We start from the raw sequence: 60948 nt of genomic DNA, 5'->3' as shown, positions 1-60948 counted from the left end.
TCAGCCTCTAAACTGTTAAAGTGACAAGCAACAACTTGTATTGTTACCAAATAAATCAGCATCTAGGACATATGTTACTTTATTTCATAAAAAAAAGATTATTTTTGATTGAAGATATTCTAAAGAGTTTGTTTGCCAGATACAGTTCAGATACATCAGTTAAAACCAGGCTACAACACCGTGTAACATCTGACTCTATCACTACACACACACACACACACACACACACACACACACACACACACACACACATCCGTGTTTTACTATCTTTATGAGGACTTTTCGATTACTTCCATTGACTTCCATTCATTTTCCTTGATTTTTAATGCTTAACCCTGACCCTAACACTAACTCTAACCCTAACCAGTTAATACCTAACCCTAACCCTAACAATAACTCAATTCATACCCTAGTCCTAAACCTAACCCCTGTCCCAAGAACTGAATTTGAAAAAGTGAGGACCAGGAAAATGTCCTCACTTTGTCAAAATGTCCTCACTTTGCGATAAAAATACGAAAAATAGTTCTCACTCAGCAACAAGTACAAGAACACACACACACACACACGCACACTTGCTAAATTGTAATTAAATTTAAAAAAGTAAAGAAACCATTTCATTGCATTTATCCTATTTAATTAAAAAAAAGAAGTTGTTTGGGTTTTATTGCAGACTTTACAGTATATACACATGTGCCAAGTGCGCTAAAGATGCCACATTGTGCCTTACTTGAGCAACACAGCTGGATCTTGAAAGTTTTCCTTCTGCATGTGAAGCATCTGTTGAAATGCTCCATAAAGTTTGAATTTAAAGCAAAAAGTTTTTAATTAAAGACATTAATTTACAACAATATTCAGCACACCTCAATGAGAAGATCTGCCTTTGCAGCTGGATTCAGAGTGAGAAGCACATCCTTTTTCTTTGGAAAAGTCACGCTAGACAATATTAGATTGACGTTTTACATAAAGATTTTATACTGCACACTATAGGAACAACATTCTTGAAACATGAGTTAAGTTTATAATTAAAATGTCTAAGCAAGAGGGTTATAAGAACAGAAAAAAACTATTTTTGAGAGGCTAATGTTTATTTTTTAAAGAGCTGCACAATTCATCATTCGATTTCTGTCAGAAATCTGAACTCTGATCTGTGAATAACATCACACCAGAGTTGAGTGCGCTCTTGTTGCAAGTCAGAAAACCTGTGGGGTTTTCTCATTAATGTCGCAATAGTAAGTATCGTGTCTCCATATGTGCCTCATGCATTCAAAAACGACAACAGTATGTTTACAGATAGAGGTTGTATACCATGGTTTGTGCAACTGGTTTCATGAGATACAAACCATCAGTGCTAATAAATAGTCCATCCTTACGACCTTTACTATATTTTATACATAAGGAATCTGTATTGGATTCTTTACTTTAGAATCCACAGGGAATTTTAAAATCAAAACTTTAACTTCAGGAGGTGTTTCTGTCTTTCTGCTTTGGACATGATTGCAAATACAGTACATCTCCCAATCCCTCTTCAACTCTCATTAATGAAGTCTTCTGCATTTGAGTACACTGGTTCCTCAGCCTCATCTTTCACTTCTTCGACAAAGTTTTTCATCTCGCTATCCTCCTCAATCATCATCTCCCCTGGATCAGCTCCCTTTTCCATGTTTGTCTTGATTTCGGCATATTCCGTATTTGTGCTTTCCGAACTCTTTACCAATTTCCTGGGAATCCGGCTCAGCAGGGAAAAGTCAATGCTGGCATACACCAATTCCTTCGAACCACTGGTAGCTTCAGGAGCTGCAGCCAAAGGTCCTTTCTGAGCTCCCCTATGTAGCTGATCACCTTGTACAGCTTGACCATTAGACATCTGTCAGATATAAAGAAAAAGACATTAGTAAAGTAAAGCACCATCTGTGCACCGCTACAAATTTATCCTTTTCTTGGATTCAGATGGAGTCAGTCTTTTCTTTAAGTTTTCTAATTTGTTGTTTTATATAATGACAGCACCACCTGTGCAAGGGCCATTTTATTCTTCGTATTCATTAGCAGCTTAGAAGCCAAATATTGAGGAATTCTGATTAATGCAGATGATGCTGCAGCTTACTCATGCACATCCTCAGCTTGGGTCTGAGACACCTTTATATTGTCTCAATGGGATTAAAGCCGACACACCACTGTTACGCATCTCAGCTGCTAATTAAGGAAGTCGCAGAGCCAAGTTGGTTACTAGGTATGAATATTGGGGTTTGGTTTAACATGGAGCTCTACCTCAGGACCAACAATGCTGTAATTGCTCTCTTTCTGCCTCATTAAGAAACACAGCAGGATATGGCCACAGCCAACAAATGGTTGAGTTATGATAGACCAAGTGGTTCAGTGAGCCTTGTGTTGCAAGGTCATAAAAAACTCAATTATTACGGCTCTTTTTTGAAAGAATAATCGGCTAAACAACTTCTCAGACATCTAATAATTCTACAGAAAATTCTACAGAAAAGAGTTATTCAAAAATTGTAAAAATGTGTTACCATTGCTGTGGAATATCTCAACCTATTTGTCTTAGATCCCATAGAATCATGGTGGCATCTTAGGTGTTATTCAGATATTTTTTGCAGAAAATAGTTTAACAATTATTGATATCAGTTATTAATCATACCAGAAGTGAGACCATTTCCAGAGACTGATCCAGATTTCCAGATTTCTTCTCTTTTTTTCTGAGAAAAAATACTTTGTATTTATTTACAGTTGAAACTGGAAATTAAGTTTTAAATGTACGATGTACCTGTAGACTTTCATGAACAAACAACAGATGATAGCTGAGAGGAGGAGCCCAGTAGAAAAGGCAATGACAATTTCCAGTGTAGAACTTTTTCTTAAAGTAGTTGTGTGTTCTTTTAATAAAGGGGGAAAACAAAATGTGAGATAACTGTTCTACATCCTACTTGTTTGAATTCAATAATTATGGAAAAAAATAGCAAAGCTATTGTCAAATTAGCATTATTGTTTCCAACCATGTTTTTGTGACAACATACATTTAATTTCACAGTAATCTGTCAAGACTGATCATAGTAAAAAAAAAAGAGCAATAATCTTCTAAAAGCAGAAGTTAAACATGGCAGAAATGTTTGAGTTTTAAAAATGTACCTTCATTTTTTGGCCAGTCTTGTTGGACTCTGAGTTTCTCTTTTGCTTCCCCATTTTCATTGCTGCTAAAACAATCAACGCTGATGTTGCCATGGGTTTTAATAGGTATGGTAACAGTGCTGTTGACAGTGTGATTTGACACCATGTTGATGACAGAGTAGCGAGTGTGGTTGTTCAGCATCGGCCATTTTATAGTGGGTAAAGGAAATCCCTCACTGATACACACACAAGTTAAAACATCTGACCGAACCAGACAACCAGAACCATTCAGTACCTTCGGAAACCCTGTAAACAAGTAATAATCATGAGTTCAGGATAAGTTGTGTGTGGCTTGGTTGATGATTCCATAAAATATGAATATTTACTCACAAGTCACTTTTATGTCAACATATTCAGTCACAGTGTTGTTCATGTGTGTTGCTGTGCAGACATATTCTGCAGAGTCTTCCACTGTCATGTTAAGGATGACAAGTGTAGCAGATCCAGTACTGTTGAGGAAACTAGTTCTATTGTGTGGATTTATGCTGGCTGAATGTGTGGTCCACGTGATGAGTGATGGAGGAAAGCTGTCAACAATGCAGGTCAGATTCAGAACATCTCCCTCCTTTATATTTGGGTTTCCAATGATCTTAGGTAACCTTGTATCTGTTGATGACATTTTATTGTTTTCCTTTGCAAAGTTGTTTGATGACATACAGTGTTTCTAAATCTAAAACAGACATATGTCTAAATGATAACATTTGGTAGCCAAATCTTCAAATACAGCACAGTACAACAATGCTAAACCACTAACACAACAGGCATAAAAAACTAACTCACAAAATAAATGGAACTCAGGACATTTTTACTGATTGTCACACAGCCGAAAACTTCCCCTTTGTAAAGTCTTTTTGTGGCTAAGCCTATGAATAAAAAGGAGAAGAGGTTTTGCACACTGTCCGAACATTTCTGTCTCAAATGTTTGGCACTCTTACATTTAAAAAATATAAATGCTCTGGTAATGGGTAGGTATTTTTACTGATGGATGTATTGGAAAATGGAAATCGTTCAGGTTCAATGTTCTCTGAATGGATGCCGGTCATTAAATTTATTTATTCGGGAGATGTAATCTCTTTTTATAATGTTCTCCTTGATGTCGGAACCAGAACCAGAACCATTCAGTACCTTCGGAAACCCTGTAAACAAGTAATAATCATGAGTTCAGGATAAGTTGTGTGTGGCTTGGTTGATGATTCCATAAAATATGAATATTTACTCACAAGTCACTTTTATGTCAACATATTCAGTCACAGTGTTGTTCATATGTGTTGCTGTGCAGACATATTCTGCAGAGTCTTCCACTGTCATGTTAAGGATGACAAGTGTAGCAGATCCAGTACTGTTGAGGAAACTAGTTCTATTGTTTGGATTTATGCTGGCTGAATGTGTGGTCCATATAATGAGTACTGGAGGAAAGCTGTCAACAATGCAAGCCAATGACTTCCCTTTGTAAAGTCTTTTTGTGGCTAAGCCTATGAATAAAAAGGAGAAGAGGTTTTGCACACTGTCCGAACATTTCTGTCTCAAATGTTTGGCACTCTTACATTTAAAAAATATAAATGCTCTGGTAATGGGTAGGTATTTTTACTGTTGGATGTATTGGAAAATGGAAATTGTTCAGTTTCAATGTTCTCTGAATGGATGCTGGTCATTAAATTTATTTATTCGGGAGATGTAATCTCTTTTTATAACAAATGTTCTCCTTAATGTCGGAAAATACTAAGCTACAAATAATAAATTAATTTGCTATTATTTCATTACATGGTTATAAAGTGGTTAGTTTTGAGTTTATCACAGAAGTTGGAGAAGACACATGTTTTATGTAGATAAAACATTGGGTATGATTTAGTGAATGGATAAATGACCTAGAGTAATAGTTAATTACATTGTACTTACATGTTACTGTTACATTAAATAATTCTGATAGAGTTCTGTTCTGGTGTTTTGCTGTGCAGATGTAAAGGCCTGCATCTTCTGCTGCAACGTCAGTGATGGAAAAGGTTGTGGTCCCACTTTGTTCCCTGCTGTTTTGCAAAGTACTTGTAATATTGCTGTGCAGGTTACTTTTTCTTTCAAATTTAGTCAAGTTAATAACTGAGGGAGGGAAGCTGTCAACACTGCAGGTCACATTCAGAGCCTCTCCCTCATTAACCATTGTACTGCCAGTGATCTTAGGCTTTCTTATATCTGTGGAACAAGTTGAAGCCAAATATGGTAAATTATGACAGACAATAATTACAGTTCCCCTTTAATAACAAATATTTAATGTGGGCCTAAAAAAATAACTAAAGCTAACAGATTTATCCCTTCTGCTGTGTGATTTTTGTGACAACAAACTTACACGTTACTCTTACATGGATTTCTTCAGCCATGGTGCTGTTCAGATATGTTCCTGTACAAATGTAACGCCCTGCATCTTCCACTGTGACATTAATGATGGGAAAAGAAACACTCGCAAGCTCAAACTGCAAATTGATTTCAGTGCTGTTATGTGTTTTACTCAAAATATTTCTCTTTAGACTGCTTTCTGTTCCAGATTTTGTCCATCTGATAACTAATGGAGGAAAGCTGTTGACATGTCAGATTCAGGACATCCCCTTCCTTTACATTTGCATTCCCAAAAATCTGAGGCTTCCTTTTATCTGTGGATGGCTAAATATTGTTTGAGTCGGTACAGTTTAGTTTAGATACACTTTTATAATCTACTACTGACGTAACTGTTGTCTGAAGTCAATTTGAAGTCAGTGCTATATGTCTAAATAATAACATTTAGTAGCCAAATCTTCAAATACAGCACAGTACAACGAAGCTAAACCCCTAACACAACAGGCACAAAACAATTAAAAGCTGTTGAGCATCAAATTGTTCTTTCTATTGGTTTTTCTGAGATTCACTCTAACTCAGAAAATAAGTGGAACTCAGAGCATTTTTACGGATTGCCACACAGCCAATAAGTTCCACTTTGTAAAGTCTGCTCTAAAGTCTGCTTCAAACTTCTTCACAACTTTATTCCTGACCCATCTGGTGTGTTTGTTGGTTTTTGTGATGCTGTTTGTTCTCTAATGTTCTCTGACAAACACACGAGGCCTTCACAGAACACCTGTATTTATACTGAGATTAAATTACACACTCTGGGACTCAGTTTACTAATCAGGTGACTTCTGAAGGCAATTAGTTACACTGGAATTTAGTTTGGGGTAAAAGAGTAAAGGGGGCTGAATTTGAATTATCCAATTCTGAAAAACCATTTCACTTTTTTTGGACTTGATAGATGTGCCATACTTTGATTGTTGGTATGGTACCAATAAACCTCAAAATAATTTATGTTCAAGGTAGTTATGTTACAAAATATTAAAATATGATTGATGAACACAATGTGGTGCATAATTGTGAAGTGGTGGGAAAAAAGAATTTGTCATTTATGGAAGAGTGGGAAGAAGAAATTGCTGAAAACAACTTGAAAATATAATTTTGCAATCATGTAGGGAACATTTGCAAGGGTTGTAGAGATATAGCCCAACAGTCCTAATTGCACCAAATTATAATTATAAAAAGTACTGAGTCAGAAGGGTTAAAAACATTTTTCAGATTTGTAACAAATTTTAAAATAATGTATTGTTTTCCTTTCACTTCCTAATAATGCACTGCTTTGATTTGATCCATTACAGAAAATCCCAATAACAAAATCCACATTTGAGATTGTAACAAGATAAAATGTGGATTACATCGCCCCAGGCCAATTCAACATTTTGAACTGTGAAATTTGGGAACTGGCAATGTGTATTTTAGATTAAAACCAAAAGCACTTTAAATGTTAATCTGCAGCACAAATAATGAATGTTTTGATAAAACAGCATCTCATAGAATTAAGTGTGATAATACATGTTAACAGGCTGTAGATGAATTATGTGTTTTAGAGCTCATCTTAGTTTTCTTATTTCTTCTGTCGGAACAACAACTCTGCAAGCAGTAGCTACCAAGACTGAACAACTCCATGTGTCAGTCGGCACAATTCACATAAACAGCACCACAGTGGAAACAAACACAACATGCAGCCTGAATGAGGTTAGGATTTCAGGGTATTCACTTTTGTGGGATAAACATTTTGGCTAGGATAATGGAAATACGCCTGCTGTCTACTAACTGTTACAATGTCCAAGTTATTATTTATTTCAACTTTAATATCGGGTGTTTTACAGTACAGATGTAAAGCCCTGCATCCTCTCCTGTCATATTATAGATGAAAAAATAACCATTTCCGTGTTTCCCCTTCGGGATGTTTTCACTGCTGTTGTAAGATTTTCTTGAATTGTTGCGCTGCAAGTTAGTTTTTGTTTTAAATTTAGTCCACTTGATAACTGCAGGAGGGAAGCTGTCAGTACTGCAAGTCAGGTTTAGAACATCTCCCTCCTTTACTGTTGTTCTACCAGAAATCTGAGGTTTTCTGAGGTCTGTGGGGCAGAAATTTTAAATTAAACAGAACATGATATAAAACTGTACTTTAAAGCAGATCATTGATGCTGTACACAAGTGCTAAGATTTCTGAAGGAATAACAAACCCTTACGCTGAAAGGTTGATTTCTACTCTAAACTATACTGGCTTAGAAACCCGCCAAAAAATATTTTGTATTTTATTTCTGAAAATGTACTTACAGGTCACTTTCACATGGATTTCTTCTGTCATGTTGACATTCTGATATGTCGCTGTACAAATGTAACGTCCAGCTTCTTTGGCTGTTACATTAATGATGGAAAAAGAGACGTTTCCACTGTTTTCCTGCGGGTACATCACCGTGCTGTTATCTGCTTTCCTTAAAATATTGATGCTTTCCATTCCAGACTTAGTCCACTTAATAACTGATGCAGGGACGCTGTCAACACTGCAAGTCAGATTCAGATCGTCTCCTTCCATAACTGTTGTTTTGCCATATATCTGGGGTTTTCTGCTATCTGTGGAGCACAGTTTGAAGAAAAAGTTTAAACACTTTTTAATGAATTAAGGAAACTAATGAGGTTGACATGTGTTGAATTTAAACTTAATAATGAACTAATAATAAATGATAATGACATAAATTATTCCACAAACATTTGTTTTCCTATTTTTCTGAGCAAACTATGCAAAATTGTAATTTAAACAAGTAAGACTTCTAAGGTAATAAGGTACCCACAGTTTACATTCAGAGTTCCAGTCTCCTCTGTGGTTGTGTCACCTTTGAAGCTGACCTTACAGGTTATTTTTCTGTTGTGGTATTTAGCTGAAGGGTTAAAGGTCAGAATTGAGCGGTGTCTCTGTGTGAAATTAGTCAGAGTCTCAGTTTCTAAAGAAACCGTGATGTTTCCTGGAAAGTTAGACTCAATTTCTTCTTTTCCTCCCCACATCCAGGTAATTTTAGGAGGTAACCCAGAGCAGAAATCAGGAGCAGTGCAGGTCAGACTGTTCTGCTGCCCCTCGGTCAGTGGAGGAATCATCACTTTGGGCTTTTGGTTCAGATCTGATGGAAACACAGTTAATCAGTTAAATCCTCAGAAAAAAAAAAAAATGTGTCCTAAATATGACAAGACAGATTCAATAACAATAGATGTTTTGCTTATATGTAAATACAAAATGGAAAGTAGTTTTTTTGACCATGAAATTCTACAATCTGCTATAAAGTCTAGAAATCTGTTGTTAATTTGTACTGTAGATTTTCCTACCTGATAAGGAGAGATTTGTTCTTTTAACAGTATATGTAAATTTTTCATGTGATTTATATCCCTCTACTCTGAGCTGATATGATCCAAAATCAGACTCATTGAGATCATTGATTATGATGCTGCAGTTCTTCTGAGTCACATCCGGTTCCAGCAGTGACACTCGACCTTTAAATCCAACCTGAACGTTTTCATTGTTCTTATCAGAGTGAAATACAGTGTGAGAATCTGAACATTTGATTCTGTCACATTTATACCAAATAATATGTTTGGGTTTAAAGGGAGTTGTGAAAGAACATGGTATCACAGCACAACGTCCAGCCTCTGCTGTATTATTTGTAAGGGTAACACAATAATCTGTGATTTGACAGTATTTTTCCTCTCCTAATGCCCCTGTTGATGAAAAAGAAAAGACAAATGAGTGAGCTTGTTTTTGGTTTACACAAGTGGCTACTAAGATGTCATTTTCTACTTTACAAAAGTTAATTGTCAGTCCAGGTCTACACGAACCAGACGCAGAATGTGAAAGATTTGTAAAGTACCTATCATTGTTTTTTATTCTTTTTTTCAATGTCTGCACCACGTGCAAAACCTGGGATTATTACTAAATTTAGGTAAGAATCAAATTTCTAGCATTTTGTATAAATCCTCTTAGGATCACTATATGTTTGCAAAGGAGAAGATTCATACATTACCTTTGTTAGTAGAGAGAGACACGATTAACCAGATGAAAATAAACATCCTGATTTGATCCTTGAAACATTCAGTCCATTTTAATTACGGGACAATCTCTGGTGCTGGAGTTACAGATACATACTGAAACTGAATCAGAGTAAAGTTCAGACATACTTTGCAGTATTTCCATACTGTATTTTGTTTCCTGACAGTAGAAACATACTTTATGCAAATTGTAGACAAGTCTTGTTTTAACCAATTGTGACTTTTTATCCTTTCAGTGAAGACAAATAGATGTGACTGTGAATAATTTACATCTGTAATCATCAGGAGAATTTATATACTGCACATTTCTGGAGTGTTGATTTAACTTTATTCAGCAATAAAGTATTGAGTTTCCATGTAATGTTTTACAAACCAAAGTTCACTCTTATGAGAGCTGAAGCAAAGCATTAGTAAAAATCATTTTTACCTTGGGTGTTTTGTCCTTGTTTCCTCTTGTCTTCAGTGACTTTTCTCACTGACGTCCAAACTGTTCTCTTTTTTCTGTCTTCCTTTTTTCTGCAGCATTAAGAATTGGGAAGTTTGTAAGCACTTGTCTAAAAAAAACTACTTATCCAATGAGAGAGACCATCTTTACGTTCAATAAATTTAACAAACTGTGATACACAATTTGTGCATGTTCATTATTCAATTAAATTTTATTTTATTTATATTGTGCCTATTCACAACACAACATCTCAAGGCACTTTACAAAATCAATTCAATGAAATCATACAGACTTCAAGTCGGGTACAAACATTCCAATTAATCCTAACTATCAAACAGTACAGTCGGATTCAGAGTATTATTCAAATTGGAGTTTTTCTATCTTAGAAATCCCAGCAGATTGCATCTAGTCAGTGACTTGCAGCATTCACTACTCCTGGATGAGCATGTAGCGTCAGTGGACGGTCGCTTGCATTGCTTTACAGCAATCCCTCATCCTGAGCATGCATGTAGTGACAGTGGAAAGGAAAACTCTCTTTTAACAGGAAAAAACAAGAGGTTTCTACTGATGTTTTTGATTTTAGTTTCTTTTTTAAGGTAAACAAATTAATAATCCATATTACTGCATTACATTTTATTATCAATTTACCTCTTCTTGTCAGATATTCTTAGAAGAATTTATAAGATGAAGCGTATGTCAGGTAGCTGAAGTCTTAAACTGAAGCATTTCAGTAAAGGTGTATAATTGGATGAGCAAGTAGAGACAGAGGACAGTCGCTTGCATTGCTTTACAGCAATCCCTTATTCTGAGCATGCATGTAGTGACAGTGGAGAGGAAAACTCAATTTTAAAAACCTCCAGCACAACCAGGCTCAGTGTGAGCAGCCATTTGCCACAACCAACTGGGGGTTTGAGAGAAAAGTTATTATAAATTATTATTCATATAATTACAAAAGTTTAAATTTTTTCATCATCACAAATCAATAAATTTCAAATTGTTTCTTTGACTGATGATATGTGAAACCTTGAAAACAACAGGTTTCTACTGATGTTTTCATTTTAGTTTCTTATTTAAGGTAAATAACTTAATAATCCATATTACTGCATTACTTTTTTATCATCAATTAACCTATTGTCAGATAATCTCAGAAGAAGTTATAAGATGAACGGTATGTCAGGTTGTTGAAGTTTTATACTGAAGCATTTCAGTGTAAGTGAAAACAGCCAACTGGAAAGATGCTGACACCACTTTAAGCTGCCCCCTTTAGGACAAAGTACAGTACAGACCAAAAGTTTGGACACACCTTCTAATTCAAAGAGTTTTCTTTATTTTCATGACTATGAATATTGTAGCCTCACACTGAAGTCATCAAAACTAAGAATTAACACATGTGGTATTATATACTGAACAAAAAAGTGTGAAACAACTGAAAATATGTCTTATATTCTACGTTCTTCAAAGTAGCCACCTTTTGCTTTGATTACTGCTCCGCACACTCTTGGCATTCTATTGATGAGTTTCAAGAGGTAGTCACCTGAAATGGTTTTCACTTCACAGGTGTGCCCTGTCAGGTTTAATAAGTGGGATTTCAAGCCTTATAAATGGGGTTGGGACCATCAGTTGTGTTGTGCAGGAGGTGGATACAGTACACAGCTGATAGTCCTACTGAATAGACTGTTAGAATTGGTATTATGGCAAGAAAAAAGCAGCTAAGTAAAGAAAAACGAGTGGCCATCATTACTTTAAGAAATGAAGGTCAGTCAGCCAGAACAATTGGGAAAACTTTGAAAGTGTCCCCAAGTGCAGTCGCAAAAACCATCAAGCGCTACAAAGAAACTAGCTCACATGAGGACTGCTCCAGGAAAGGAAGACCAAGAGTCACCTCTGCTGTGGATGATAAGTTCATCCGAGTCACCAGCCTCAGAAATCACAGATTAACAGCAGCTCAGATTAGAGAACAGGTCAATGCCACACAGAGTTCAAGCAGCAGACACATCTCTAGAACAACTGTTAAGAGGAGACTGTGTGAATCAGGCCTTCATGGTAAAATAGCTGCTAGGAAACCACTGCTGAGGACAGGCAACAAGCAGAAGAGACTTGTTTGGGCTAAAGAACACAAGGAATGGACAGTAGACCAGTGGAAATCTGTGGTTTGATGAGTCCAAGTTTGAGATCTTTGGTTCCAACCACCGTGTCTTTGTGTGGCGCAGAAGAGGTGAATGGATGGACTCTACATGCCTGGTTCCCACCGTGAAGCATGGAGGAGGAGGTGTGATGGTGTGGGGGTGCCTTGCTGGTGATACTGTTGGGGATTTATTCAAAATTGTAGGCATACTGGACCAGCATGGCTACCACAGCATCTTGCAGCGACATGCTATTCCATCCGGTTTGCATTTAGTTGGACCATCATTTATTTTTCAACAGGACAATGACCCCAAACACACCTCCAGGCTGTGTAAGGGCTATTTGACCAAGAAGGAGAGTGATGGGGTGCTGCGCCAGATGACCTGGCCTCCACAGTCACCGGACCTGAACCCAATCGAGATGGTTTGGGGTGAGCTGGACCGTAGAGTGAAGGCAAAAGGGCCAACAAGTGCTAAGTATCTCTGGGAACTCCTTCAAGACTGTTGGAAAACCATTTCAGGTGACAACCTCTTGAAGCTCATCAACAGAATGCCAAGAGTGTGCAGAGCAGTAATCAAGGCAAAAGGTGGCTACTTTGAAGAACCTAGAATATAAGACATATTTTCAGTTGTTTCACACTTTTTTGTTCAGTATATAATTCCACATGTGTTAATTCATAGTTTTGATGCCTTCAGTGTGAAGCTACAATATTCATAGTCATGAAAATAAAGAAAACTCTTTGAATGAGAAGGTGTGTCCAAACTTTTGGTCTGTACTGTATGTTAAACTTTAGGGCCTGACCTGTTTTCCTTGTATATGTTTTGTTCTGTTCTAAAAACAATACTGCTGATAAAAGCCTTTTCCATTTGATGCCACTCTTTTTAAAATTTGGCAAGTCCCATTCACACAAGGTCAAATGGCTAAAATAAACTTATTTTTTTTTTTACATTTTAAATTTTTTTATTAAGTCAATTTCTGACCTTAAAAATAAGAAAAAACCTAAACTATAATTGAAACATGTAAGACTATAGATTAACCTCAAACAACCTAAAATTAATGGAAAGTTGTATTCTGCTTGTTTAAAATGATATTTATTTGATGTACTCTTTATCTAAAGACTCTTGAAAAAAAAGAGTAGTTATTAGCTACGAGGCATTAAAGTAAAACAAAATAAAAATTTAATTGCAATAAAGTAAAACAAAATAAATATTCAACCAACTGAAAGAGATAAGGCAATTTTAGTCACCAACCTAAAATCCTCAGGAAGAAAACTGAAGAGAAACCTGTACATCATTCTCTTATCTGTTGTTTTTTTAGTTTTACTTTTTCTTACACATTCAAGAAAGGTTATGCAAATCCCTTTGAGTCCTAAATGTAATCTAAGTCTGAACGTTATGTGTGTCAGTGTTACTTCAGAACTATCATCAAATTATTTTAACAGATTCTATAAGACCAGCAACAGTTAAATAATCTTTAATCGTTAATAATTCTGTTAGAAAGACAAGTTACTAATGCACATACAGAATGCCAGATAAGATGAAAAAAACAATAGTTTAGAAACTCCATAAAGAGTGAAACATAAACATAAAGATAAACTAATATTTTTAAGTAAATCATTTGTTTAAGCAAATAAATGACAACATTTTCTGTATATCCTGGATCAATTCAGGCTCCCATCAAATATGGGGCCTATTTCTTCCCCGCTACACAATTTCGGAATGGTTGGTGTCTCAGCTTGCTGGTGAACTTGTGGTTCTCAGTATCCGGGACTGGGTGCTTTGGTGTGGCTGGCTCACTCCTGGTGGCTACTTGTCAGGGCCTGGACCCCTAGGCTCTGTTGGGCCTCTGCTTGGGGAGTGATGTGTCCCGGGGTATCAGGTCTCTGGGTCCATGACTGGATCTGCTCTGGCATAGACGACTGCTGGAAGGGCCTGTGGGCTTATCGCTGCAGCTCCCTTGGGCTTTTTCACTGTGGCTCCTGGTTGGTTCCCCTGGAACTCTCCCCTGCTCCTCTCTGGGGGAGTTGCGGTAGTACCGGCAATGGTTCTCCTGGGGTTCTTGTGCTTTGGGGGATCTTTGGATGTCTATGGCATCCTCCGTATCTGTCCCAGCAGGGGGGCAGGTCTGCGGCTCCTGACACATGCTATTGTATATTTTTATGGAGAAACCTTGTATACACAAGCGAGCTCACACTCAGATCCACAGGTGTTTAGATTCAGCCGTTAACAGATACACAAATGTTCTATATTGAGTCGCATTTACCACTAATTACATCTTGCATTCATAAGTACCGTGTACTTTTTGGACAAAAAAAATTTGTTATTATGTATGTTACTGCAGGTGTAGAAGAAAGCAGGATGTTATCTTGTAATCTCTTCATCTTTCCTTCTCTCCTCCAGTTTTTCTCCTTCTCTCCCTTTTTCCTTTTTGCCCCACCTCTCTGTCTTTCCTGCTTCTTATTTTTTCCTTTCGTTTCTGTGTTTGTAACAATTGAAACAATCCCAAAGCAGTTTCTAATAAAGTTTATTTTATAAATATCAAGCAGAGCATTCTGTTATGCTCCACTTGTAAAAGTAAATCTGTTGGACTTCTTCTTGGCACTCAGACAACAATTCTGAGCGCTACTCTGCTGGACAGGACGTGGTTAAAAAAGAAAAAAAAAAAGATATGGTATAAAAATGAAAGAAAAGATAAACAATATATGGAACTTTAATAACCCAACCTATGAGGGGAAAGGAGCAAAGAAATTAAAAATAAATTGGGAAACCTATACAACATTCATCATTCTGGTGTTATTTGTGAAATATTTTATTCTTATACAGAGCCATTTACTATTTCTTGTATTTTTGGATGAAATCATTTTTCTTTTCTACAAAACATTCATGCTTTCTTCTTTTCTTTTGTGTCTAAAACAGTAAATCTGATATAAAATATTTTCCGTATTTAAGATCTAAGTGACAACAATCTCTGTAGACTTATCAGCGTGGTCGTTGGACAATGACATCATACTCTGGTGATGTATCAAGTTTTTCCAGAGACATGTAAGTTTTATCATCTTCAATGGGTTTTACCGTTTTTCTTCTGTTACTGTGAAAAAAAGAAAAACGTTGTGAATTTTCAGATTTCTTCTCTTTTTTCTGAGAAGAAATATCTCATATTTATTTAAACTTGAAACTGGAAATTACATTTTAAATGTACAATGTACCTGTAGACTTTCATGAACAAACAGCAGATGATAGCAGAAAGGAGGAGGCCAGAAAAAAAGGCAATTATAACGATTTCCAGTGATAAACCTTTTCTTATATTAGTTGTGTGTTCTTTCACTAAAGGGGAAAAAAAAAAAATGTGACACAACTGTTATACTACTTGTTTGAACTCAATCATTATGGAAATAAAATAGCAAAGTCAAATTAGCATTTTTGTTTCCAACCATGTCTTTATGACCCCGTAAATTCAATTTCACAGTCATCTGTCCAGACTGATCACAGTGAAAAAGAAGCAATAAGCTCCTAAAAGCAGAAGTTAAAAGTAGCAGAAATGTTTGAGCTGCAAAAATGTACATTCATTTTATGGCCTGTCTTTTTGGACTCTGAGTTTCTCTATTGCTTCCCCATTTTCATTGCTGCTAAAACAATAAACGCTGATGTTGCCATGGGTTTTAATAGGTATGGTAACAGTGCTGTTGACAGTGTGATTTGACACCATGTTGATGACAGAGTAGCGAGTGTGGTTGTTCAGCAACGGCCATTTTATAATGGGTAAAGGAAATCCCTCACTGATACACACACAAGTTAAAACATCTGACCGAACCAGACAACCAGAACCATTCAGTACCTTCGGAAACCCTGTAAACAAGTAATAATCATGAGTTCAGGATAAGTTGTGTGTGGCTTGGTTGATGATTCCATAAAATATGAATATTTACTCACGAGTCACTTTTATGTCAACATATTCAGTCACAGTGTTGTTCATGTGTGTTGCTGTGCAGACATATTCTGCAGAGTCTTCCACTGTCATGTTAAGGATGACAAGTGTAGCAGATCCAGTACTGTTGAGGAAACTAGTTCTATTGTTTGGATTTATGCTGGCTGAATGTGTGGTCCATATAATGAGTAATGGAGGAAAGCTGTCAACAATGCAAGCCAATAACTTCCCTTTGTAAAGTATTTTTGTGGCTAAGCCTATGAATAAAAAGGAGAAGAGGTTTTGCACACTGTCCGAACATTTCTGTCTCAAATGTTTGGCACTCTTACATTTAAAAAATATAAATGCTCTGGTAATGGGTAGGTATTTTTACTGTTGGATGTATTGGAAAATGGAAATCGTTCAGTTTCAATGTTCTCTGAATGGATGCTGGTCATTAAATTTATTTATTCGGGAGATGTAATCTCTTTTTATAACAAATGTTCTCCTTAATGTCGGAAAATACTAAGCTACAAATAATAAATTAATTTGCTATTATTTCATTACATGGTTATAAAGTGGTTAGTTTTGAGTTTATCACAGAAGTTGGAGGAGACACATGTTTTATGTAGATAAAACATTGGGTATGATTTAGTGAATGGATAAATGACCTAGAGTAATAGTTAATTACATTGTACTTACATGTTACTGTTACATTAAATAATTCTGATAGAGTTCTGTTCTGGTGTTTTGCTGTGCAGATGTAAAGGCCTGCATCTTCTGCTGCAACGTCAGTGATGGAAAAGGTTGTGGTCCCACGTTGTTCTCTGCTGTTTTGCAAAGTACTTGTAATATTGCTGTGCAGGTTACTTTTTCTTTCAAATTTAGTCAAGTTGATAACTGAGGGAGGGAAGCTGTCAACACTGCAGGTCACATTCAGAGCCTCTCCCTCATTAACCATTGTACTGCCAGTGATCTTAGGCTTTCTTATATCTGTGGAACAAGTTGAAACCAAATATGGTAAATTATGACAGACAATAATTACAGTTCCCCTTTAATAACAAATATTTAATGTGGGCCTAAAAAAATAATTAAAGCTAACAAATCTATCCCTTCTGCTGTGTGATTTTTGTGACAACAAACTTACACGTTACTCTTACATGGATTTCTTCAGCCATGGTGCTGTTCAGATATGTTCCTGTACAAATGTAACGCCCTGCATCTTCCACTGTGACATTAATGATGGGAAAAGAAACACTCGCAAGCTCAAACTGCAAATTGATTTCAGTGCTGTTATGTGTTTTACTCAAAATATTTCTCTTTAGACTGCTTTCTGTTCCAGATTTTGTCCATCTGATAACTAATGGAGGAAAGCTGTTGACATGTCAGATTCAGGACATCCCCTTCCTTTACATTTGCATTCCCAAAAATCTGAGGCTTCCTTTTATCTGTGGATGGCTAAATATTGTTTGAGTCGGTACAGTTTAGTTTAGATACACTTTTATAATCTACAACTGACGTAACTGTTGTCTGAAGTCAATTTGAAGTCAGTGCTATATGTCTAAATAATAACATTTAGTAGCCAAATCTTCAAATACAGCACAGTACAACGAAGCTAAACCCCTAACACAACAGGCACAAAACAATTAAAAGCTGTTGAGCATCAAATTGTTCTTTCTATTGGTTTTTCTGAGATTCACTCTAACTCAGAAAATAAGTGGAACTCAGAGCATTTTTACGGATTGCCACACAGCCAATAAGTTCCACTTTGTAAAGTCTGCTCTAAAGTCTGCTTCAAACTTCTTCACAACTTTATTCCTGACCCATCCGGTGTGTTTGTTGGTTTTTGTGATGCTGTTTGTTCTCTAATGTTCTCTGACAAACACATGAGGCCTTCACAGAACACCTGTATTTATACTGAGATTAAATTACACACTCTGGGACTCAGTTTACTAATCAGGTGACTTCTGAAGGCAATTAGTTACACTGGAATTTAGTTTGGGGTAAAAGAGTAAAGGGGGCTGAATTTGAATTATCCAATTCTGAAAAACCATTTCACTTTTTTTGGACTTGATAGATGTGCCATACTTTGATTGTTGGTATGGTACCAATAAACCTCAAAATAATTTATGTTCAAGGTAGTTATGTTACAAAATATTAAAATATGATTGATGAACACAATGTGGTGCATAATTGTGAAGTGGTGGGAAAAAAGAATTTGTCATTTATGGAAGAGTGGGAAGAAGAAATTGCTGAAAACAACTTAAAAATATAATTTTGCAATCATGTAGGGAACATTTGCAAGGGTTGTAGAGATATAGCCCAACCAACATACAGTCCTAATTGCACCAAATTATAATTATAAAAAGTACTGAGTCAGAAGGGTTAAAAACATTTTTCAGATTTGTAACAAATTTTAAAATAATGTATTGTTTTCCTTTCACTTCCTAATAATGCACTGCTTTGATTTGATCCATTACAGAAAATCCCAATAACAAAATCCACATTTGAGATTGTAACGAGATAAAATGTGGATTACATCGCCCCAGGCCAATTCAACATTTTGAACTGTGAAATTTGGGAACTGGCAATGTGTATTTTAGATTAAAACCAAAAGCACTTTAAATGTTAATCTGCAGCACAAATAATGAATGTTTTGATAAAACAGCATCTCATAGAATTAAGTGTGATAATACATGTTAACAGGCTGTAGATGAATTATGTGTTTTAGAGCTCATCTTAGTTTTCTTATTTCTTCTGTCGGAACAACAACTCTGCAAGCAGTAGCTACCAAGACTGAACAACTCCATGTGTCAGTCGGCACAATTCACATAAACAGCACCACAGTGGAAACAAACACAACATGCAGCCTGGATGAGGTTAGGATTTCAGGGTATTCACTTTTGTGGGATAAACATTTTGGCTAGGATAATGGAAATACGCCTGCTGTCTACTAACTGTTACAATGTCCAAGTTATTATTTATTTCAACCTTAATATTGGATGTTTACAGTACAGATGTAAAGCCCTGCATCCTCTCCTGTCATATTATAGATGAAAAAATAACCATTTCCGTGTTTCCCCTTCGGGATGTTTTTACTGCTGTTGTAAGATTTTCTTGAATTGTTGCGCTGCAAGTTAGTTTTTGTTTTAAATTTAGTCCACTTGATAACTGCAGGAGGGAAGCTGTCAGTACTGCAAGTCAGGTTTAGAACATCTCCCTCCTTTACTGTTGTTCTACCAGAAATCTGAGGTTTTCTGAGGTCTGTGGGGCAGAAATTTTAAATTAAACAGAACATGATATAAAACTGTACTTTAAAGCAGATCATTGATGCTGTACACAAGTGCTAAGATTTCTGAAGGAATAACAAACCCTTACGCTGAAAGGTTGATTTCTACTCTAAACTATACTGGCTTAGAAACCCGCCAAAAAATATTTTGTATTTTATTTCTGAAAATGTACTTACAGGTCACTTTCACATGGATTTCTTCTGTCATGTTGACATTCTGATATGTCGCTGTACAAATGTAACGTCCAGCTTCTTTGGCTGTTACATTAATGATGGAAAAAGAGACATTTCCACTGTTTTCCTGCGGGTACATCACCGTGCTGTTATCTGCTTTCCTTAAAATATTGATGCTTTCCATTCCAGACTTAGTCCACTTAATAACTGATGCAGGGACGCTGTCAACACTGCAAGTCAGATTCAGATCGTCTCCTTCCATAACTGTTGTTTTGCCATATATCTGGGGTTTTCTGCTATCTGTGGAGCACAGTTTGAAGAAAAAGTTTAAACACTTTTTAATGAATTAAGGAAACTAATGAGGTTGACATGTGTTGAATTTAAACTTAATAATGAACTAATAATAAATGATAATGACATAAATTATTCCACAAACATTTGTTTTCCTATTTTTCTGAGCAAACTATGCAAAATTGTAATTTAAACAAGTAAGACTTCTAAGGTAATAAGGTACCCACAGTTTACATTCAGAGTTCCAGTCTCCTCTGTGGTTGTGTCACCTTTGAAGCTGACCTTACAGGTTATTTTTCTGTTGTGGTATTTAGCTGAAGGGTTAAAGGTCAGAATTGAGCGGTGTCTCTGTGTGAAATTAGTCAGAGTCTCAGTTTCTAAAGAAACCGTGATGTTTCCTGGAAAGTTAGACTCAATTTCTTCTTTTCCTCCCCACATCCAGGTAATTTTAGGAGGTAACCCAGAGCAGAAATCAGGAGCAGTGCAGGTCAGACTGTTCTGCTGCCCCTCGGTCAGTGGAGGAATCATCACTTTGGGCTTTTGGTTCAGATCTGATGGAAACACAGTTAATCAGTTAAATCCTCAGAAAAAAAAAAAAAAAGTGTCCTAAATATGACAAGACAGATTCAATAACAATAGATGTTTTGCTTATATGTAAATACAAAATGGAAAGTAGTTTTTTTGACCATGAAATTCTACAATCTGCTATAAAGTCTAGAAATCTGTTGTTAATTTGTACTGTAGATTTTCCTACCTGATAAGGAGAGATTTGTTTTTTTAACAGTATATGTAAATTTTTCATGTGATTCATATCCCTCTACTCTGAGCTGATATGATCCAAAATCAGACTCATTGAGATCATTGATTATGATGCTGCAGTTCTTCTGAGTCACATCCGGTTCCAGCAGTGACACTCGACCTTTAAATCCAACCTGAACGTTTTCATTGTTCTTATCAGAGTGAACTACAGTGTGAGAATCTGAACATTTGATTCTGTCACATTTATACCAAATAATATGTTTGGGTTTAAAGGGAATTGTGAAAGAACATGGTATCACAGCACAAAGTCCAGCCTCTGCTGTATTATTTGTAAGGGTAACACAATAATCTGTGATTTGACAGTATTTTTCCTCTCCTAATGCCCCTGTTGATGAAAAAGAAAAGACAAATGAGTGAGCTTGTTTTTGGTTTACACAAGTGGCTACTAAGATGTCATTTTCTACTTTACAAAAGTTAATTGTCAGTCCAGGTCTACACGAACCAGACGCAGAATGTGAAAGATTTGTAAAGTACCTATCATTGTTTTTTATTCTTTTTTTCAATGTCTGCACCACGTGCAAAACCTGGGATTATTACTAAATTTAGGTAAGAATCAAATTTCTAGCATTTTGTATAAATCCTCTTAGGATCACTATATGTTTGCAAAGGAGAAGATTCATACATTACCTTTGTTAGTAGAGAGAGACACGATTAACCAGATGAAAATAAACATCCTGATTTGATCCTTGAAACATTCAGTCCATTTTAATTACGGGAGAATCTCTGGTGCTGGAGTTACAGATACATACTGAAACTGAATCAGAGTAAAGTTCAGACATACTTTGCAGTATTTCCATACTGTATTTTGTTTCCTGACAGTAGAAACATACTTTATGCAAATTGTAGACAAGTCTTGTTTTAACCAATTGTGACTTTTTATCCTTTCAGTGAAGACAAATAGATGTGACTGTGAATAATTTACATCTGTAATCATCAGGAGAATTTATATACTGCACATTTCTGGAGTGTTGATTTAACTTTATTCAGCAATAAAGTATTGAGTTTCCATGTAATGTTTTACAAACCAAAGTTCACTCTTATGAGAGCTGAAGCAAAGCATTAGTAAAAATCATATTTACCTTGGGTGTTTTGTCCTTGTTTCCTCTTGTCTTCAGTGACTTTTCTCACTGACGTCCAAACTGTTCTCTTTTTTCTGTCTTCCTTTTTTCTGCAGCATTAAGAATTGGGAAGTTTGTAAGCACTTGTCTAAAAAAAAACTACTTATCCAATGAGAGAGACCATCTTTACGTTCAATAAATTTAACAAACTGTGATACACAATTTGTGCATGTTCATTATTCAATTAAATTTTATTTTATTTATATTGTGCCTATTCACAACACAACATCTCAAGGCACTTTACAAAATCAATTCAATGAAATCATACAGACTTCAAGTCGGGTACAAATATTCCAATTAATCCTAACTATCAAACAGTGCAGTCGGATTCAGAGTATTATTCAAATTGGAGTTTTTCTATCTTAGAAATCCCAGCAGATTGCATCTAGTCAGTGACTTGCAGCATTCACTACTCCTGGATGAGCATGTAGCGTCAGTGGACGGTCGCTTGCATTGCTTTACAGCAATCCCTCATCCTGAGCATGCATGTAGTGACAGTGGAAAGGAAAACTCTCTTTTAACAGGAAAAAACAAGAGGTTTCTACTGATGTTTTTGATTTTAGTTTCTTTTTTAAGGTAAACAAATTAATAATCCATATTACTGCATTACATTTTATTATCAATTTACCTCTTCTTGTCAGATATTCTTAGAAGAAGTTATAAGATGAACCGTATGTCAGGTAGCTGAAGTCTTAAACTGAAGCATTTCAGTAAAGGTGTATAATTGGATGAGCAAGTAGAGACAGAGGACAGTCGCTTGCATTGCTTTACAGCAATCCCTTATTCTGAGCATGCATGTAGTGACAGTGGAGAGGAAAACTCAATTTTAAAAACCTCCAGCACAACCAGGCTCAGTGTGAGCAGCCATTTGCCACAACCAACTGGGGGTTTGAGAGAAAAGTTATTATAAATTATTATTCATATAATTACAAAAGTTTAAATTTTTTCATCATCACAAATCAATAAATTTCAAATTGTTTCTTTGACTGATGATATGTGAAACCTTGAAAACAACAGGTTTCTACTGATGTTTTCATTTTAGTTTCTTATTTAAGGTAAATAACTTAATAATCCATATTACTGCATTACTTTTTTATCATCAATTAACCTATTGTCAGATAATCTCAGAAGAAGTTATAAAATGAACGGTATGTCAGGTTGTTGAAGTTTTATACTGAAGCATTTCAGTGTAAGTGAAAACAGCCAACTGGAAAGATGCTGACACCACTTTAAGCTGCCCCCTTTAGGACAAAGTACAGTACAGACCAAAAGTTTGGACACACCTTCTAATTCAAAGAGTTTTCTTTATTTTCATGACTATGAATATTGTAGCCTCACACTGAAGTCATCAAAACTAAGAATTAACACATGTGGTATTATATACTGAACAAAAAAGTGTGAAACAACTGAAAATATGTCTTATATTCTACGTTCTTCAAAGTAGCCACCTTTTGCTTTGATTACTGCTCCGCACACTCTTGGCATTCTGTTGATGAGTTTCAAGAGGTAGTCACCTGAAATGGTTTTCACTTCACAGGTGTGCCCTGTCAGGTTTAATAAGTGGGATTTCAAGCCTTATAAATGGGGTTGGGACCATCAGTTGTGTTGTGCAGGAGGTGGATACAGTACACAGCTGATAGTCCTACTGAATAGACTGTTAGAATTGGTATTATGGCAAGAAAAAAGCAGCTAAGTAAAGAAAAACGAGTGGCCATCATTACTTTAAGAAATGAAGGTCAGTCAGCCAGAACAATTGGGAAAACTTTGAAAGTGTCCCCAAGTGCAGTCGCAAAAACCATCAAGCGCTACAAAGAAACTAGCTCACATGAGGACTGCTCCAGGAAAGGAAGACCAAGAGTCACCTCTGCTGTGGATGATAAGTTCATCCGAGTCACCAGCCTCAGAAATCACAGATTAACAGCAGCTCAGATTAGAGAACAGGTCAATGCCACACAGAGTTCAAGCAGCAGACACATCTCTAGAACAACTGTTAAGAGGAGACTGTGTGAATCAGGCCTTCATGGTAAAATAGCTGCTAGGAAACCACTGCTGAGGACAGGCAACAAGCAGAAGAGACTTGTTTGGGCTAAAGAACACAAGGAATGGACATTAGAGCAGTGGAAATCTGTGGTTTGATGAGTCCAAGTTTGAGATCTTTGGTTCCAACCACCGTGTCTTTGTGTGGCGCAGAAGAGGTGAATGGATGGACTCTACATGCCTGGTTCCCACCGTGAAGCATGGAGGAGGAGGTGTGATGGTGTGGGGGTGCCTTGCTGGTGACACTGTTGGGGATTTATTCAAAATTGTAGGCATACTGGACCAGCATGGCTACCACAGCATCTTGCAGCGACATGCTATTCCATCCGGTTTGCATTTAGTTGGACCATCATTTATTTTTCAACAGGACAATGACCCCAAACACACCTCCAGGCTGTGTAAGGGCTATTTGACCAAGAAGGAGAGTGATGGGGTGCTGCGCCAGATGACCTGGCCTCCACAGTCACCGGACCTGAACCCAATCGAGATGGTTTGGGGTGAGCTGGACCGTAGAGTGAAGGCAAAAGGGCCAACAAGTGCTAAGTATCCCTGGGAACTCCTTCAAGACTGTTGGAAAACCATTTCAGGTGACTACCTCTTGAAGCTCATCAACAGAATGCCAAGAGTGTGCAGAGCAGTAATCAAGGCAAAAGGTGGCTACTTTGAAGAACCTAGAATATAAGACATATTTTCAGTTGTTTCACACTTTTTTATTCAGTATATAATTCCACATGTGTTAATTCATAGTTTTGATGCCTTCAGTGTGAAGCTACAATATTCATAGTCATGAAAATAAAGAAAACTCTTTGAATGAGAAGGTGTGTCCAAACTTTTGGTCTGTACTGTATGTTAAACTTTAGGGCCTGACCTGTTTTCCTTGTATATGTTTTGTTCTGTTCTAAAAACAATACTGCTGATAAAAGCCTTTTCCATTTGATGCCACTCTTTTTAAAATTTGGCAAGTCCCATTCACACAAGGTCAAATGGCTAAAATAAACTTATTTTTTTTTTTTGCATTTTAAATTTTTTTATTAAGTCAATTTCTGACCTTAAAAATAAGAAAAAACCTAAACTATAATTGAAACATGTAAGACTATAGATTAACCTCAAACAACCTAAAATTAATGGAAAGTTTTATTCTGCTTGTTTAAAATGATATTTATTTGATGTACTCTTTATCTAAAGACTCTTGAAAAAAAAGAGTAGTTATTAGCTACGAGGCATTAAAGTAAAACAAAATAAAAATGTAATTGCAATAAAGTAAAACAAAATAAATATTCAACCAACTGAAAGAGATAAGGCAATTTTAGTCACCAACCTAAAATCCTCAGGAAGAAAACTGAAGAGAAACCTGTACATCATTCTCTTATCTGTTGTTTTTTTAGTTTTACTTTTTCTTACACATTCAAGAATGGTAATGCAAATCCCTTTGAGTCCTAAATGTAATCTAAGTCTGAACGTTATGTGTGTCAGTGTTACTTCAGAACTATCATCAAATTATTTTAACAGATTCTATAAGACCAGCAACAGTTAAATAATCTTTAATCGTTAATAATTCTGTTAGAAAGACAAGTTACTAATGCACATACAGAATGCCAGATAAGATGAAAAAAACAATAGTTTAGAAACTCCATAAAGAGTGAAACATAAACATAAAGATAAACTAATATTTTTAAGTAAATCATTTGTTTAAGCAAATAAATGACAACATTTTCTGTATATCCTGGATCAATTCAGGCCCCCATCAAATATGGGGCCTATTTCTTCCCCGCTACACAATCTCGGAATGGTTGCTGTCTCGGCTTGCTGGTGTACTTGTGGTTCTCAGTATCCGGGACTGGGTGCTTTGGTGTGGCTGGCTCACTCCTGGTGGCTGCTTGTCAGGGCCTGGACCCCTAGGCTCTGTTGGGCCTCTGCTTGGGGAGTGATGTGTCCCGGGGTATCAGGTCTCTGGGTCCATGACTGGATCTGCTCTGGCATAGACGACTGCTGGAAGGGCCTGTGGGCTTATCGCTGCAGCTCCCTTGGGCTTTTTCACTGTGGCTCCTGGTTGGTTCCCCTGGAACTCTCCCCTGCTCCTCTCTGGGGGAGTTGCGGTAGTCCCGGCAATGGTTCTCCTGGGGTTCTTGTGCTTTGGGGGATCTTTGGATGTCTATGGCATCCTCCGTATCTGTCCCAGCAGGGGGGCAGGTCTGCGGCTCCTGACACATGCTATTGTATATTTTTATGGAGAAACCTTGTATACACAAGCGAGCTCACACTCAGATCCACAGGTGTTTAGATTCAGCCGTTAACAGATACACAAATGTTCTATATTGAGTCGCATTTACCACTAATTACATCTTGCATTCATAAGTACCGTGTACTTTTTGGACAAAAAAAATTTGTTATTATGTATGTTACTGCAGGTGTAGAAGAAAGCAGGATGTTATCTTGTAATCTCTTCATCTTTCCTTCTCTCCTCCAGTTTTTCTCCTTCTCTCCCTTTTTCCTTCTTGCCCCACCTCTCTGTCTTTCCTGCTTCTTATTTTTTCCTTTCGTTTCTGTGTTTGTAACAATTGAAACAATCCCAAAGCAGTTTCTAATAAAGTTTATTTTATAAATATCAAGCAGAGCATTCTGTTATGCTCCACTTGTAAAAGTAAATCTGTTGGACTTCTTCTTGGCACTCAGACAACAATTCTGAGCGCTACTCTGCTGGACAGGACGTGGTTAAAAAAGAAAAAAAAAAAGATATGGTATAAAAATGAAAGAAAAGATAAACAATATATGGAACTTTAATAACCCAACCTATGAGGGGAAAGGAGCAAAGAAATTAAAAATAAATTGGGAAACCTATACAACATTCATCATTCTGGTGTTATTTGTGAAATATTTTATTCTTATACAGAGCCATTTACTATTTCTTGTATTTTTGGATGAAATCATTTTTCTTTTCTACAAAACATTCATGCTTTCTTCTTTTCTTTTGTGTCTAAAACAGTAAATCTGATATAAAATATTTTCCGTATTTAAGATCTAAGTGACAACAATCTCTGTAGACTTATCAGCGTGGTCGTTGGACAATGACATCATACTCTGGTGATGTATCAAGTTTTTCCAGAGACATGTAAGTTTTATCATCTTCAATGGGTTTTACCGTTTTTCTTCTGTTACTGTGAAAAAAAGAAAAACGTTGTGAATTTTCAGATTTCTTCTCTTTTTTCTGAGAAGAAATATCTCATATTTATTTAAACTTGAAACTGGAAATTACATTTTAAATGTACAATGTACCTGTAGACTTTCATGAACAAACAGCAGATGATAGCAGAAAGGAGGAGGCCAGAAAAAAAGGCAATTATAACGATTTCCAGTGATAAACCTTTTCTTATATTAGTTGTGTGTTCTTTCACTAAAGGGGAAAAAAAAAAAATGTGACACAACTGTTATACTACTTGTTTGAACTCAATCATTATGGAAATAAAATAGCAAAGTCAAATTAGCATTTTTGTTTCCAACCATGTCTTTATGACCCCGTAAATTCAATTTCACAGTCATCTGTCCAGACTGATCACAGTGAAAAAGAAGCAATAAGCTCCTAAAAGCAGAAGTTAAAAGTAGCAGAAATGTTTGAGCTGCAAAAATGTACATTCATTTTATGGCCTGTCTTTTTGGACTCTGAGTTTCTCTATTGCTTCCCCATTTTCATTGCTGCTAAAACAATCAACGCTGATGTTGCCATGGGTTTTAATAGGTATGGTAACAGTGCTGTTGACAGTGTGATTTGACACCATGTTGATGACAGAGTAGCGAGTGTGGTTGTTCAGCAACGGCCATTTTATAATGGGTAAAGGAAATCCCTCACTGATACACACACAAGTTAAAACATCTGACCGAACCAGACAACCAGAACCATTCAGTACCTTCGGAAACCCTGTAAACAAGTAATAATCATGAGTTCAGGATAAGTTGTGTGTGGCTTGGTTGATGATTCCATAAAATATGAATATTTACTCACGAGTCACTTTTATGTCAACATATTCAGTCACAGTGTTGTTCATGTGTGTTGCTGTGCAGACATATTCTGCAGAGTCTTCCACTGTCATGTTAAGGATGACAAGTGTAGCAGATTCAGTACTGTTGAGGAAACTAGTTCTATTGTTTGGATTTATGCTGGCTGAATGTGTGGTCCATATAATGAGTAATGGAGGAAAGCTGTCAACAATGCAAGCCAATAACTTCCCTTTGTAAAGTCTTTTTGTGGCTAAGCCTATGAATAAAAAGGAGAAGAGGTTTTGCACACTGTCTGAACATTTCTGTCTCAAATGTTTGGCACTCTTACATTTAAAAAATATAAATGCTCTGGTAATGGGTAGGTATTTTTACTGTTGGATGTATTGGAAAATGGAAATCGTTCAGTTTCAATGTTCTCTGAATGGATGCTGGTCATTAAATTTATTTATTCGGGAGATGTAATCTCTTTTTATAACAAATGTTCTCCTTAATGTCGGAAAATACTAAGCTACAAATAATAAATTAATTTGCTATTATTTCATTACATGGTTATAAAGTGGTTAGTTTTGAGTTTATCACAGAAGTTGGAGGAGACACATGTTTTATGTAGATAAAACATTGGGTATGATTTAGTGAATGGATAAATGACCTAGAGTAATAGTTAATTACATTGTACTTACATGTTACTGTTACATTAAATAATTCTGATAGAGTTCTGTTCTGGTGTTTTGCTGTGCAGATGTAAAGGCCTGCATCTTCTGCTGCAACGTCAGTGATGGAAAAGGTTGTGGTCCCACGTTGTTCTCTGCTGTTTTGCAAAGTACTTGTAATATTGCTGTGCAGGTTACTTTTTCTTTCAAATTTAGTCAAGTTGATAACTGAGGGAGGGAAGCTGTCAACACTGCAGGTCACATTCAGAGCCTCTCCCTCATTAACCATTGTACTGCCAGTGATCTTAGGCTTTCTTATATCTGTGGAACAAGTTGAAACCAAATATGGTAAATTATGACAGACAATAATTACAGTTCCCCTTTAATAACAAATATTTAATGTGGGCCTAAAAAAATAATTAAAGCTAACAAATCTATCCCTTCTGCTGTGTGATTTTTGTGACAACAAACTTACACGTTACTCTTACATGGATTTCTTCAGCCATGGTGCTGTTCAGATATGTTCCTGTACAAATGTAACGCCCTGCATCTTCCACTGTGACATTAATGATGGGAAAAGAAACACTCGCAAGCTCAAACTGCAAATTGATTTCAGTGCTGTTATGTGTTTTACTCAAAATATTTCTCTTTAGACTGCTTTCTGTTCCAGATTTTGTCCATCTGATAACTAATGGAGGAAAGCTGTTGACATGTCAGATTCAGGACATCCCCTTCCTTTACATTTGCATTCCCAAAAATCTGAGGCTTCCTTTTATCTGTGGATGGCTAAATATTGTTTGAGTCGGTACAGTTTAGTTTAGATACACTTTTATAATCTACAACTGACGTAACTGTTGTCTGAAGTCAATTTGAAGTCAGTGCTATATGTCTAAATAATAACATTTAGTAGCCAAATCTTCAAATACAGCACAGTACAACGAAGCTAAACCCCTAACACAACAGGCACAAAACAATTAAAAGCTGTTGAGCATCAAATTGTTCTTTCTATTGGTTTTTCTGAGATTCACTCTAACTCGGAAAATAAGTGGAACTCAGAGCATTTTTACGGATTGCCGCACAGCCAATAAGTTCCACTTTGTAAAGTCTGCTCTAAAGTCTGCTTCAAACTTCTTCACAACTTTATTCCTGACCCATCTGGTGTGTTTGTTGGTTTTTGTGATGCTGTTTGTTCTCTAATGTTCTCTGACAAACACATGAGGCCTTCACAGAACACCTGTATTTATACTGAGATTAAATTACACACTCTGGGACTCAGTTTACTAATCAGGTGACTTCTGAAGGCCATTAGTTACACTGGAATTTAGTTTGGGGTAAAAGAGTAAAGGGGGCTGAATTTGAATTATCCAATTCTGAAAAACCATTTCACTTTTTTTGGACTTGATAGATGTGCCATACTTTGATTGTTGGTATGGTACCAATAAACCTCAAAATAATTTATGTTCAAGGTAGTTATGTTACAAAATATTAAAATATGATTGATGAACACAATGTGGTGCATAATTGTGAAGTGGTGGGAAAAAAGAATTTGTCATTTATGGAAGAGTGGGAAGAAGAAATTGCTGAAAACAACTTAAAAATATAATTTTGCAATCATGTAGGGAACATTTGCAAGGGTTGTAGAGATATAGCCCAACCAACATACAGTCCTAATTGCACCAAATTATAATTATAAAAAGTACTGAGTCAGAAGGGTTAAAAACATTTTTCAGATTTGTAACAAATTTTAAAATAATGTATTGTTTTCCTTTCACTTCCTAATAATGCACTGCTTTGATTTGATCCATTACAGAAAATCCCAATAACAAAATCCACATTTGAGATTGTAACAAGATAAAATGTGGATTACATCGCCCCAGGCCAATTCAACATTTTGAACTGTGAAATTTGGGAACTGGCAATGTGTATTTTAGATTAAAACCAAAAGCACTTTAAATGTTAATCTGCAGCACAAATAATGAATGTTTTGATAAAACAGCATCTCATAGAATTAAGTGTGACAATACATGTTAACAGGCTGTAGATGAATTATGTGTTTTAGAGCTCATCTTAGTTTTCTTATTTCTTCTGTCGGAACAACTCTGCAAGCAGTAGCTACCAAGACTGAACAACTCCATGTGTCAGTCGGCACAATTCACATAAACAGCACCACAGTGGAAACAAACACAACATGCAGCCTGGATGAGGTTAGGATTTCAGGGTATTCACTTTTGTGGGATAAAAATTTTGGCTAGGATAATGGAAATACGCCTGCTGTCTACTAACTGTTACAATGTCCAAGTTATTATTTATTTCAACCTTAATATTGGATGTTTACAGTACAGATGTAAAGCCCTGCATCCTCTCCTGTCATATTATAGATTAAAAAATAATCATTTCCGTGTTTCCCCTTCGGGATGTTTTTACTGCTGTTGTAAGATTTTCTTGAATTGTTGCGCTGCAAGTTAGTTTTTGTTTTAAATTTAGTCCACTTGATAACTGCAGGAGGGAAGCTGTCAGTACTGCAAGTCAGGTTTAGAACATATCCCTCCTTTACTGTTGTTCTACCAGAAATCTGAGGTTTTCTGAGGTCTGTGGGGCAGAAATTTTAAATTAAACAGAACATGATATAAAACTGTACTTTAAAGCAGATCATTGATGCTGTACACAAGTGCTAAGATTTCTGAAGGAATAACAAACCCTTACGCTGAAAGGTTGATTTCTACTCTAAACTATACTGGCTTAGAAACCCGCCAAAAAATCTTTTGTATTTTATTTCTGAAAATGTACTTACAGGTCACTTTCACATGGATTTCTTCTGTCATGTTGACATTCTGATATGTCGCTGTACAAATGTAACGTCCAGCTTCTTTGGCTGTTACATTAATGATGGAAAAAGAGACGTTTCCACTGTTTTCCTGCGGGTACATCACTGTGCTGTTATCTGCTTTCCTTAAAATATTGATGCTTTCCATTCCAGACTTAGTCCACTTAATAACTGATGCAGGGACGCTGTCAACACTGCAAGTCAGATTCAGATCGTCTCCTTCCATAACTGTTGTTTTGCCATATATCTGGGGTTTTCTGCTATCTGTGGAGCACAGTTTGAAGAAAAAGTTTAAACACTTTTTAATGAATTAAGGAAACTAATGAGGTTGACATGTGTTGAATTTAAACTTAATAATGAACTAATAATAAATGATAATGACATAAATTATTCCACAAACATTTGTTTTCCTATTTTTCTGAGCAAACTATGCAAAATTGTAATTTAAACAAGTAAGACTTCTAAGGTAATAAGGTACCCACAGTTTACATTCAGAGTTCCAGTCTCCTCTGTGGTTGTGTCACCTTTGAAGCTGACCTTACAGGTTATTTTTCTGCTGTGGTATTTAGCTGAAGGGTTAAATGTCAGAATTGAGCGGTGTCTCTGTGTGAAATTAGTCAGAGTCTCAGTTTCTAAAGAAACCGTGATGTTTCCTGGAAAGTTAGACTCAATTTCTTCTTTTCCTCCCCACATCCAGGTAATTTTAGGAGGTAACCCAGAGCAGAAATCAGGAGCAGTGCAGGTCAGACTGTTCTGCTGCCCCTCGGTCAGTGGAGGAATCATCACTTTGGGCTTTTGGTTCAGATCTGATGGAAACACAGTTAATCAGTTAAATCCTCAGAAAAAAAAAAAAAATGTGTCCTAAATATGACAAGACAGATTCAATAACAATAGATGTTTTGCTTATATGTAAATACAAAATGGAAAGTAGTTTTTTTGACCATGAAATTCTACAATCTGCTATAAAGTCTAGAAATCTGTTGTTAATTTGTACTGTAGATTTTCCTACCTGATAAGGAGAGATTTGTTCTTTTAACAGTATATGTAAATTTTTCATGTGATTTATATCCCTCTACTCTGAGCTGATATGATCCAAAATCAGACTCATTGAGATAATTGATCATGATGCTGCAGTTCTTCTGAGTCACATCCGGTTCCAGCAGTGACACTCGACCTTTAAATCCAACCTGAACGTTTTCATTGTTCTTATCAGAGTGAAATACAGTGTGAGAATCTGAACATTTGATTCTGTCACATTTATACCAAATAATATGTTTGGGTTTAAAGGGAGTTGTGAAAGAACATGGTATCACAGCACAATGTCCAGCCTCTGCTGTATTGTTTGTAAGGGTAACACAATAATCTGTGATTTGACAGTATTTTTCCTCTCCTAATGCCCCTGTTGATGAAAAAGAAAAGACAAATGAGTGAGCTTGTTTTTGGTTTACACAAGTGGCTACTAAGATGTCATTTTCTACTTTACAAAAGTTAATTGTCAGTCCAGGTCTACACGAACCAGACGCAGAATGTGAAAGATTTGTAAAGTACCTATCATTGTTTTTTATTCTTTTTTTCAATGTCTGCACCACGTGCAAAACCTGGGATTATTACTAAATTTAGGTAAGAATCAAATTTCTAGCATTTTGTATAAATCCTCTTAGGATCACTATATGTTTGCAAAGGAGAAGATTCATACATTACCTTTGTTAGTAGAGAGAGACACGATTAACCAGATGAAAATAAACATCCTGATTTGATCCTTGAAACATTCAGTCCATTTTAATTACGGGAGAATCTCTGGTGCTGGAGTTACAGATACATACTGAAACTGAATCAGAGTAAAGTTCAGACATACTTTGCAGTATTTCCATACTGTATTTTGTTTCCTGACAGTAGAAACATACTTTATGCAAATTGTAGACAAGTCTTGTTTTAACCAATTGTGACTTTTTATCCTTTCAGTGAAGACAAATAGATGTGCCTGTGAATAATTTACATCTGTAATCATCAGGAGAATTTATATACTGCACATTTCTGGAGTGTTGATTTAACTTTATTCAGCAATAAAGTATTGAGTTTCCATGTAATGTTTTACAAACCAAAGTTAACTCTTATGAGAGCTGAAGCAAAGCATTAGTAAAAATCATATTTATCTTGGGTGTTTTGTCCTTGTTTCCTCTTGTCTTCAGTGACTTTTCTCACTGACGTCCAAACTGTTCTCTTTTTTCTGTCTTCCTTTTTTCTGCAGCATTAAGAATTGGGTAGTTTGTAAGCACTTGTCTAAAAAAAAAACTACTTAACCAATGAGAGAGACCATCTTTTACGTTCAATAAATTTAACAAACTGTGATACACAATTTGTGCATGTTCATTATTCAATTAAATTTTATTTTATTTATATTGTGCCTATTCACAACACAACATCTCAAGGCACTTTACAAAATCAATTCAATGAAATCATACAGACTTCAAGTCGGGTACAAATATTCCAATTAATCCTAACTATCAAACAGTGCAGTTGGATTCAGAGTATTATTCAAATTGGAGTTTTTCTATCTTAGAAATCCCAGCAGATTGCATCTAGTCAGTGACTTGCAGCATTCACTACTCCTGGATGAGCATGTAGCGTCAGTGGACGGTCGCTTGCATTGCTTTACAGCAATCCCTCATCCTGAGCATGCATGTAGTGACAGTGGAAAGGAAAACTCTCTTTTAACAGGAAAAAACAAGAGGTTTCTACTGATGTTTTTGATTTTAGTTTCATTTTTAAGGTAAATAAATAAATAATCCATATTACTGCATTACATTTTATTATCAATGTTGGAATAATTGAATAAAGATTTGTCTTATAGTTTCTCCTATTTATTAACTTGACTATTTGACTATATAACTTTTCATGATATATGTGTGAGAAAGGATGTGTGAGTTTGTCTGCAGGCAAAGATCATAAATAGGAGCTGAACTAGCAGAGAAGGAAGCAGTCCAGTTGAGGAGGTCATAAAGATGAAGGCTGATTACACTCAACAAAAGGCACAACTGACCCTACCAGTTGGAGGAGACTGTGGGAAATGTGTTGTTAATGGATAAAGCTGTTTATGACCTGTTTACGATGCAGTTGTTGTTTTCCCCCATCCTTTAGAGAACAATGTTTTTGTAAACTAGGGACCCCCGAAAGACAATAAAAAGAGGAGGCGGACAGATGCTGTTCAGAGCGGTGTGAGATCTGTAACTGAGCATATCTTGACCGTTTCTCCTCGCAAAGCGAGTAAAAGGAACTAATACTTTGTCTCTCTTTTCTTTTTGTGTTGTTATAAGTACTGTTAGGTTGGTTAAACCTGACAATCAATTTACCTCTTCTTGTCAGATATTCTTAGAAGAAGTTATAAGATGAAGCGTATGTCAGGTAGCTGAAGTCTTAAACTGAAGCATTTCAGTAAAGGTGTATAATTGGATGAGCATGTAGAGACAGAGGACAGTCGCTTGCATTGCTTTACAGCAATCCCTTATTCTGAGCATGCATGTAGTGACAGTGGAGAGGAAAACTCAATTTTAAAAACCTCCAGCACAACCAGGCTCAGTGTGAGCAGCCATTTGCCACAACCAACTGGGGGTTTGAGAGAAAATTTAATCTAAATTATTATTTATATAATTACAAAAGTTTTAATTTTTTCATCATCACAAATCAATAAGTTTCAAATTGTCTCTTTGACTGATGATATGTGAAACCTTGAAAACAGTCTGCATCCAACTGCACTGTTTGATAGTTAGGATTAATTGGAATGTTTGTACCCGACTTGAAGTCTGTATGATTTCATTGAATTGATTTTGTAAAGTGCCTTGAGATGTTGTGTTGTGAATAGGCACAATATAAATAAAATAACATTTAATTGAATAATGAACATGCACAAATTGTGTATCACAGTTTGTTAAATTTATTGAATGTAAAGATGGTCTCTCTCATTGGATAAGTAGTTTTTTTTTAGACAAGTGCTTACAAACTTCCCAATTCTTAATGCTGCAGAAAAAAGGAAGACAGAAAAAAGAGAACAGTTTGGACGTCAGTGAGAAAAGTCACTGAAGACAAGAGGAAACAAGGACAAAACACCCAAGGTAAATATGATTTTTACTAATGCTTTGCTTCAGCTCTCATAAGAGTTAACTTTGGTTTGTAAAACATTACATGGAAACTCAATACTTTATTGCTGAATAAAGTTAAATCAACACTCCAGAAATGTGCAGTATATAAATTCTCCTGATTACAGACTCACTGACCTGTTTTCCTTGTATATGTTTTGTTCTGTTCTAAAAATAATACTGCTGATAAAAGCCTTTTCCAGTTGCTTTACACTTTTTTGTTCAGTATATAATTCCACATGTGTGAATTCATAGTTTTGATGCCTTCAGTGTGAAGCTACAATATTCATAGTCATGAAAATAAAGAAAACTCTTTGAAAGAGAAGGTGTGTTCAAACTTTTGTCAAAGTTAGAAGAAAAACACATTCCCATCAGCTCTAACGGCCTTAATAAGCTGCATATTGGACTTGCGACAACCGCAAACCTTCCTGTAAATCATGATTGAAAAACTCTAGCCCCATTTGACGAAAATAAATATGTGAACATCTTTAAAGCAGCATCAATGTATCCTTCGACCACACTGAAAAACTACCTTCCATCATGATGGTTCCTGTTAAAGGAGATTAACACAGAAATAAGGAAAAACAATTTCCTCATATTTGGCCTAACTAAACATTCCCAGCTCTGAGGGGTCTCAAGCAAATGCCCCGTTCATAAATCCACCCTAATATCACATATGATTCACTTTCATGAACCAAAACCTTAAGGATTTCCAGTTTATTTATTTATTTATTTTCTATTTTGTTTCTCCTCCCTTACACGTCTCATCAACATTGCATGGCGGTCGGGGACAGTGCCTCTGGACTGGCAGACTGGGGTGGTGGTCCGGAGGGTGTGTTCCAACTACAGGGGGATCACACTCCTCAGCCTCCAAAGCAGTGGACTGAGTCTGGAGTAGAAACATCCAGAGCCACCGTGCACAGGCGTGTGCAGGAAATGGGCTACAGGTGCCGCATTCCCCAGACCTGGGCTACAGAGAAGCTGCACTGGACTGTTGCTCAGTGGTCCAAAGTACTTTTTTCGGATGAAAGCAAATTCTGCATGTCATTCAGAAATCAAGGTGCCAGAGTCTGGAGGAAGACTGGAGAGAAGGAAATGCCAAAATGCCAGAAGTCCAGTGTCAAGTACCCACAGTCAGTGATGGTCTGGGTGCCGTGTCAGCTGCTGGTGTTGGTCCACTGTGTTTTATCAAGGGCAGGGTCAATGCAGCTAGCTATCAGAAGATTTTGGAGCACTTCATGCTTCCATCTGCTGAAAAGCTTTATGGAGATGAAGATTTCATTTTTCAGCACGACCTGGCACCTGCTCACAGTGCCAAAACCACTGGTAAATGGTTTACTGACCATGGTATCACTGTACTCAATTGGCCTGCCAACTCTCCTGACCTGAACCCCATAGAGAATCTGTGGGATATTGTGAAGAGAACGTTGAGAGACTCAAGACCCAACACTCTGGATGAGCTAAAGGCCGCTATCGAAGCATCCTGGGCCTCCATAAGACCTCAGCAGTGCCACAGGCTGATTGCCTCCATGCCACGCCGCATTGAAGCAGTCATTTCTGAAAAAGGATTCCCGACCAAGTATTGAGTGCATAACTGTACATGATTATTTGAAGGTTGACGTTTTTTGTATTAAAAACACTTTTCTTTTATTGGTCGGATGAAATATGCTAATTTTGTGAGATAGGAATTTTGGGTTTTCATGAGCTGTATGCCAAAATCATCCGTATTAAGACAATAAAAGACCTGAAATATTTCAGTTAGTGTGCAATGAATCTAAAATATATGAATGTTAAATTTTCATCATGACATTATGGAAAATAATGAACTTTATCACAATATGCTAATATTTTGAGAAGGACCTGTATACCTTCTACAGGGTACTCGAGGGTTCATGGGAGTTCATGTGTTTTATGGACCTGGAGAAAGCATTCAACTGTGTCCCTCGTGATGCCCTGTGGGGGGTGCTGCAGGAGTATGGAATCGGGGGCCCTTTAATAGGGGCCATCCGGTTGAAGTCTGTCTGTATCTTATCTCTGCTGTGTGACTGTTTAACTCATCATCACCACCTCCTCCTTTTCTACTTCCTCAGTCAATGTGGTAATATATAAATAAATATAACTGGTAGATGCTGCAGACTGTTAATGCTTCTGAAATTACAACCACACTTTAGTTGTTCTCTCTGCAGAAATGCAGTCAGGATAGTACACTGCCAAGGAAATAATTTTCAGCCACATTAACATTAAGCAACAGAGAAGGGAAGTTTCTGAGATGGAAAACAATAACATTATTTTCTCATATGCAGTAATTTGTTAAAATAATGAAAACAGTTCATGTGAGTAGATGTACTAGAATCTGTTTCATTACAAAATGATTGTGGAGTGATAATATTGATGTCCTAAATATTTGTTTTGAGATAGATAGCTGCTATCATTTGATTCCATAAAGTGAAAAATAACGGGTTGTGAGTGGCCTGGTGTATCCAGTGGTTCATAGGTGAGAGACACCCTAGGTCACACAATCACACCTCAAGTCAATTTACATAGCTCAATTAACATAACATGCATGCTTTTGGACTGACAACAGAAGTTGGAGTACCCGAAAGAACCAATACACACACCTATACACAGAGAACATGCAAACTCTGCACAGAAGGCCCCAGCCTGGAAATGAACCTCTGAGCTTTCAAGCACAAAGGAAACAATGCAACTAGACCTCCACATAGTGGTTATATATAAAACATGTACAGTGGACAACTTCTGTACAGTTCATTCTTCCTCTTTATATTTCAAACAACCTAAAATTAATGGAAAGTTTTATTCTGCTTGTTTAAAATGATATTTATTTGATGTACTCTATTTAAAATCTCTTGAAAATAAAGAGTAATTAATTATTAGCTACAAGGCATTAAAGTAAAAAAAGATAACAAAAATTCTACCAACTGAAAGAGATTAAACAATTTTAATCACCAAATAAAAATCCTCAGGAAGACCATTGAAGAGAAACCTGTAAATGATTCTCTTATCTGTTGTTTTCTTAGTTTTACTTTTTCTTACACATTCAAGAATGGTTCTGCAAATCCCTCTGAGTCCTAAGTGTAATCATAGACTGAACGTTATTTGTGTCAATGTTAGTTCAGAACCATTATCAAATATTAAAAGATTCTATAAGGACAGCAACAGCTGTATAATCTTTTATTGTTATTTATTCTGTTAGAAAGACAAGTTACTGATGCACATACACAATGCCAGAAAGAATGAAACATAAACACATAAAGGAGAACACAATATTTTAGGGAAAATAATTTGTTCAGGCAAAAGCCGTGGACATGGCAATAAATGACTAATTATTCAACATAAAAAATCTGCTATTAAAACAAATGATAAACAATATATTTAACCCAACCTTAGAGGGCAAAAGAGCAAAGTAATTACAAAAATATTGAAAAATACAACATTCATCCTTGTGGTGTTGTTTGTGATATATTTTATTCTCATCCAGAGCCAGTTAGTTACAATTTCTTTGTATTTTTGGATGAAATTATTTTTTTCTTTTCTGGGAAACGGTCATGCTTACCTCTTTTCTTTTGTGTCTAAAACATTAAATTTAATAAAAATCTAGTTTCCAAGTGACAGCGATCTCTGGAGACACGTCAGTGTGGTCGTTGGACAATGACGTCATACTCTGATGATGTATCAGGTTTTTGCAGAGACATGTAAGTTTTATCATCTTCAGTGGGTTTTACCTTTTTTTGTGTGTTCCTTTGAAGAAAAGAAAAACATTATTGTTGGAACTGTATGATTGGGCTGGGAAAGCCCAAATAAACATGATGTAACTCACCAAAGGTGCCAAATGTAGATCATGCAGAAAACATTTACACTGAGAGAAACACCAGCAACGACCCAGGGAAGAACTTTATAACCAGACCCACTTTGTTTTACATGATTAACTGTAAAGTTACAGAAATACTGGTGAGAAAAAAAAAAGAAAGCAGACATCTGTTGAATATGTGAATATACCTAAATACAAAGCATTATATGCCTGTGCAGTTAATATCTTGCAGGTGCTTTGCTGCAAAAGCACACTATTCTGAATTTTCTGTTGTCTTCACTGATCTAACTAAAGTGAACTAAGTGAGCATACAAAGAAGAGGAAATAAGCGTGTCATACAGGAATTTAAAGGACCACATCTTGTAGCTGTACCTTCTTCTAATAGGTGTTGATAGACTGCAAGGTTTTCTTTTACTGCCCAATTTTTATTGCTGCTTATACATTCAACACTGATGTTGCCAGGGTTTGTAACAGTTAAGGTGCTGTTGACAGTGTGATTTGACACAGTGTTAAAGATGGAGTACTCAGTGTGGTACTTCAGCAGCGGCCATGTGATGGAGGGTAAAGGAGACCCCTCACTGATGCACACACAGCTCAATACTTCTGTATGAAGCACACATCCAGAGCCTTTTAGGATCTTTGAAAACACTGTAAACACATAATAATCACAAGTGTAAAGTATTTCACAACTGTAGCTAAGATATTTGCAACTTTAACACTGTAAAATTGGGAAACCACCAAGTTTTCAGACCATTATATACTCACAGGTTACATTCGATGTGACAGTCTCCTCAGTAGCTATGTTGTCTGAGACACTGACCAAACAGGTTAAATTCATTTTGTGGTGTTTAGCTGAAGGGTTAAAGGTCAGAGTTGAGCTGTGTCTCTGTGTAACAGCAGACAGATTCTCAGTTTTTAAAGAAGCTGTGATGTTTCCTGGGATGTTAATTTCATCAATTTCATATTTTCTTTCCCACATCCAGGTGATGTTAGGAGGTGATCCAGAGCAGGAACCAGGAGCAGTGCAGGTCAGAGTGGCCTGTTGTCCCTCAGTCAGCGGAGGAATCATCACTTTGGGCTTTTGATTTAAAGCTGATAGAAACAAGGTTCATAAATCAAATAAAGCAGTCTATATATTTTATTCACTTGATTAAACAATCACGTATTTTTGCAAGACACAGGCTCAGCCAAAGGATATAAAAGGCCCTAACTAGAATTTCATTTTGGTGGCCCTGTTCTGACTAAACTCATAACAGTTTTGCTGCCTTTTATTTGTACCAGAACTCAGACATGGGGGAATGATGTCACACCTGAGTTGAAGGTGTTTTTATTGCAAGTCAGAGAACCAGGTGGATTCGCTATTTGCTGTGATGCTAACTACTATTAGCAATGTAAGCCGATAATAATTTAATTCTCCCATTTTTACATTCAAAAATTTAGATTGTACAAAACTACGAATGCCATTGGTTTAATATGATGCATGGGAACTAAGAAAATCCAACTTCAGAGTACAAGGAGAGTTCACCATAATTACTGACGCGGAAGAGCTTGGGACAAGGGTCAAAGGTTAATGTTTTCGTTCGCACGGAATCTCAGAAAAAAGGCTTGTTCTTGTTGATCTTACAAACTGTTGGAATGTAAATGCGTACATGTAAGGTACTTACCAAATTATGGTTTTCATTAATATGCTGCTGAGAAGGTGATTGGCTGCAGTCTACTGTCGCTCCAGGAACTGTACACCTCCAGGACCCTGAAGCAGGCAGAGAAGATTCTGGCTGATCCCTCCCACCCCGGTCACAGACTCTTTGAGACTCTCCCCTCTGGCAGGAGGCTGCGGTCCATCCGGACCAAAACCTCACGCCACAAGAACAGTTTTTTCCCATCTGCCACCAGCCTGGTTAACAAAGCCCGGAAACCACCCTGACATTCCCCCTTTCCCCCACACCCCCCCTTTTTTTGCTGACAGGACACCTGTAACCTGTAACTCTATGCGTTACATTAACGCTCAGCTTGGACTCCTGCTTACTTGCACTGCTTTACTTGCACAATGATCACCTGCACTGTTGTATTGCTCTTGCATCTTATACTGCTCTATATTTACTCTCACTCACTTAAAACTGTGCACTTATATTTATATTATATTGTAGATATGTTTGTACTGTTTAATTTGTACTGTATTGCACCGACTACGCCAAAACAAATTCCTTGTATGTCCAAAAACGTACTTGGCAATAAAGCTTTCTGATTCTGATTCTGATTCTGATTCTGAATATTTCAAAAACTTGTGTCTTACGTACATTTAAGTGGTTTATGCCCTCAGGGCAACGGGTCCTCTAAGCAGACACAACATTTCTGGCTACCTCAGATTTTGCAAGGCATAATTTGGCAACAAGTGGCAGTTTTATTAGGTACTGATGGAGTTCCTAAAGTCTACAGAGGTCAAAATTGTTAACAGATTTTCTGTGTAACATCTTCAAACTCTAAAACCTCAAATTAAAAACCTTGAAATACTTTTTTTATTTGTCCACATCCCTTAAATAAATAACTAAACATCGGCATGTTTGGTTTTCATGTTACACTAATACCTTTAACAGAGACAATTGTTTTTGAAGTGAACATAAATCCATCTGTCCTTCCATTCTGAAGACCATTAACTCTGAGCCGATATGATCCAGAATCAGATGTGGTGAGGTCATTGATCATGATGCTACAGTTCCTCTGGCTCACATCAGGATCCAACAGTAAAACTCGTCCTAAAAATTCAGGTTGAATCTTGTTGGGGTTGGTGCGAAATATTATATCAGAGTCTCCACATTTCCTTTTCCATGATTCACATTTGAACCAGACGATATTTTTTGGTGTAAATTCATCAGCAGTGGTGAAGGAACATGGCAGCACAACACAGAGTCCAGCCTCGGCTGTTATTTGTCCCTCATTAAGAGTGATGCAGAATCCATTGGAACAGAAAGGTCTTCCCAAGGCGGATGCAACTGTTAACGTGAAGGAAAAGACCGGGGCGATTCAGATTTTTTTTTTTTGTAATAACTATGACATTAACTGTAAACCTTCTTCAAACAGATAATTCTTATTAGTGCAGGATCATACATAAACAGTGTTACAAGGATTTATAAATTTTTAAAAATTGGACAGGGAAAAACATAAAAGAATAACATTTCTTGGTTACATTTGTCAGCAAAAATACATATTTCACAAAACAAATCTAAAAATTGTCACTAAGAAATGTTTTAAACACTAGATAATTGAAAAGAATGAAAGCCATCTGATACCTGTATATGTGTTGGAGCCACTCAAAGAGAAAAGCACAGTTGTCCAGAAGAGAGCAAACATGGTTTAGTTCTTCAGACTTTATTCTTCCATTCCACAGTACAGCCTTCAGAGCAGCAGAAGCTTTTAAAAAGCAGAAATGGAATCAACGGGAAGTCTAATCTTGGGAGGCCAAAATATAGCAATACAGGATGTAGCTTTTTTACCCGGATCTTACAATTAGAACATTTTCACAATGAGGGCTGAAATGTGGCAAGAGGTTGAAAAGTTCAAGGGGGCCGAATACTTTTGCAAGGCACTGTATTAATAATTTTAGGTTTTGGGGATATGAACAACTGTTCTTGGGATTATGTACTTAACTTTATTTCCTTTTTACTTTTTTCTGTGTGTTGCATTTTAGATGTTACTTGTATGGTCTTTTCATGCTAGATCCTGGAGGAACATTTCCATTTTATGTGTATTTAATGAACAATGAAGTACCGTATCTTATCTAATACATAAAAAACATAATGTTTGCTGTTAGTATGATTAGATTGAGAATCATGATCACATTTTCATTGAACTCGGCAGATGATAAGCCGCATGCAGCCAGTCAGTGTTCACTTATCAAAAGTTTATCTCACCATAGATGCCATTAAAGACAAGAGACACCGAAATGAAATGTGACAGAAAAACCCAGGCACTTCTTGAATTACTACCCAAATAATCCACTTTACGTCATTTGTAAATATAAAGCTGTAAATAATTCAAATTATTAGAGCGTTCTGGTCAATCCTTTGACCACAGCAGTTTCAAACAAACCTTTAAAGATTTTAATGCAGACTTGAATGTTGGTGGTAGGCCGCCCTCTGCTGGTTGATACTGAAAACTAGACAAGCATTTAAGGGTGATTTTAAATTTTCAGATGTTTATTCTGCTCCAGCCTGCTACATGTTCATGACAACTTCTGCATGTTCTGTATTTGGTTGTTTTATATTTGGTGCACATAAACACAGCTCTTGCATCCTATATTGTTTTAATGGAGAATGTTGACTGTATCTCAATCACATGCAAAAATCATGAAATATGTAATTTGAAATGGATATATGGTAAAGAAATGTTTTAATAAATCAAAATAGGTTTATAATTTAATGTAAAACCATCTTATTTTGTTTTCCTTAAGAGGATTTTTTGTTGGACAGATGACGGAGCCAAAGTACATTGCATAAACAAAACCATAAAACATTAACAACAGTAATAAATTTAATGTACACAAAACCTACCCACCACCACCACCAAAAAACCTCCAAAAAACATCTTTAATAAATGACTTACAGAGGAGATTTTAACTTTTATTAAGACAGTAGGAAAGATTGTGGTACAACAGTTCCTCTAATGCCCCATTAACTGTTTGAACAGACCATCCTCAGACAGGCAGACTGTATTTTAACAGGGGCCTCTCATGTTCATGAATATGTCTTACTAAACTCAGGATGAATGTACAGAGTTTTTCTCTGTAAACGAAAGGCATATCGTATGGTAATATATACTATGATATAGTATTTGTACTATAAATCATCTTTGAAATGAAAACTCTCATTCTTTTGGCATAAGCACAATGAATCACAATAAGCAGCTTTTATTAACTAAATCTTTGAGCTTAAAACAGTCTCAATGCTTAATCCTCCTCAGAGTTTTTTTCCTCAGCATTATCTTCCATTGTTTTTTCTCACTTAACTTCAGCACACTCATCATCTTTGTCCTTTCGGTTTTCCACCTCTCTGGGACTCCTGTTCAACACGGACAGATCAGCGCTGGCATATGCCACGTCATTTGATCTACTGTTGAGTTCAGGGGCCAAGGCTCCATTCACTGCCCCTTGTTGACCTTGAAACTGAACCTTGTTCACTGTTTGGCCATGGCAAAACTTTAAGATACAAAAAGAATGACATGACACAAATCATGTCACTGCCAGTCATTCTATCATATAAAATTTGTCAAGAATCAAACATTGAAAAAACGAATAAAATATCTTCATTTTCATCCAGCAAAAAAAAGAAGCTATTGTGTTCATGTTATAAGGTCAACTGGGTAGATAATCAATAAAATATCAATCAGCTACATGGCATCCATCCATCCATCCATCCTTCCATCCATCCCTTTGGTTTTTCCTGCATATCTAAGGTTGAGTTGATGAGGAAAAAAAGCCCAGGAAGAAAAACCCAGACCTTCCCCAGTAATGTACAGCAACTCCTCGGAGGGCCATTACCTTGCCAGAAGGAATATAGAGTCCAGCTAATACAAAAAGTATACCAGCTTTCAACTATATGGTATTATGTGTCATGTGTGTAAGGATTTTAAGGGTGTTTATCAATTTTCTTTATCTTTATGTAATAAATAAGGTTATGGTGATATGATCTCTATGGTGTGCCCTTTTGGTTCATTCAAAGTAAGATTTAAATTAAACCAGGCAAATACCCAATCATCTACATGGTAAACCTGGGACTGTGGGGGTATTTTCTATTTATCATACAGTATAAACTCTCAAGTAAACCCTGTTCCAGGGTCTCCTTCCAACAGGATGTTCCTAGAAAACCTCCAGAAGGAGGTGACCAGAAGGCATCCTAATCATATAGCTGAACCACCTCAGCTGACTCCCTTTTGTGGAGAGAAGCAGTGACTCTACAGTTAACTGCACCCGGTTGTTAGGATTAACCTCATCTTTAAGGCCCTTAGCTGCAGCCCGGCTCGGAAAGTTATAAAAAGCTTCCCACAGGGAGCCTGGAAGTCATAAATACTAAACAAAATGCTGACTAATCTGCATCTGAACTAATCTCAAAAGCTTTTGAAATCATGCCTGTTGTACCTGCTGCAGCCTATGCATCTTTTCCTTTTCTATCTATCTTAGTCATGTCTCCTATCCATGTAATAATTACATATTTTTTATGGTGCAATTTGAGAGAAACTAAACTCTGAAAATGCTCAGTGATCTGTAAATGGGATCAGAGCCATTAGGTCTCAAGCAGATTTTTTTTCTTTGGCAAAAATACATAAAATTTTCAATGTTAAAAGCAGGTGAATGAACTTGATTACCTGTGGATCATCTGAAGAGGTCATTTCAAGAGTCTCAGTCAAAGTTTTAGTTTTTTTCTGTGAAAAAATGTATTCACACAGCAAATGATTATTGTACATTTTTGCTGACTTTACCCACTAACAAGATCAATCAATACAAAACCAATGAGCCAATGTACCTATAAGATTGTATGACCATAAAAGAAATAAGAACAAAAATAAATCTCCCAATTAAAAAGACAATACAGATTTCCAGCCAGGGAACTGTTCCTGTAGACTCATCTGCTCTCAGGAGAAATAAACAAAGAAAATTAAGATAAAGTGTAATTGTCAGTTTTGTCCATACATTGAGCTTCATGCAAATTCATTCTTTAAAAAAATTAAAATAAATACATTATAAACCTTTTCCTGCTTCTAATTTATAACCCCTTAAAGGGACTGTTTTCAGTCATCTTCACAGTTGAAAAAACATTAAACAAATGTTTTAAACATAACTTTTTTTTTCACCTGTCCACTCAGGTGGACAACATGCTTTTGGTGTTTAAGATATTTTTGAGTAAAAATTACAAAATATTGTTAGGAGGCCATATAATTGACCATTTTTTAAATCATGTAACATAACTCATTAACTTGTTTCTGACTTTATTCCGTTCTCTCTAAATGATGCTCTCATTTGTCCCTCATTAAGCTCTTCGTCTTGACCCTTCAGAGTGGCAGCATCCTCAGCTACACTGGCACTACATTTATAGCAAAGCTCAATTCAGAGAGACATTCTTCTACAGATTACTTGCACTATCTATAGATATTTATGTCATGTTCTGTGCTTAAATTAAAATAAAACAGTGGAGTCACATATGAAATAATGCGAAAAATATTGTTTTGTTAGAAAAAAACTAAAGTTACAGTCTAATACTAATACTGTCATGATGAGACTGACTGGGCAGTCTCTTTTCTGATTGCAGAAGCAGCAACTGATGGGCTGGGCCAAGGCAGAGCCGTCCGCCTCCAATCACCAACCTTCCATAAAAACCCAGGTTTGACGTCTACTCATTGCCAGAACAGTTAGTGTTGGCCTCCTTGCTTCCTAAATTAAAAAAAAGAATAATAATTCAAGTATTAGAGTCTTCTCTGTCTTCAGTTCCTGCTCACCATGCTCTCCAAGACCAAACCTGCTGCAACCATTTTGAACTTACAGAGGCTACCTAGTAGGTGGCAGTATAAGAACCAACACACTAGAGTACAAAAAGTGGCTACAGTGCAAGTGAATCATCAAAACTCACACACATGCAAAATAATGGCTTTTGAATAGCTGTGCAATCACTATGCACCATGGAGGGGTTAAAAGTAGCACAAGGGTTTTACTTGTAAAAGTTTGCTGTCTTTATGTGAAAAAAAGGGAATTAACAGCACATATTATATTACTAAATGGGAGAAAACAAAGTCCTGTCCTGTCCTGTGAAAGTTACAGACCCAGACCTCGAACAATAACAAACAGTCGTCATGGACTACCATGATTGGATGGATGAATGGATAATGAATTATACTTAAAAGTTACTGATACATTAACATGTTCTGTCAGAGTTTGATTCAGGTGTTTTGCTGTGCAGATGTAAAGCCCAGCATCTTCTGTTGTCACATTAGCGATGTAATAAGAGGCAAGTCCATGTTCTTCCTGCAGGACATTTTCAACACTGCTTTTCAATTTTCTTGAAAACTTCACATCTGGTGGAGGAAAGCTCTCAACACTGCAGGTCAGATTAAGATCAGTTGTTCAACCTAAGATCTGAGGTTTTCTTGCATCTCTGGAGCAGTTTAAGTAAAATCGTGGTACTTTTATACAAATAAAATTAAAAAAGAAGATTAAGAATCTACATGTGAAATCAGAACATATTTTAAACACAATTTCTGCTTTTAACTTGGATGCAGACCAACAAACTTGGTTGAAACTATTTAAAAGTTCTTAAATGCACGTGCAACACAGTGTCTGAATCTTTACATTGAACTACTCACAGGTCACATTCAAAGTTTCTGTCTCTTGTGAAGTTGTGCCTGCAGTGAAGCTGACCTTGCAAGTGAGTTTGGTGTTGTGGTGTTTGGCCAAAAGGTTAAAGGTCAGAGTTGAGCTGTGTCTTTGTCTGACAGCAGTCCGGTTCTCAGTTTTGAAAGCTGTCACATTCCCCATCATGGGGAATGTGACAACATCCAGGTGATTTCCAGGTGATTTCAGGAGGTGACCCAGAGCAGAGACCAGAAGCAGTGCAGGTCAGAGTCGCCTACTCTCCCTCAGTCAGAGGAGGAATCGTCACTTTGGGCTTTTGATTCAGATCTGTTGGAAATACAGTTCACACATGGAATCATATAAAGAATCCTTAATTTACATGTACTTCAATTTGAAATGAATAAGAAGGTTTTGTTTAAAAAAGAAAACATTTCAAAACAAATCCTCCCTTTCTGATGGAATCATACAGAAAGGATTACATATCTAATGAGCCAAAGATTCAACACACGAAGGGAAGTACAGAAAATTTGTGCTGTAAGATTCTCCACCTGTGATGGAAACAGAAGTTGTCTTCTCATTGTATGAACATGCATCTGGTTTTCTTTTCCTAATCATGTTATAGTGATAGCCTCCAGAATCAGAGTGATATCATTGATCATGATGCTACAGCTCATCTGACTCACATCAGGCTCCAGCAGTGACACTTTTCCTTTAAACTCAGCCCCAGGAGAATCTTTGATGTCAGAGTTAAATATAGCATCAGAATTCCGACAGCTTTTTTTATTTTCTCTGCATTTGAAACAACCCATATGTTGCGGTTTAAAGTCATTAGCAGTTTTGAAAGAACATGGTATCTCAACACAGAGTCCATCCTCTCCTGTTACTCTCTCAGGATGAGTAATGCAGAAATACTTTTTCTGACAGAATACTTTTCCATGAACCATTGCACCTGTTAATCAAAGACATGGAAATTTTCTTTGACAGTTTGATAACTGAAACATTTTGAGAAAGAGCTGCTTTAATGATAATTTCTAGCTTTCATAAGTTTGTTAATGATTTACTTCAAAAGGAAAGATATTTAGAATATTTAAAATTTAATAAATGAGCACTGTTGTCTTTTAGATACGTATGATAAAAGTTGTTACTCACTGTAAATTTCAATTTAACTGCAAAAAAAAGACATACAACGTATTTAATTTTAGCAACTCTGAATATTAACAAATGAGAAAATCTGCATTACCTTATGCAGCACTCCCGACTCACTGATAAAAACATGGCTGTCCAAGTTAGAACAAACATCTTGATGTAATGCTTGAAATATTCAATCACTTTCCCCACAGAACACGATTTGCAGCGGCAGAAAATGTGGAATCATAGGAAATTCAATAATTTGCTGCTTTTATATCATTTCTGATAATTTCAGTACAATACATTAGTCCACCTGTCACTCCTTTTTATCTATCACAGAGATAGATAACTTACTTACTTACTTTTCTTTTTGCAGACAGTTTTATATAGTAAAGTATAAAGTAGTATAAGTAAATTGCTCTGAAACTGTTAACAATATTAAAATATGACCCATCTAACTCAACGTTGCTTACCTCTCTTGCCTTGTTCACATTCTGACTTCACTTCACTGAGTTTATCTTTGTGGAAGATAAACTCAGTGAAAGATAAATGACAGGCGGAGGAAGTTTACTTCAACATCAAGTACTTGATGTTTGCATGTTTTCCTTTAAATAGAGGAAGTTTGTTAAACGGCAAAGGAGTCAAGCAAACCCTTTCTCTGTTCAGCATATCCCCATTTCAACAGCAATTCAGACTTTGGTGAGGAACATTAGGGTATTTAAATTACTTTATGATAAGCATTCTAGCTTCAGTTAATACCACTAGAAACCGCCAATCAGGCTTGAAACCTGGGTGTAGTGATGGACTCAGACCTGAACCTTCAGAGGCACATAAAGACAGTAACAAGGTCGGCCTTCTATCACCTAAAGAACATTTCCAGGATTAAAGGATTAATGTCTCAACAGGACCTTGAAAAACTAATTCATGCGTTCATCTTTAGTAGAATTGATTACTGCAACAGTGTCTTCACAGGTCTGCCTAAAAAGTCGATCAGACAGCTGCAGTTGATCCAGAACGCTGCTGCCCGCGTCCTCACTAGAACTAAGAAAGTGGAGCACATCACCCCGGTTCTAAAGTCCCTACACTGGATCCCTGTAGCTCAGAGAATAGACTTTAAAATACTTCTGTTAGTCTATAAATCACTAAATGGCTTAGCACCAAAATACATTACAGACCTGTTGTCAGTGTATCAACCAGCCAGACCTCTCAGGTCTTCTGGCTCAAATCTACTCTGTATACCCAGAACCAGAACCAAACATGGAGAAGCAGCTTATAGTTCTTATGCTCCACTAATCTGGAATAAAATCCCAGAAAACTGTAAAAACGCCAAAACCCTAAATTGCTTTAAATCAAGATTAGAAACTTATTTGTTTAGAGTGGCCTTTGAAAGTGTTATCTAAACATTATAAGTTAAGTCTTCAGTCCAATTTTCCTTTCCTTTTCTTATCCATCATTCTATTCTCTTTATTTTTTTAATTACCTCTGTTGTTTGATTTTCTGTATCATTGTTATGTTTTTCCTTATGTACAGCACCTTGAGTGCCTTCTTGCTGAAAAGCGCTAAATAAATAAACTTGACTTGACTTGGTTCAGATCCATACTGCATATTGTCTTTTATGTGCAAATTTTAGCCCAGCATCACTTGTTCCTCTTAATTTGTAAAGTTTTGTTGTTGTTTTTTTGTTGTTGATGTGTCCTGTCTGGCAGAGTAGCACTCAGAATTGTGGTCTGAGTGCTGTTATGGAAATGTTTAGTGCCTTGCTTGATTTGCTCCTTGATAACTAACAAAAGTATTAGAACCCCTCATTGTTGTTCCATTCTTCTCTTATTTAGTCTTAGAGTAATGGTTTCTCATCCTTCTACTTGCAGCTGTGTGAGATAATATGTATGCCACACTGTTAAGATTATGTCTGGGACCTCGACTCTCTGGGTGTCATGAGAGTTACCTTGAAAACTGTTGTAGCTTATAAGGAGAACCTTTGCTTTGTCTAGTCAGAATGATTTGGCAGCACTACTGCATGCATCTCCAATGCTGTAAAAAATCCTTCTCTCTTGCAAGATTATAATAAAGCTGATTCTGAGTGACAATCATCGGTCTCTGTCTTGGTAAAAATTCATTTTTCTACAACAGTGACAATGAAACTGAAACACTTGGTTTTAGACCACAATAATTTATTAGTATGGTGTAGGGCCTCCTTTTGCGGCCAATAGAGTGTCAATTCGTCTTGGGAATGACATATACAAGTCCTGCACAGTGGTCAGAGGGATTTTAAGCCATTCTTCTTGCAGGATAGTGGCCAGGTCACTACGTGATACTGGTGGAGGAAAACGTTTCCTGACTCGCTCCTCCAAAACACCCCAAAGTGGCTCAATAATATTTAGATCTGGTGACTGTGCAGGCCATGGGAGATGTTCAACTTCACTTTCATGTTCATCAAACCAATCTTTCACCAGTCTTGCTGTGTGTATTGGTGCATTGTCATCCTGATACACGGCACCACCTTCAGGATACAATGTTTGAACCATTGGATGCACATGGTCCTCAAGAATGGTTCGGTAGTCCTTGGCAGTGACGCGCCCATCTAGCACAAGTATTGGGCCAAGGTAATGCCATGATATGGCAGCCCAAACCATCACTGATCCACCCCCATCCTTCACTCTGGGCATGCAACAGTCTGGGTGGTACAGACCTGCCACAGATCTGCCACCCTGGACCCTGGATACAAACATGGAGGAGATCTGAGCCACAGACATCCAAAGGCCCCCCAGAGCCCAGGACCCCGAGGAGGCCCACCGCTGGGACTACCGCAACCCCCCAGAGAAGAGCAGAGGAGAGCACCGATGGAACCATCCTGCACCCACAATGCAGAAGCCCCAGGGAGCTGCAGTGACGAGCCCACAGTCCCCGCCGGCAGCCATCTACACCAGAGCAGATCCATCTATGGACCCCGAGACCCGAGGGCACATCACCCTCCAAGCAGATTCCCAACAGACCCCGGAGTGTGGCGGGGAGAAAATGGGTCCCCCATTTGATGGAGGGCCTAAGCTGATCCAGGAGAGGAAGCAGCCCAAGACCCAACCTGACACAAAAACAGTCACAATCACATATTCCTACCCTCATACCTACACATCAAAACACTCACACCCAATGTAAAGACATTCATTCACACTCACCATGCATACTCTATACTCCCAGGTCCAGACACCAACACCCCAGAGGGGCAACTAGTCCCCGGACCCAGGAGCTGGTCCTCCTAGGTGCTCCACCCCAGAAGGTCCTCTTCCTTCCGGGGAGGAGACAGGCAGACCGCACCAGCCCAGACTAGTAGTAGTAATACCAAACCCGAACGTCCCCGGCCCAGACCCGATCCCCAATGATTTATTAAAAAGGTTTTATTGTTTATTTCGTAATGGTTAAGCATTTTTGTATCTCTCCAACCTCCAGCCAGAAACTGTTTTTATTTCTTTTGCCAAGAAATATGTAGCCCATCTTCCTTAACCGTGCATTCTTCTAACTTGAGAGGAAGACTGGTATGTGTTAAATGATCACAGGAGAAATTGATGTAATTATTCAAACTGTATTAATTAGGAAAATAGTATAATGAGTATGCATACAATGAACGTTTTCGCTCCACTGGATACAGGAAAACACGCAGGTATCTGAACCAGCCCTGGAAACAAAAAGGAGGCCTATCTGAACCTTACACAATCCTACATAGAGAAATAGGACAATCTAACACTGGGTGGAACGGAGACCAGTTTAGGAGTGGTGTCTAGTGTGTCATCTTCTTCTCAGACACGTACTTTACACAACTGTAAAGTCAGGTGCTCACTCGAGAGGTTACAAAGACATTTGTTGAGAGAGCAAAACTTATTGTTATTATTATTTGGTATTCTTATCTTTTATCCAGAGACGGTTTTATTCTAGTTTTAACAGATCTATCATTTTTATACGCCTGTAATAATATTTTATAGAATGCAATCAGATTTGTGTAATGGTTGTTATTAATTTATTTTTTCATTGTTCCCATAATATTTAGTTTATTTTGTATCCCTTTCACCAAAGCCACTTTTTCAAATAGTTTATGATTAACTTGATGTGAAAGTTTACTATCAGATTTGAGCATGATTTTGATTGTATTTAATTCAAGTGAATGCATCATACTAAAGAGAACTCACTAGGGAACATAAAGAAATACACTAATGCTACCCATTTTTGTCTGCTTCCAGCTTTTACAAGAAGCACAAGAAAAAAATAAACATTTTGAAAGAAAAGCTTCAGTTGTTTTAGTAAATTTACTGTACTAACAAGAATATTCTGACTTTTCAAATCAAACCATGTGGAAGCTGATTTTGAAGATTTTTTCAACAGGTACTGTGACTGCGTCCGGTCTACAGCAGTAAAAAAAACACGTATAATATAGCAAAGATTAAAACAAAAATATAATCATTTGGATTAATGACTTGTAATAAAATATGCTTCAAAGGCATATTGTAGAAAATTACTGGCATGCCTTCATTATTTTTAGAAATGTTTTATTTAAATGTTTGAAACAATTCTCTTTGACAGACTGCCGGTTTGTCCTCTGCTACATGGATAAAGTGGGCATAGAAAATGAATGAATGGATGTATTATATATTTGAAAGTAAAGATTTAAAATCAGCTTTAGTCCAACAAAATACAAAGTATGGAAATTAGTTATTAGTGGACCAAAATAACTGCATTAACTACTCAAATGCTTCTTTGAATATAAAAGTAAGTTGTATTACCAAGAAATACCAGAACTGGAATGAAAAGAAGAAAGTACTTACCCTGCAATCAAAGCTGAAATTGCATTTTGCAATTGCTCAAAGACGTGCGCTTTACAATTCAGAAACCGACTGAAATTGCAGCATGCACTGGAGCCTTCACTTCCACTACATTTAGTTTTGTTTTTTTTAAATCAGGCCATATGAAATACAGAGCTGATGTACCTATCTACATAATTTTAATCCTGTTTCTGTTTCATTTCTAGTCCTATTGTTTTGCAGTAGTCTGCCTTCTTCTGGTCAAGGCTACATATGTTATTATACGTAGCCTGAGGCAGCTCTTTTAAGGTCTACAGTGATCTTTTAATGGCCTCTGATGGGAATTGTTCCATAATAATTTTACTTGACCTTAGTTTCAACACCATTGACCATAATATTTTACTGATTAGGCTGAAGGTTTTAGCTGGCATCTCTGGTTCTACACTAGATTGGTTTTCTTCCTATTTATCTGGAAGGCTTTCACCTCTAAGATCGCCTCTCTAACTTGTGGGGTTCCACAGGGGTCAGTTCTGGGTAGCTGGCATTATTCAATCTTTTAATGACATTTCTAATCACTTTTTTGCAAATGACATTCATCTGTATATGTCTTTCAAGCCTTATCAACTGGACAGGTTGTTCACCCTAATCCACTGTTTATCCCATATTATTGATTGGCATTCTAGCAACTACCTTGTTTTAAACACCAAAAAGACTGAGACCAATAGCTTCTCCTGAATTACATTCAAATGTCAGATAGTCTTGCTTATTCTTGTTCAACTCCTAAGTCTAGCATTCGAAATCTTGGTGTAATATTCGACTCTTCTCTGGACTTTGATTCATATATAAAAAATCTGTCTCGTTCCAGTTTCTTTCTATTGAGGAACATCTCTAAACTGCGACCTATGGACTCTTCAGCTGAACTGGAAAAAATAATCCATGCATTTGTGTCATCGCAATTAGATTACGGTAATTCCCATTTTACTGGATTAGATAAATCATCACTTTTACGCCTCTAAGCCATACAAATGATGATGGACTACTTGAACCCTCCAGCAAGCAAGCTCACAATACTCCTATTTTATACTCTTTACATTGGCTACCAGTAGACTTCAGGATTCGTTTTAAAATTCTCACATTAACATACAGAACACTACACAGCCATGCCCCAGAATACTTATCTGAGCTGCTCACAAAAGATACTGCTGCTTGCTGTCTTCATTCTAAGGCTCAACATTTTCTAGTTGTTCTACGCACAGACTGCAGACCAAAGGGGACAGAGCCTTCCAGACTGCGGTACCAAGGCTGTGAAATAATCTACCATTACAGCTATGCTTAGTTGACTCTGTGGACTCTTTTAAGAAGCAGTTAAAAGCCTTCCTGTTTAAACTGGTTTTCTGTTGAATGTTTATTTTTTTATTGTCTGTTTAATAGGATGTTATTTTATCTTTTAAGGGCAACTTATCTTAATAGTAATTTTATTGGTTTTCTATGCAGAGCTTTGTGATGGTTTTGATGGCTTAATGAACTTTACCTACTATTATTGATGAACTTTACTTACTATTATTACGCACAATTATGTCAAAAATAATGTTCCACCACGGTGGCAACATGGTGATAGTAGTTGCACTGTTATTTCACATCTTTAAGTCCTCTTAGAAACTCAGTTGTGCCTTTCTGTGTGGACCTTGCATGAATAAGTAGAACACTCATGGGTTTTCTGCTGGTACTTCTGTTGGTCCCTCCAATGGTGCAAAAACATAAGATACATGATTGGATATTTGGCCACCTTGTAGTGTCATCAGGAGTGATTGTGTTAATGCCTTGTTAAGGCTGAAATGGAATCATACTTAATCGTGGTGTAAACTGTCTCCCATCGTCAAAAAGAGCGAAAGATTTTCCTTCACTGTACCCTTACATTTACCGATGATAATGCTCCATTTGTTGCGTTTGATGACAGACCAAACTGCACGCATTAAAAGCATGAAATGAGCGCAGATGGCAGACAGAAGATCTGTTTGAATGATTCTATTTAACCTTGTGTTTAACATTGAGCATAAATGGGCCTTTCAGGATGTCCAAAAATTTTTTTTTGATTATATCAAAATATCAATTATAAAATAAATTAATAAAACGAAAAGAAATCTTTCAAGATAATAATTTGTGTCAAAGGTTAAACAAACCAACCAATTTCTATCTAATCAAACAACTTCAGGGAGCAAAACTGCCTTGATCACACTGTAAAAAACACTTTGTATGAACCAGATCCATATTTTACACTTTTAAATTATATTTTTTTAATCACCGCAGCACTGAATCCAAGGTTCATTCTTCCATTAATGATATCAAATATTCTACTGTTATTTTGCCTATTGTGTTGGAATACAAGAAAACAGTACTTTTACTTTTTTCTTTCTAAAGGGATACATAATTGCCAACTACTTAATGATTTTGCCCTGAATAATACAATGAAAATATTATCTCCTTTTCACTAGTTATATTTTTCTGATCTTTATTAGAGGGACCTTATGCTTTCTGTTAAGCAGATAGGGGTTGCTTCTTCTAAATTTACACATTTAGGATTTATAACAGTTTCATGAAAGTTTGTCACAGTATCAAGACGTGTAGAGTATTTTTTAAGCATCATCAATGAGTTTGAAATTATAGAATTATTACAATCCTAGGACATCTGAATGTCGAGTTATTCGTTGTTTAGCTTTAGCTTCTTAAGTTTTAAAGATGAATTATGTGAAAGCACAAAGTCCTTTTCTGTGTTTTGTTCATCTAACAAAGGACTAAAACCAAAAACTACCATCATTTTGTTGTTTAAAAACAAACACACAAGACAAGATTTTGTTTCCTACCAATAATCCACTGTCATTTTTTTGTATTTTGTTTTTTGTGTTTTATTCGTACTTATGTGGAACAGAAGACAGATGAATTTCGACTCACTTAAAATAAAACAGAGCAAACCATATAATAACAAAACCATCCTACCTTTGCAAACTCTCTGATAATTTGCAGAGAGATTGCAAAACCTTGATTTGAATTATTGTCAGAATAGCCGAACAATAGGAAAAAAAAGCCGTATTGATAAGAATAATCACAAAGTATTGGACAATTGTACTGTACAACACTGTGACAAAGTATTAGACATATTTAATATGTGTGTGAAAAATACAAAAATAAGAGGCATTGAAAGACTGCAAGCCAGCATATCTGGAACCCTCTATTAAAGAAACAGGAACACTGTCTTAATAAAAGGCAGAATTAATTAGAAGAATTGGTCAAAGCTGACTATATATATCTATAGAGAGCTGTATTTGTAAGATATCTAAAGGGTGATCTTAAGGCTTAGTATCACAATGTTTGCACTGTGTACTAAAACTAAAACTTAAAAAAAAATGCTTTCACAGTTTTTATGTTTACTGCCAACGAATGAAAGTTGACATTCTAGGACTGAGCATCAACATGTTCTAATGTCTTTGGCAGTTTTACCAGACAGAGTCGGACTTTTCTTGATGTCACAACATGTTCTAACTTTTTACATTTTGGTAAATCTATCTTTATTTGCTAAACATCCAAATAAGACAAAATATTTTCAGCTGGGTTCTTGTATAAAGATTTTTCACATTATATTTTTACGAGAGTCCTTTAGTATACCTGATAAAAACCATTGCAATATCTAATAATTATGACTAATGCATGCATTCCTTTAAGATTTTATTTAGGGAGTAAAGTGGCTGCTTCCTTGATACATTTGCAACATGTAAGGCTTTGTCTGGAATCATTTAGCAGCTGCTAAATGCCATCAGTATTGCATAAAGATTGCAGAGAGGAGAAATCATGCACACAGTATCTAAAACCTGTGTTGTCCATGATCAGTGTGATCTGATCTGTTCAAGCTGTTCATGAGTTGTACTGAATTGTGATGCAACAACTGTAAATTTATACTATTAACTCTTTGATCTGCTGCTCATTTTTTTGTCCTCCCCTTTTGCCTTCTCTTTATTAAAAATGATACCATGGCTTTTTTATGACAGTCTGAAAGGCACATGTTGCATTTAAACAATATCTAGAAACAATAACAACTTTCAGTGATGTCAGCACAGCCAGACATTGGTGCAATTTGAAGGTGTACAGTCCTCTATCCAGCAGGGAGCTCAAGATAAATCAGCTGCTATGTACAGTGGGCATTATTCTGGAGTGGTATTTAAGGCATTGGCATACTTGATTGTTGGTTTTAAGTGCTCGGTGAGATTCCTTTGTTTAAAGCCAGAGTAACAGTGGGACCTGAAGCAGATAACTGTGATGAGCGTTACAATAATTTGAAAGGAATCCTGCCAGCACGGTGTGAGTGTGTTTAGGTTCTAGCCTTGGTATGACCAGACCAATTTACATGATGTAGCCGCGCAGGTATACACCAACCCAGCTGCATGGATGCGCTGCCGCGGATGCAACCATGGTCCAACATGCCCAGTCCTGAATTGTGAAGTGTTGCCACCACAACTCCCCACAAATGTTTTGTATATGGTACCAATCAGTTAGAGAACTCTTACAGTCCATTTAAGTCCACAGCATCCCAGAAGACCTCACCAATGTTTTGCCAATAATTCCTTTTCTGGCTGATTTTTATAGTCATGGTATGGTCTTAATCTGATGAACAGGCCACCTAACCAATACCAGAAATGTAAATTTAATGTATTTCAGCAAGTTTAAGAAAACTGAGCTTTAAACCAATGAGTACCCTATCAATGTTAAACAAAATTATACTTGGAGGACAAGAACAATATTTTAAAACCAGATGAAATCTGTCAAAACAAACAGCCAGTTTAACTTTGTATGTAAAAGTTGCCCCAGCATTTATCTGACTGATTTACCCTGTTAAGTTCAATATTGAGTAATATTTTCAAAGCCTGTATTAAGACAGTGTTTATCCAGATTGGCTGGTGAAATGTGTAGCAAAACTGGTTTTAATTTGTCAAACTTGTCAAACACTCATGCAAGATATTGTGTACACACACTGCCATCATCTTCTTCATAAATATACATCAATTTTATTTATTTTAAGACATCATTATCAAGTTAGACTATTAGTGTTTTTTAATATTACATCACAGGTTTATCAAATGTATTTGAGCAGCACAACCAGTTGACGAGTTGGCATTACTTTTGTCATTTATAAGTTTGATGCAATCCTGTGAGAAAGATAAATCAATTGTTCTGTGAACTTAACAGACACCCCACAGATCACGACAGCTGATATTTCAGCACAATTTCAACACACACGCATACTAACACACACATTGTCTAGAAGAGATAACACTTTGGTCCCTCACACATATATACGTTGTGCTTTAGGTCTGTTTCTTCTAGAATGTGTGAGAAAACATATGCTTTTAGGGAGAAGAAAATTGACTTTTGCACCTGCCACAGTGAACGGGCAATGTTGGAAATAAATTGTGACAGTTTTTATGAGTGGGTGGCATGTCACTTTATCTTTTAAATTATTGTCAAAAGGAAGAGAGACATCTTTCTATTTCCTGTGTTCCACAACAAAATAATTACAGTTATGATGAGGCAAGATATCAAGATGTGTAACTCTGTCCTGCCTCCATACATTTATGTTCTTAAGATGTAATGAACCCAAGCCAGAAAAGAGAGAAGAGGGTTTACTCTCTGTTGATGTGAAGAAAGAAGAAAATCTCCTTGCCCTGACGCTTCAACTGGCAGCAGACACAGTGACAGTTATCAGACAGATCAAATAGTGAAACAGACGAGACACGGATAACTGCGAGGATAAAACAACACTAAATTATGTAGAAACAGTGAACAACAACTGAAGCTGTAATCAAAATAATGTATGATATTGTCCCATGCGTCTGGCTCCATCCTGAAAAACTGCCAGTTTTTCCAAAGAGCGGTGTATAAAAAGGGTATCTCATGGAAAACGGGCACCTCAAAGGGGGAGGCCTCTGTCATGGAGTTGTATATTATAAATTATACATCAGAAAAAACCGAGGAACACTGAGTCACCATAATCAGGGAGATATCCAGTGAAGGAGTTAATAAAAGTTTTTGGTGAAGATGTATATAACTCATGGCTGCCACTGCGTCTCGCATAGCTGAGGGATCAGGGAAGGATCGCGATTCATTTGGCTTTGATTTCCGTGTAGTTGCTGCCTTCATCCCCCCTCCCTGAGGCCCCCTCCCTGGGCCTGGCGCCAATAAACTCCAGAGCAGCGTAATTCAGCTCTTGCCTCTCCAGTCCTGCCATAGAGCCCACAGGTTGATAATCCCCGTCTTCTCCCTGCAGACAATGGGACCATTCACCACCACAAATAACTATCAAAGTACAAGTAAGACACCATGAATAAAAATATATTAGTAGTTACTGGTTGACATAATGACAGTAGGACTGACGATGTTTTGCTGTTAGTTTTGCAGTTTGGGTTACAAATGAGGAGCTATGCAGAACGCATTTTCGGGCAACGAAATAAAGTGAACAGAACAGAGAAGCTGATATGCGAGGGGATGCATCTGTCACTGTGGCTTATGTTTTAATAGGGATTCGTTTAGGAACCTTACCGTAGTCTCCTCTAGAATGGAGTTAAACTTTGAGCCCAACAGCTCTGTCTTAAGCTGTGCAAGAGTTAGGGGAGAGAAAAAACAGACAGAAAATGCAGAGAAGCGATGAAAGCAGGAGAAAAACAGTGTTTCGTAAGGTCATTGTTGGAGTTATTAGACTGCTAGTGAGAGAGATTACTTAATGACCTCTTATCAGAGGTTAAAATGGGGTCTTACACTGTATTCATTACACAAAATGTTAACCCCAAACATTCCGAGAATGGTCGTCCAACCCCTCCGTAATCATAATCTGAATTATTGACATCATTGTGTCTCACCACTTTCTTCCTCAGATTTTGTTTGTCCTTCTTGACTGCGCTGTAGTACAAAGCTGGATTCTCCAGGACCACGTCCTGCCTAGGGTTGCCATTCTCTCTGGGGGACGGAGTCACATAATCAGACTCGGTCTCAACTGCCAGTAACGCTGGGCGACACGCAAAGCCTGGGCATCCATTTTAAAACAAGCTGTATAAGGTTATGTTGGAGGCCGTCTTTGGCTGTGAGTGACGTGGTTATTTTATGGGTTTAGTCGCTAAGATCGCTGATCTACCGAAGAAAGCTTGTAAATTTGAGGGTTCAATGAGGCCTTGGGGCTAAATTAAAGCACCTTGGTTAAGGGGACTACCTGGGTTGTATTTAGCACAGCAGGTCAAGGATACGGAAGCAATGTCAGAGCAGAGAATCATGCCTGCAAAATATAAGGTTAGTCCAGCTTGCTATCCACCTCTACAAGGCAGCAAGTGTGAATTTGCAAAGATTTTGTTGTTGCAAATAAACTGAAATTGCTCTAAACATAAGATTCTCACGTCCACATCAATCCCACATTCACTCAAATACAATCGGCATGCATGTGTTTT

The 60948-nt window shown here is 36.8% G+C and overlaps 5 protein-coding genes across 12 annotated transcripts in view; all 5 read right to left on the bottom strand.

The window, feature by feature from the left end:
* Positions 1–617: 617 nt before the first annotated feature.
* On the bottom strand, positions 618–9642 carry LOC124866013 (sialic acid-binding Ig-like lectin 5). Of its 2 annotated transcripts, XM_047361602.1 has the most exons (10): positions 9564–9642; positions 8872–9261; positions 8346–8669; positions 7831–8127; positions 5074–5364; positions 3508–3783; positions 3139–3423; positions 2777–2885; positions 2651–2708; positions 618–1864 (listed from the first exon to the last, which is right to left on the bottom strand). In XM_047361602.1, exons 1-10 carry the CDS (start codon positions 9607–9609, stop codon positions 1526–1528), a joined length of 2415 nt encoding a protein of 804 aa, XP_047217558.1. In that variant the 5' UTR covers positions 9610–9642; the 3' UTR covers positions 618–1525. The 2 variants fall into 2 exon arrangements, with proteins under 2 accessions (XP_047217558.1, XP_047217559.1); XM_047361603.1 differs by lacking the exon at positions 5074–5364.
* Positions 9643–14750: 5108 nt separating this feature from the next.
* On the bottom strand, positions 14751–21761 carry LOC124866102 (sialic acid-binding Ig-like lectin 12). 2 transcript variants are annotated; one of them, XM_047361771.1, is made up of 8 exons: positions 21713–21761; positions 21261–21387; positions 20569–20958; positions 20042–20365; positions 19527–19823; positions 16763–17053; positions 15363–15480; positions 14751–15244 (listed from the first exon to the last, which is right to left on the bottom strand). In XM_047361771.1, the coding sequence occupies exons 2-8, from the start codon at positions 21304–21306 to the stop codon at positions 15136–15138; spliced, it is 1575 nt and encodes a 524-aa protein (XP_047217727.1). In that variant the 5' UTR covers positions 21307–21387; positions 21713–21761; the 3' UTR covers positions 14751–15135. The 2 variants fall into 2 exon arrangements, with proteins under 2 accessions (XP_047217727.1, XP_047217728.1); XM_047361772.1 differs by lacking the exon at positions 16763–17053.
* A 4688-nt stretch (positions 21762–26449) lies between these two features.
* On the bottom strand, positions 26450–33085 carry LOC124866138 (sialic acid-binding Ig-like lectin 14). Its single transcript, XM_047361817.1, has 6 exons — positions 32957–33085; positions 32265–32654; positions 31738–32061; positions 31223–31519; positions 27062–27179; positions 26450–26943 (listed from the first exon to the last, which is right to left on the bottom strand). Exons 1-6 carry the CDS (start codon positions 33000–33002, stop codon positions 26835–26837), a joined length of 1284 nt encoding a protein of 427 aa, XP_047217773.1. The 5' UTR covers positions 33003–33085; the 3' UTR covers positions 26450–26834.
* A 5481-nt stretch (positions 33086–38566) lies between these two features.
* LOC124865303 (sialic acid-binding Ig-like lectin 14) lies at positions 38567–44458 on the bottom strand. Of its 3 annotated transcripts, XM_047360285.1 has the most exons (6): positions 42505–44454; positions 41803–42207; positions 39983–40309; positions 39590–39865; positions 39227–39335; positions 38567–39147 (listed from the first exon to the last, which is right to left on the bottom strand). In XM_047360285.1, the coding sequence occupies exons 1-6, from the start codon at positions 42563–42565 to the stop codon at positions 39039–39041; spliced, it is 1287 nt and encodes a 428-aa protein (XP_047216241.1). In that variant the 5' UTR covers positions 42566–44454; the 3' UTR covers positions 38567–39038. The 3 variants fall into 3 exon arrangements, with proteins under 3 accessions (XP_047216241.1, XP_047216243.1, XP_047216242.1); XM_047360287.1 differs by lacking the exon at positions 41803–42207 and having other exon boundaries at positions 42505–44458; XM_047360286.1 differs by having other exon boundaries at positions 38567–39354; positions 42505–44456.
* Positions 44459–56344: 11886 nt separating this feature from the next.
* mag (myelin associated glycoprotein) overlaps positions 56345–60948 on the bottom strand; it is a 22072-nt gene continuing 17468 nt past the window's right edge. The window contains exons 10-12 of one of the 4 annotated variants that reach the window (XM_047361503.1): positions 60370–60466; positions 60053–60106; positions 56345–59774 (exon numbers count right to left, since the gene is read on the bottom strand). In XM_047361503.1, the coding sequence (XP_047217459.1) occupies positions 59616–59774; positions 60053–60106; positions 60370–60466 (310 nt within the window). In that variant the 3' untranslated portion in view covers positions 56345–59615. The remainder of the gene's footprint in view (positions 59775–60052; positions 60107–60369; positions 60467–60948) is intronic. The other 3 variants (XM_047361504.1, XM_047361506.1, XM_047361505.1) reach the window with 3 other exon arrangements.

This window comes from Girardinichthys multiradiatus, chromosome 3, assembly GCF_021462225.1.
Source record: "Girardinichthys multiradiatus isolate DD_20200921_A chromosome 3, DD_fGirMul_XY1, whole genome shotgun sequence".
NCBI classification, from domain to species: domain Eukaryota; kingdom Metazoa; phylum Chordata; class Actinopteri; order Cyprinodontiformes; family Goodeidae; genus Girardinichthys; species Girardinichthys multiradiatus.
Note: the sequence above shows the minus strand (reverse complement) of the source record. Positions and strands in the feature narration are given on the sequence as shown.

Coding starts and splice junctions, on each gene's coding strand:
- LOC124866013 (XM_047361602.1), bottom strand. CDS start 9,609: ATGTTTATTTTCATCTGGTTAATCGTGTCTCTCTCTACTAACAAAG. Junction 9,262..9,563: donor GTCTCTCTCTACTAACAAAG/GTAATGTATGAA, acceptor TTTCATCAACAG/GGGCATTAGGAGAGGAAAAA. Junction 8,670..8,871: donor AACAAATCTCTCCTTATCAG/GTAGGAAAATCT, acceptor TGTTTCCATCAG/ATCTGAACCAAAAGCCCAAA.
- LOC124866102 (XM_047361771.1), bottom strand. CDS start 21,306: ATGTTTATTTTCATCTGGTTAATCGTGTCTCTCTCTACTAACAAAG. Junction 20,366..20,568: donor AACAAATCTCTCCTTATCAG/GTAGGAAAATCT, acceptor TGTTTCCATCAG/ATCTGAACCAAAAGCCCAAA. Junction 17,054..19,526: donor AATCCATGTGAAAGTGACCT/GTAAGTACATTT, acceptor CTTGTTCCACAG/ATATAAGAAAGCCTAAGATC.
- LOC124866138 (XM_047361817.1), bottom strand. CDS start 33,002: ATGTTTATTTTCATCTGGTTAATCGTGTCTCTCTCTACTAACAAAG. Junction 27,180..31,222: donor AATCCATGTGAAAGTGACCT/GTAAGTACATTT, acceptor TTTCCCCTTTAG/TGAAAGAACACACAACTAAT. Junction 26,944..27,061: donor TTGTTCATGAAAGTCTACAG/GTACATTGTACA, acceptor TTTTTTTCACAG/TAACAGAAGAAAAACGGTAA.
- LOC124865303 (XM_047360285.1), bottom strand. CDS start 42,565: ATGTTTGCTCTCTTCTGGACAACTGTGCTTTTCTCTTTGAGTGGCTCC. Junction 42,208..42,504: donor TGGCTCCAACACATATACAG/GTATCAGATGGC, acceptor TCACGTTAACAG/TTGCATCCGCCTTGGGAAGA. Junction 39,148..39,226: donor ATCTACATTTGGCACCTTTG/GTGAGTTACATC, acceptor TTTTCTTCAAAG/GAACACACAAAAAAAGGTAA.